At 36.9% G+C, this 72,089-nt stretch overlaps 4 protein-coding genes across 7 annotated transcripts in view; 3 read left to right on the forward strand and 1 right to left on the reverse strand.

Annotated features, from left to right (window-relative positions):
* Positions 1-10,464: 10,464 nt before the first annotated feature.
* On the reverse strand, positions 10,465-12,621 carry LOC124378611 (NF-kappa-B-activating protein-like). The gene is made up of 3 exons (XM_046838342.1): positions 12,512-12,621; positions 12,136-12,231; positions 10,465-11,271 (listed from the first exon to the last, which is right to left on the reverse strand). Exons 1-3 carry the CDS (start codon positions 12,619-12,621, stop codon positions 10,977-10,979), a joined length of 501 nt encoding a protein of 166 aa, XP_046694298.1. The 3' UTR covers positions 10,465-10,976.
* A 16,391-nt stretch (positions 12,622-29,012) lies between these two features.
* On the forward strand, positions 29,013-44,263 carry LOC124378623 (verrucotoxin subunit beta-like). Of its 4 annotated transcripts, none has more exons than XM_046838358.1 (12): positions 29,013-29,031; positions 30,980-31,072; positions 37,490-39,249; positions 41,116-41,235; positions 41,814-41,896; positions 42,010-42,199; positions 42,272-42,385; positions 42,732-42,833; positions 42,944-43,032; positions 43,130-43,322; positions 43,402-43,515; positions 43,743-44,263. In XM_046838358.1, exons 2-12 carry the CDS (start codon positions 30,982-30,984, stop codon positions 43,785-43,787), a joined length of 2,901 nt encoding a protein of 966 aa, XP_046694314.1. In that variant the 5' UTR covers positions 29,013-29,031; positions 30,980-30,981; the 3' UTR covers positions 43,788-44,263. The 4 variants fall into 4 exon arrangements, with proteins under 4 accessions (XP_046694314.1, XP_046694313.1, XP_046694311.1 ...); XM_046838357.1 differs by having other exon boundaries at positions 29,018-29,031; positions 30,977-31,072; XM_046838355.1 differs by lacking the exon at positions 29,013-29,031 and adding an exon at positions 29,756-29,818 and having other exon boundaries at positions 30,977-31,072.
* Positions 44,264-45,059: 796 nt separating this feature from the next.
* slc2a15b (solute carrier family 2 member 15b) lies at positions 45,060-57,001 on the forward strand. The gene is made up of 12 exons (XM_046837614.1): positions 45,060-45,175; positions 46,262-46,360; positions 47,835-47,995; positions 48,157-48,281; positions 49,445-49,590; positions 49,719-49,851; positions 50,974-51,161; positions 51,465-51,575; positions 52,236-52,337; positions 52,612-52,687; positions 54,133-54,260; positions 54,390-57,001. Exons 1-12 carry the CDS (start codon positions 45,131-45,133, stop codon positions 54,648-54,650), a joined length of 1,575 nt encoding a protein of 524 aa, XP_046693570.1. The 5' UTR covers positions 45,060-45,130; the 3' UTR covers positions 54,651-57,001.
* A 13,657-nt stretch (positions 57,002-70,658) lies between these two features.
* Positions 70,659-72,089, forward strand: part of fgf8b (fibroblast growth factor 8b) — a 6,952-nt gene continuing 5,521 nt past the window's right edge. Inside the window, exons 1-3 of the mRNA XM_046837650.1 lie at positions 70,659-71,236; positions 71,333-71,369; positions 71,864-72,056. Of these exons, the coding sequence (XP_046693606.1) occupies positions 71,205-71,236; positions 71,333-71,369; positions 71,864-72,056 (262 nt within the window). The 5' untranslated portion in view covers positions 70,659-71,204. The remainder of the gene's footprint in view (positions 71,237-71,332; positions 71,370-71,863; positions 72,057-72,089) is intronic.

The raw sequence follows: 72,089 nt of genomic DNA on the forward strand, positions 1-72,089 counted from the left end.
CATATCCTTTTACTAATATCCTTTGTATTATGTATACAGATGTATATCTGTCTAGCCATCTATCTATCTGTGCCTGATTACTGATCTTGATACTAATAACATACCCGTGGAGGTTTACTTCTATATTTCCCACTTTCATGGCAAATGCTTTAAGTCGTTGCTTGTCCAAATTATGTTGTATGAACCATGTTGTTGTTGTGAGTTCTTCATGTTGTGTGCAGGAACATGGCCGCTGGTGAACCCAGGTGGCTACAGCCGAATCTGCGACTGTTTCCTGGTGTGTGTGCATTCGCAGAAACATGTTATGAGGGATATCGCTTCGCCTTCGACACATTCAGGGGTCCCTGTGAGGCGTGTGCAGCCCTAACCTATGACCATCAGACACATTGCTTGTGGTGCCAAGACGGTGACGACTGTCCTTTGGGTGACCGGTGCCATGATGGACCCCATGAGTGGTTCGGTTTTCCTCCACAGAGGGATGAGTTTGCTTGGGAAACAGATGAGGACCAGCGTAGACCAGTGACCGCCATTTTGCGCCATGCTAACATGTTTTCTCCGGAGGGAACGTGGTTAGACTCCATTCAGAACTCTGTCTATAATCTTCCTGGTGGACTCCAGATGGTCACCCGAGTCTTCACAATACGTTGCGCAATCTCCCTGGCTGAGTCATTTGGGGTTCTTTCCTTCTCAACAAGAGCCCGAAACACCCATAGTTTCCTGCTTACGACCTTCGTCATGCAACGCACTACTGTAACATACTACACCATTACCTTAGGAGGCTATGTTCTATGGACAACGGAACCAGCAACACATCGGGATTGGCACTGTCGCCCTATCCTGATTCACAGATATCGCACATTATGCGGACTACATTGTTTAATTTCAATTTTCATTTTGTTCATGTGTCTCATATTTAACTGCATGTACACCCACGACTAAGGATGACCTTGGTGGTGATTCCGCTGTCGCACCACTGGCGGGCAGAGTGGGAGTTTTCCCTGGCATGTTTGTCTACAGGGTTTTTCGCCCACTCCTAGTTCATCGATGTTGTGGTTTGGCGCACCCATTAGTGTGAGGGTGGGAGTAATGTCGATCTTATAATGTTGCATTGTCGATCTTATAATGTTGCATTGTCGATCTTAATCATTTTGCTTTTATTTCTTTTACTTTTGTTTTGCTTTATTATTCTTTTCAACACACGAGTGCCTGGTAAAGTGCTAGTAACCTCTTCCAGGGCTCCAACAAGACCCCTGCGATACGCAAAGTATCTGGGTCAGAAGAAAACTACATATGCCAAAGAAGTCAAAGACTTTTACTTTGTTCTACTGCTGTATTACATGACATGTATGATTGAGAAATGGTTATAAGTGGTTATAAGCGGAATGTGAGACTATAAAGTCTCAGAGGGGGGAGTAATGTCGAGAAAAATATTTTAATCAACCATATCTAGCGTGTGTTATAATCAAACTAATATTATCAAACTAAATTAACCTAATTAACTTAATAAAGCAATATAGAACTTATTAGATATAATAGAAGTAGTCTGACAAAACCTATTTGATCTATATGTTAATCAAACCTTTAGTTACATCAAGTATTAATAATAATAATAGGGTATTTACATGTGTGAGTAGGATAGAATCTGACTGAATGTTATGAGTGTATAGAATAGGCAAAGAAGGACAGGAAACAAACTTGAGGGAGATTAAGCATCTTTATTGAAATAGCAAGGCGTACGGGCTTCAGCAGCTGCAGGAGACATGTAGGAGTAGCTAGGCCCAAGGCCGGGTGAAGACACAGAAGCATGGGCAGGAGACATGAAAGAGCGGCTTGGCCCGAAGCCAGGTGAAGGCACAGGAGCACGGTGACTTGGCAAAGCAACAGGCCAGTGTGAAGGATAGGGAGAAAACTGTGGTGTAGTGTCAGGAAGTAGGAGCATCCGTGACGGCTGTTGAGCTCAGGAGAAGTCTGTGTGCTCTTGTCACGCGTAGAAGTGCTCTGCACAATGCGAGGAGGCAGGAAGGCATCCTCAGGGACACTTGGGCTGGAAAGATGTTCAAGAAAATGAGTAAGCTCAGCGGCAAGTAAGGAGAGCTGAAACTGGCGAAATTGTCGGCGAAGAATGCCCAACTGAGTCGTTCTGGGAGGCAAACGTGGTGGAGCTGAGCAAAGAGACCAACAGAGATAAGATATTAGACAGGGTCAAATCACGGTGACGACGGGCATAAGCAAAAGATAACACTCATGCAAGAAAAAAGATTCTACACACAGTGTAACATTCAGTTCAGAATGCACAATTAAAATATAACCTAGGCGCATACAACTATTAATTAAAAGTATTATAATCAAGCACAGTATACAAACAATGCTATAACTCAATTAAATGAAAGTAGAATAGCAAAACAGCATTATAAAAGAATAAAGCATAACACTTACCCATTGCAAATGCAGGAGGACAAAATAGGCCGCAAAAGGTTGTTCACACTTGAGAGACTGAAGAACGTATGGTTGAATCCAGAGAGAAATAAGGGCTTTATACTCACTCATATTTTTTATGTATAAAATTATGGGCGAATATAAGGGAAATTGGAAAAACAGGAACTCCAAATATGGTGTTATTTGGAAGAATGAACACCAAGGCCAAAGATAAGGGAATTGACAAGGATAGGCAAGATCCGAGACATAAGGGACTTGGCAGAAGAAGGCAGACATAAGGGGAATTGACAAGGATAGGCAAAGGGGACAAGGAACGGCAAGAAGGCAGACATAAGGGGAATTTCTCAAGGCCAAAGAATTTGAAAAAATAGAAAAGACACGGTGGCTACAGGGTATAAATACAAGCGCGAAACGAACAGTCAGTGTACTTCCTCACTATGGCGTGCTCTATCATTTGTTGATGTGCTGTTCATTTTGATGTGAAGTACCCACCTTCTACTGAGCTCTTTGGAACGTGCATGGAAATAAAGAAGTTTTGCTTTTACTCATCCAGGACTGAGGATCCTTCATTGGCGGTTTGTGTCTATTATATTTGTGTTTTTTCTAGAATTGGCTGGGCATTATTGGGAATCCTCTGAGCAAAGAAATCCACCCTCGATGTGTCGCCTCAGAGACGGGCTCTGAGTTCCGACATTCCCTCCCAAACTCTTTATTCCAAATCAAATTAAAGAACTCCATTTCAAAAGTGCTCACAGATTTCACCCCTGTAAACTTCTCTTGAGCAGATTCTATCAAAATGTATCTATGTTTTTTTTCAATGTTGTAGAATTGATTCTATATTTGTTTTGCCTCCTTTTCCAAGTCTTTTTGATCAGAAGTTACTGTGTTTTTATTCTATTTTTTGTTGTTGTAAAAACATTGTACAATTTGCTGAAGCTGCTATTATTCTTTCAGATTTGCATTCTAAAGATGTTTATTTTGATTATATGGTTTTGTTTCTGTCTCCTGGGTAAAATTCATATTCCCAAATCCAGAGCTATTCATTGGAAATCCAACTTTAGATTATTTTGTTCTGATATTAAATCCTTCTTTACCTCCTTTAAGTACGTCAGAACCTTTAAACTCAAAGACCTCCCTTCTGTAATGTCTGCATGCCCAGTCTTTTTCTTTTTTTATATCTGTTTTCTAATTATTTTTTGCAAAAAATAAAAAAACCTCCTGTATCGTAATAAAGCTCCACCCACCGGTGCGATCTTGAATTCGCGATTTCCCTCCAAAATGTGACATAGTAGAAGACATCTACAGTGAAGAAACAGACTGAAAATAATTACATCCAGAACAGAAACTTTCTCACATACACACACTGAAGGTCCCTGTCTCCAGAAGGTCCATCTTCTCCTGTAAAAAACTGAGAGACACAGAGAGAGAGACTTTTTGACTTTTAACATTCCTCTATTACACAGTTATGCAGTGTCCACCAAATCCTGTCCTGGAGACAAAACAGCTAAAATTACAAACAGAATTTGACTTATTGACGACCAACCAGGCAGAATTTCTACTAAAACGCACAAAAGCAGCTTACTACTTACACAGAGAGAGAGCTGGCTGCCTTTTAGCATCTCAGCTTAGACGTCAGTGTGCTGCCCAATTAATCCCGCAGGTATATGACTCCTCAAATACTTCAGATCCGGTTAATATAAATTCAGAGTTCGTTTCTTTTTATTCTAATCTTTACAGATCAGAAGGCTGTTCGGACGCTACTACTATTCAAAGATTTCTTTCTCAATTAGAAATGCCTAAGTTAAACCCAGATACAACTTGGGGGAAATAACCGCTTGCATTTCAATTATGAAAAACAACAAGGCTCCTGGCCCTGATGGCTTCCCTGACAAATTTTTTAAAAGGTTTTTTGGTCAGCTATTCCCCATGTTATTAGAGCTATACAATTACTCCATTGACCAAGGTTTTTTATCACCATCTCTGAACCAGACTTTGATCTCATTTATATTTATATTAAAGAAAGTTAAGTTCTAGCTAAAGTTTTAGCCAAATGCTTAGAGAAACATCTCCCATCGATCATATCAGATGACCAAACTGACTTTATACTGGGCCGTCAGTTATTGTCCAATATACGTAGACTTTTGAATGTTATCTTTACTCCATCCTGGTCGTCAAGGTCAGAAATGGTCGTCTCTCTCGATGCAGAGAAAGCTTTTGACTGTGTGGAGTGGGATTATTTATTCATGGTTTTACAAGAATTCTGATCCTGATCCAGATTCATCTCATGAATTTGGTTGCTGTATTCTGCTCCTTTGGCTTGTGTGAAGATTAACTCTGAAATATCCCCTTATTTTTCGCTTTCTCGTGGCACCCATCAAGGGTGTCCGCTCTCACCTCTACTTTTTGCTTTGGCTATAGAGCCTCTTTTTATAATCTTAAAATTGTCTTCAGTATTTACGGGTATTCTTAGAGGAGGAAGGGAACACCACATCTCACTGTATGCAGATGATCTATTGCTTTATGTTTCAGATCCTCTTAAGTGTCTGGACAGTATACTGTGTCTATTGAATGAGTTTGGCTCTTTTTCGGGATAAAGGTTGAACCTGGCTAAAAGTGAGTGTTTCCCCATGAATGGATTGGCAAAACCAACTATTTCTCTGCTCAGGGGGAAGGGCATAGTTCTGTTTAATGATTTGTTTCTGGATCACACATTTGTGTCATTCAATGATTTGCTAAGTAGATTCAGTATCTCCAAATCTAATTTATTCCGTTATTTTCAACTACCCAATTTTGCTAAAGAATATTTTGCTACATTCCCCCAGCAGCCAAGGAAAACTTTAATTGAAGTTATATTTTCTCCTTCAAAGTCTCGTATTGCCTCTATCTATGATCTGCTTCGATCTTCACAGTCCTCTTCTCTTTTTGCGCTTAAAGGAGTCTGGGAGCGGGAGTTAGGGCTAAAACTTAATGAGGAGCTGTGAAATAATGTTTTAGCTCAAATTAACTCTGTCTGTATTTAAGCTTGTTTGAGCTTTTCCTTTGTTAAGAATATACCTTCAGAGGAATCGGAACGTGTATGAGCGCCTTTTTTTTTTTTTTTATCTCGCGCGAGCAAGCATATGGTGGACCAGAAAAAACCTGAGCATAAATAAAATAAATCAGTGCACGCGTTCAAACTCGATATGGTCAAAAGTATTCGGACATCTGACTGTTTTCACCCCACAAATGCGTAATTCTTCACCAAACACACAACTAGAGACTCTGTTAACTTATTTGACAAAATCTGGAATCCTATGATTTCCTTTGTTGAGACCATACCTTAATTTTAGTGGACCCCCCCCCCCCCCTTTTTTTTATTATTTTTTATTAATTTGTGTTTTTTGTGGGATACTTTGGGTTGGGTGGGGATAAGGAGGATGTTCTGGTTATTTACAAAACTTTAGTCATTTTTATGAATGTAAAAAAAAAAAAAAAAACAGGAGGTTGTTGTGTTTAACAAACTATTTACATTTTATTAATATCAGTTAAGAACCAAAAAAAAAAAACCACTCTCTCTCTCTCTGAGCATAAATTAAATAAATTTCTGCACGCGTTCAAAAACAATATGGTCAAAAGTATTCGGGCATCCGACTGTGTTTTCACCCCACACATAAAGCTCTGACCCTCAACCTTTGAGGGTATCTCCACAAATCTCCAAAATCTAGTGGAACATCTTCCCAGAAGACTTTGTAGATTATAATAAGAGCAAATGGGGATCAATGTGGAAGACTAAATCTAGACTTTTCTCTGTTCTATAGATGGGCAGTATATAAAGGGGTACAGTATGATCTAGAAAGTACAGTCTTCACAAATCTTGGGCACATACTAAATTTCCAAATTAACATATTTGCTTGTGCATACATCACATGACACTGTCTGCAGATGTCCCTATCATCAGATCAGCATCAAGTCAGCAGATATATAATGAACTATATATTGTTATATAATGGACTAGAAGGACAAGACCAGAGAGTGAAAAGTCATGAAACGAAAGTGTCCTGTTCTAATACTCCTGTTGATCTTGATCTTCTTCTTTGCATTGTATTAAATATCTAAAAATCATTATCTAACCTAATCCATATCGAGAACAAACCCTCAGTAGCCTTTTAAGACCTGCACTAGTGTTTGTTCTATAAATCACGCTGACCAGGCCTCCTCACCTGAGGAGTCTCCACAATGAATCTCCACAAAATAATCTTGAGGAATCTAATGGTCAGGTGTCCACATACTTTTGGCCACACAGTCTATATATTAGGATTAATTTATTAAAAAAACAGATGAACTTGTTGATATTTTAATGAGAGTTTATTAATAAAGTAAATGAGGTTGTGTGAATGGAAGTGCGAGAAATATCAGGGCGTTACGTTCGAGCGAGGTTCGGTAAGAACGAGGAGACGTGATACACAAATACATTGTTTATTAAAAAAAAAACAATAAAAAATATACAATAACAAAACCCCCACAAATAAAAAAAAAAAAAAAAAAAAACACATGGAGAGGGAAGAACGGAGAAAGGCAGTTCAGCTCATCCACCTGCAGCAGCTCCTTCATGGCAGGTAGATACTCGTGCAGAGGAACAATGAAAAATTTAATATTTTATTTGATTTCTGATCAAAGGAATGAAATTAACAAAATGACAAAAAGAAAATCATTCATATTGATGGATCATATGAAAAAGGATCTGAAATAGCTTTTATATCTATTTATTTCTTCTACTTTTTCAACAGTGATTGCACATTTTTCACTGATGGGTCAAAAAATGGCAAATATGTGAGAAATGTATGCTTTATCTTTCTACAAATTAGAATTTGTAAACGGGTAAATGGGTCATAAACTATTATGTCTTTGCTAATAAGTGAGGTTTATACAGAATATATTCAAAGTGGTATAGCTGGCCAAATGTATAGGAGACAGCATTCATATTTTGCATCACTGGGACTTTCCTGTCAGCATGTGTTCTTTCCAGAGAACTGGTGTAGACATATTGTAGTCTGTGTGGCACAATTCTGTGTATCTGTGTGCATGAATGAAGGGTCTGTTCAGTCAGAAAGGTTTAAACAACGATTTATGAAATATTAAACATATAAATAATAAAACATTAAACAAATAAAGACACTGACCAGTCTGGATCATTGTCATTAAATTCATAGTTTCCGTGTCCAGTGATGAGCCTCTCCTTCTTCCCTCTCAGAAAGACACGCTCTTTCACCAAGCCTGCCATGCGCAGATCCTCCTGACTCCTACATGTATCGGTCACAATACATGCTTCTAAGTATGAGCTGAAAATCACAGTCTGTAGTAAGAAACAAGAAGAACTTGAACCTTGTGCTCCAGCTGTGCTTTGACAGTAGAATACAGAGATCATGGTACAGAGTTAAAGAGGCTCCTAAAACTATATTTATATCATCGAGTTCTACACTAAAATAAGTGTAAATTAACATTAATAATTCACATCAACTCCGAAATCTTAAAGAAATATAAGAGAAATAAAAAGTCAAGTCAAGTCAAGACAAGTTTATTTGTATAGCGCTTTTCACAACAGACATTGTCTAAAAGCAGCTTTACACAAATCAACAGTGATGGTGAATGGTGTGAATTTGTCCCTGATGAGCAAGCCGTGGCGACTGTGGCAAGGAAAAACTCCCTTAGATGTTATGAGGAAGAAACCTTGAGAGGAACCAGACTCAAAAGGGGAACCCATCCTCATCTGGGTGACATCAAGAGTTTGATCATAAATCTTTCAACAATACAGAACACTGGACAGTGAGAACTAACATGATTACTGGAGTATAAGATTATAAGTGATGTTCTTTCTGCAGTCTTATACAGTCTATATGGTTAGTAGCTCCGAGTTTTATGAGCTCAGCATTTGTGATCACCACAGATCCAGCATCAGCTTCTCCATGCCAGAGCCTTTAAACACTCCAGGAGGTCCAATGTCAAAACTCCACACATGTAGCGGGATCCAAATGGCACTGGTACGTCTCTAGATGGTTCGGGATGTTTGTGAGTTCGGCATCTACTTCTTCAAAGGTCCGTAATCATCACGAGGTGGGAGGTGACTGGAGCTGGCCAAACCTCAGGGTGTCTCGGGATGGGAGAGAAAGAGAAGCAGTGGAGAGGAATTAGCGTAGCTGCTGTTCATGATATTAACAGCACAAGTTGATAATGTGCATGTGATCAGATGTTCTGGAGCACAAGGTTATGATATGTGATGTGTGTTATGTGTAGGCTTTGCTAAAAAGATATGTTTTTAATCTACACTTAAACTGGGAGAGTGTGTCTGAGCCCCGAACACTGTCAGGAAGACTATTCCAGAGTTTAGGAGCTAAATGTGAAAATGCTCTACCACCTTTAGTGGACTTTGCTATTCTAGGAACTACTAGAAGCCCAGAGTTTTGAGATCTCAGGAGCGTGGCGGATTGTAGCGTGTTAAAAGACTGGATAGATACAAGGGAGCCAAACCATTTAGTGCTTTATAAGTGAGAAGTAATAGTTTGTAGTCTATTCGAAACTTAATAGGAAGCCAATGTAGGGACGATAAGATCGGGGTTATGTGATCATATTTTTTTGACCTTGTAAGAACTCTGGCTGCTGCATTCTGGACTAACTGAAGCTTGTTTATTAATGATGCAGGACATCCACCTAGTAACGCATTACAGTAGTCTATTCTGGAGGTCATGAACGCATGGACGAGCTTCTCTGCATCGGATATGGACAACATATTTCTTAGCTTAGAAATATTTCTAAGGTGAAAGAAGGCTGTTTTTGTAACTTGATTGATGTGATTTTTTGAAAGACAAGTCGCTGTCTAAAATAACACCCAGGTCTTTTACCGTTGAACTAGTGGTTACAGAACATCCGTCTAAATGCAGGTTGAGATGCTGGAGCGTCTGTATACTAGTTTTTGGGCCGATGAGCAAAATCTCATCAGAATTTAAAAGTAGAAAGTTATGGGTCATCCAATCTCTTAGTTCCTTAACACACTCGGTTATCCGGGTTAATTGAGCTGTATCGCCTGGTTTAGATGAAATATATAGCTGAGTATCATCAGCATAACAATGGAAGCTAATTCCATGCCTTCTAATAATATTTCCTAACGGAAGCATGTATATTGTGAAGAGCAGGGGTCCTAGAACTGAACCTTGCGGCACGCCATAATTTACTTGCATTAGCCTGGATAGCTCTCCATTTAAATCTACGAAATGGTAACGATCGGACAGGTAGGATTTAAACCAGCTTAATGCCTGTCCCTGAATGCCGATGTAATTTTGTAAGCGATCTAGGAGGAGATCATGGTCTATAGTGTCGAATGCAGCACTAAGATCTAGTAAAACCAACAGCGAAATGAAGCCTTGGTCTGAAGCTAAAAACAGGTCATTAGTTATTTTAACTAGGGCAGTTTCTGTGCTATGATGGGGCCTAAAACCTGACTGAAATTCTTCAAAGATATTGTTCTCTTGCAGGTGGGAACATAACTGTGCAGCGACAAGATCAGTATCACCATACTCGCCTCACAGCAAGATTATTACCTCTGAAAGCCCACAAGCGCTGTGATTGGCTATATTTACTCATAATAAAGCGCTGATTGGTTAAAGCTGCAGGGTTCCGTTAGGAGGATATTATTTAAATTTAAATGTAAACTTTTTATATGTTTTTTCTTTTATTGTTTTTTTATTATATCAAATGTATTTATTATTAGTAAAATATTATCATTCAAATGTGTGAAAAGAAAAAGTTCTACATTACTACATGATTATTAGTTCCACAACATTATCATCATTATTATTGTATTATTTATTATTTTAAGCGAAAATAAAGAAGCACATCTGCTTTTTTATAACATAACTTCAAATATTCACAGAATGTAGCAATTAACTCAATATAAATCAGTTTAGAGTGAGTGTTTTATTTGAATTCATTCACAGAATTGAAAAAAAGGCATTTCTCTCAAATCTGACTTTATTTCTCACAATTCAGTTTTTATTCTGCCTATTCTGAGTTATTTTTGAACAACAAGCGGTATCTGGAGCAATCAGTTCTGCTCCTGCTATAATGTTACGATGCTTCATGTGTACATGGGAGACGGGAGTTCAGGCTACAAAGGCTGCGTCTGCTCTGTCCACTTACTGTATATTTAGTAGTGCTTGCAAAGCACCACTCTTACAATGCTGTGGCAAATTACTATTATTTCAGAGCTTAACTACTCTTGCAGTTTTGGTCCCAGCACCACGGGTGGTACCTCAAAACGTGCGGCCCGTTCGTGTGTGGTGTGCTATTAATTTTCTAAGGCCTCGCCCTGCCTGTTTTCGATTACGGGAGAGAAACCTGCGGTTTTTGGCTTATTATTATTATTAGTAGTGCTTGAAAAGCACTACTTTTACAATGCTGTGGCGGCCATTTTCAACAACTTTTTATTCTTCTTTTTCTTCCGGACACTTTTTCGGCACGTAACTAGTCCCGCAGTTTTTGTCCCGCAGACTATATTATGGTGGAGCGAGTCATTGCTCAGAGCTCTCCTCAGAGCTCTCAAATTCATCTTCATTCGCGAATTTCCATTTCTTCCTTTCAGGCTCTGTTTGCGTGTCTGTTACGGGTCTTTTCCCCTTCGTCTTTTCTCGTCCTTTGTCCGATTCCATGTCCTCTGTGCTGCTGTCCTCATCGGTCGCTTTGCTTTTGCACCTTTCGTTCCTTTGCTTCTGTTTCTTCTTTTTAGAGGATTTTTTGGTCGTCTTTTGCTTGTGATCAGACGATTTGTCCTTGCTGTTGCTTATGTGTTGAACGTCACGTGACTCCCTGGGTGAAGTGGAAAGTACAGGCTTAAGACGTGTAATAATCGTACAAAAAATAACTTAGAACGTTGGGTTTAAAGATGAAAATGGTTTATACAAGTGCTGTTTATTACAGGTAGTCCCCGAATTATGATGGAAAGCCGTTACAATGACCCCATTGTAACTTGAAAATATCGAAACATGACCTAGCCTACCCAGGATTCTTAAAGAATGGTGATCGATATGGGGCCGTAATGTTTATAGGTTGTTAAATTATTAACAAATTACAGTACATAATTTAGCAAAACAAAGCTATTTTATACTACCTTAATGTATAAACATTACAAGATAAACGTATGTGAGCTGGTTCACCAATAGAGGGACACGCTCTGTTTAAGGGTCTGGCAACAGCGATAAAAAGGAGAGAAGAGCTAAAATTGCGCTTTTGCACATAAAAAAATAAAATACGGCTCGAACACTGAGACAACTGAACTCTGTCGACCGCTGGTGAGAGCAAGGCATCTCACAAGGTGAAAGATGCATACATCCTGGCAGTGTCCAGACGTAGTGTACAAAAAATTCAGTGCGAAAAAGTGCGAGTTTTTTTTTTCCCGTGTTGCTATTGTTGCCATGATCTAAAAAATCATAAGTTGAGGCATCGTAACTTGGAGTCTACCTGCATTCAAATCGAACATTATAATTTAACAAATTATATAAAATAAAAAAAAAAATGATTTTGTAAAAAAATATATATATTTATATATTTTTTTGTACTTTATTATTTTTTTTTACAAAGCAATGTCTTGCAGAACTATACATCAATTTTGTAAGCAAAAATATTCTACCCCAGATTCATTATCGTAATAATAAACATTATAAAGAAACATACCAAAGAAATGATACACTCCTGCAATCCTTTTTTTTGTTTTCAATGATCAAGGCCTTAATATTAATTGTTGCCCAAATAGGGCAAAAAACGAACGCGCTCGGAAACGGACGTGCGATACGTCAAAACACTCGCCACGGTGGGGGGAGTTGAACCTGGGTTGAATTTTGCCCGTCACGTGACGTCATAGGCCACGCCCACCTATTAGCTTTCCGCGTCCCTAAACCTGCTCTGACCCTGACGTGCCACACTTCGAACCGCTCGGCACGGTCCCGAGAATCTCCAGCAGAGTGCCGTTTCGACGCCGCGTTTAGTCACGTGAGCGGGAATGCGTAAAAAAATTAAAAACGGCAAAACTCAAGCGACACGGGCGTGTGACGCCTCCGATCGCTCGGCACGCCGAGGGGAGTCGTACGCCGCGTTGCGTGATGACGTGACGTGACTGGCCCCGCCCCCTCGAAAAAAATAGCTAAAACAGGCGGGAGACATATCGAAACACTCGTCTATCCGAGTAGCCTTCACGCCTCTAGCGTTAGGCACTAAAACCGATACGCCTCTTGTCCAGGTTCACGGGGTGTCGAGTTTTGAACCGGCAAGCACTACTCACATTTTCTTTAGGAAATGTCACATTCTAGTAATATTTACAATTGTGTGCCTCAGTGAAACATCAAAACGTGCAATGATAATCTTGTAAACACTCACCAGGTTTGAAATGAAAAGGGCCAATAAAACATTAGCATCACATCATCAGGTGTCATACAGGCCTGTCTAACGTTAATGTCTCCCCGTTTTTACTGCATTTATGTAGCAAGGTAAAACTTGAAATCAAACTATTCAGCAGATTGTGATTGTCTAAAGAAATGTGAAATGAATGTGTATGGTGTCAGAGTGAACAAGAACTGATTGTTGTGATTTTTCAATATTAGTACAACCACATACCACATACAGCTTGTGTATTTACTGGACTCTTGTTAATGTACTATTACAGGATGGACGACCTTTTCAGCTTCCTGAGGGAGAGAAATGTTCCTGAGTCCACCATAAATAAAATGATTTATGATAGGGTAGTCAGCATTTATGAATGCAGTGCATATTATTCACACTTTTGTACACTATACAAAAAGAGTAATATGAGAGTATAACAGTTGGTGGATACTGATAATTGAGCACTAGTTTTACACTACACTACTTATGGGCAATGCCATCTGAAACCAAGCAGGTTATAAAGCAGGTGTGGGAGAATCAGTCAGTTTTACTTTTATACTTATATATAAATATGAAGTTTGTGTCCTTATTTCCTTGTATTTTATCATAGAAAATCTTTATAAAATGGTTTATCTTCAATGGTATGAAATTATATGTGGGCATATTTGTTTTTCTTTAACGCTTTACATTTTCACTTACCATTTTGAAAGTACTATAGTAAAAAAGTATTGTTTTATGTATTTAAAATTTTATCTTGTTTTTATACCAGTGTCTTGCAGTTAATGACAGATGAGGAGCTGAGGAACTGTTTGCCTTCTCATAGAGAGACTGGTTGGCAGCAATGGGGTTTTGCAGGTGGCAGGAAGATACTGCAAGCTCTAGGGCAAAAGTGTAACGCTTACAGAGCTCGGACATGCGCTTCATACAGCTCTCGTCTTGTTGTATGGCGAAGTCAGTTCCAATGAGCCGCAGTTCACATGGAATTGCATGGTGTTGGATTATGGAATAATTCTCCAACCTTCCCCATCACAGAACTTTCTTCCACTCAATCACTGTCTAATTCTTGTGTGCTTTTTCACATTACCTAGTTTGTTGAATATAAACTAATAGAACATGCATGCGTCTGAAAAACCATAAAAGACTCTTTTTCCACACTTTTCACAGACACTTTCATGTAAATTATATGTTTAATTAAACATATGGATGGTAAAAGTAAATGAATGGTCCATAGTGCACAAACGGTTGAAGACCCCTGCTCTACACACATCTGGGTTCCCATGATAAATGTACGTAAAAAAACAAACGAACAACATGAAGTTGTTTGCCCATGATTTTTCTTATCACCAAAGCTCCAAAGTGAGTTTATTCAGAGACAAAATAAGATCTTGCTTTGCATCATTTTTCTTAATTTTTACAATACAATACAATACAATACAATGTTTAAAAATGTTAACTTTGCTGCAAAATCAACACGTCGGTCGTAAGAATACATTTAATCAATAATATAAATTACATTCTCAATATAGTCATATTTTTTATAGTATTAAATTTGGGTGTATTATTTGTTTAATTATTAAGAATAATCTTTTTTATTAAGCACAAAAAAACAAGCCTTAAACAAAGCAAACTTTAAACACAAACCAGACACCAGATAAAAAAGAGAAAATAAGAAGATGAAGAAGAAAAAGAAAGCTGCTCTGCTGCATATGAATTAGTGTACTATGTAAGGATGGGTAATAATGATACAGTGGCGTTGCCATCATTTTAAATGTGGGGGGGACGTAATGTTTAGTGTTTTTTCTTTCAGTTAACCCTTGTGTAATTGACAGGTTTTATTTGTAATCATATTTTTTGCTTTATATGCTTTATGATTATATATGATTATAAAACAGAAAGAAAGAAAGAAAGAAAGAAAGAAAGAAAGAAAGAAAGAAAGAAAGAAAAATAGAACAGCTTGCCACTGGGACAGTACCCTTAAAAGGACATCTTTGTACCTTATTTACCCCAAAAATGTATAGTTGTACATTAAGGTACACATTGGTACTCCAAGGTAGTAATGTGTACCTTTTTAAGTACACATCTGTTCTCACCTGTAAAGTTTCTTGTGTGACATCCTGAATCTGCCCTGACAAACCTAGGCTGTCTGTTTCTTGCCCATTCTTGACAACACATAAAAACGTAAAATAAGTGCAATAATGAAAGAGCACCCCATTAAATAAAGATCGTTCCTATCAGCATACTGTAACGTCTCCCCTGTCATCTACCCTCATTCACCGGACTACATTACCCATCATCCTTTGCACCCCGTCATCCACCATGTTTGTTTCCCGTCTTCACCTGTCTGTTCTCCCGGACTCTATTTATACTCATCATCACCACTGTCTTCACTCATTGTCTGTTATCGTCTTTACTACGTTGTATGTATATGTGATTTACCTGCTCCTTATTATTAAAATTACATCTTTAATGTTACTATTCGTGTCCTTGTCTCTCCGTGTACATACCGTGACACACAGAGTTAAACATGCTGTCAAATCTCACTTCAACATTATCTTTATTCTTATTTGAAGGGTTTTGATAACAGACTTGTTAAAACAAAAGACGTTATAAATTAGTTAAGGAAAATACACAGAAAAAAAGTGAACGTTTGTCCCAGCAGCTATTTTTCCTTATAATCCTTTAAATCCTTTAAAACTTGCTAATTATTTAACAAGAGCAACAGGCAGAGTTACTAAACATTGTGCAACACAATTCGGATACCATATGCAACTTACACTGCTTGACTTTTTTGTAAGAAAGGAGTGAAGCGTTTTTTGCCGCTTTGAGCTCATCGTAACCGAATATTGGGTCGCGCGCGGGACCGCGGATGCGACTCCAGCTACAGTACTAGGGCGCGTAATGATGACGTGACAATTGCGTGACTGATTGCCATGGATATGTGAACGTCATGTATGGACTATCTTGTCTCGTTGAATTTCGAATCACTCTGCATTTATATACATTGCTCCATTAAAACCTCAACATGTCGTGAACACAACTCTCCACTAAAAAAGTGAGGGGACGAATTTACTTTTTATAAAAAGTGCGGGGGACCCGTGTAATCTACGCCTGCATGCATATATATATATATATATATATATATATATATATATATATATATATATATATATATATATATATATATATATATATATATATATATATATATATATATACAGTGGAACCCGGTTATCTCACCCTCGGTTAACTCGACAACCCTATTAAGTCGACGTTTTTGAAGTGGAACCGCCAAATTCTCGCTTTTTCTAAGCATTTTTTATCGGTTATGTTTTTATGTCGCGGAACCCTGATATCTCGAGCACAAGGGGGGGGGGAATTAGAAATAGAAATTTTAACGTCAGTTATCTCGATCAGCACTGTGCAGACGCAGAAGAACTCGCGAAAGTGGTGGAAAAATCAAGTCTTACAGATACTACAGGTGTTTGTATTGTATACTGGTGAATCTCTGCTGTTAGTTAGTGCACATATGCCTCTTTTTGTTAAATGTTATGCGATGAACGGGAGCGCACGCGCGCGCTCGGTAAGGAGCACAGCTCTCTCGGTAAGGAGTTGAAGCCGGGAGCTTCAGAGAAAGCGGCCGAGAAAGCACCTGCCACGCCCCATTCGGCCGAGACTTTTCTGTCCCTCGTTTTTGGTTTCGGTTTTGGATCTTGCGGGGTTTTTTTCTGGCTTCGCGCCGTGCCGCCGGTCGCGGTATTTTTAAATTTCCCTATTTTTCCATTCACAAACTCTCTCTCTCTCTCTCTCTCTCTCTCTCTCTCTCTCTCTCGGCTTATCTCCGCCTTGGCATCGCGGACGTAAGTTTTTTCGGACACTTTGCTTTGTGTGTTTGTGCGGATTACTTCAGCCTGATGGCCATAAGTTTTCAGACACTTAGTTACTGTTTTTTTTTTTTTCTTTCCACATGTGGACTAAATGTGAGACGGCACTGTGTAGCCGCTGTTTTTTTTTTTTTTGAGCGATCTGTGTGTTTATAATGTTGGAGAATATAATAAAGGTTTGTATGGAGAATGGACGGTGGTTTGTATTGTATACTGGTAAATCTCTGCTGTTAGTAGGTGCACTTATGCCTTTTGTTTGTATGTACATTTTTATAGCATGCCTTCATCAAACAAATCGCGGCAACGCTGTTGTGTAAAAACCCCTCCAAAAACACGTGCATGCACATTCTCATTTATTAACGCACATCATGTACATAAAGAAATTTCAAGCACGTTAATATATTGCCGCCATTTTGATTTTTGTTTATCTCGATCATCGGTTACCTCGATGCTTTTTGGCGACCCCCTAGGACATCGACATAACCGGGTTCCACTGTATATATATATATATATATATATATATATATATATATATATATATATATATATACACACTGGTGATCAAAATTAGAGAACAATTTATAAACAATTGAACAATTCTGAAATAATGTCATCTTCACTGCTGGGGATGAGCGAGTGAAATGAGCCCCAGGTGTTCCCCATGAAGCCCGATTGCGAGCAGCTCCGTGGAGCACGGGAGAAGGAGCGAGGTGCTTTGGGGAATGCCGAAGTTTGACAGCCGCCGAAGGGGGCATAGCAGGGAAATTCCTGACAGTTGTCCTGCATGAACACTGGGGGCTGATTGGGTGATGAATGCAGGGAAGGAACCATATGTTGTTGAAGAAGGTTCTGATAAACATGTGCATTCACTTTGCCATGTAGCTGTATAAGAGGCCCAACTCCTGCTGCAGAAAACATGCCCCAAACCATAACACTTCCTCCTCCACTTTTTACTGATTCTTCTTTACACACTTTGGGTTCAGTCTTTCTCCAGTTTGTCGCCGAACATAATGTTTCCCATCGGACCCAAATAAATTAAACTTGCTTTTATCACTGAAGTGAACTTTGGACCAGTTCTCCTCTGCCCACACAACATGCTCCTCAGCAAAGCTTAGTCTAGCCTTTTGAATCTTTCTGCTAATGAGAGGTTTGGTCACTGCAGAGTGGGCTTTCAGTCCAAATGCTCTTAAACGCAGAGACACTGTATGATGAGACAGATCCTTACCCTGTTCAGCGCTGAACTGGTGAGCAATTCCAGCTGCAGTGTGGAAATGATTGCCCATTGAGATCCTCTGCAGTATCCTGTCTTCTCTTGTATTTGTCTTCCGTGGACGACCAGCCTTCTTGACGGACTTGAATGAGTTTGTGATGTTGTAAAGATTCAATATTCTTGAAATCACAGATTTGGAACGACCAACTTGTCCTGCTATGGCTGATAGGGTCATCCCTTTGCCCTTCATCTGGACAACCTGCTGCCGGAGGCTTTCAGTCACTTTAGAACGGCCCACCATCTTGCAGAGTCAGCGAAACTGGAAGTTAGGCTGCCAGTTAAATAGGGGTTGACAGATAATCAAGGAAATTAGCACCAGGTGCCAGATTAACACCAATAACTGGGAGGAATCTGAAAGTGTTCTCTGATTTTGATCAGTGTGTTTTCTGCAAAATAATGTTTTTTTTTTTAAATGCCTTAGTTAATTTGTGGACATTTGTTATGTTTTAAGATGATAGTGAATGGTTTGGAATATTACACGTTGGATCACCAGATACGAGTAGACAAAGTGACTACACATTTGAAAATCTTCAACATTATTCAAGTAGGTCTTTTTTTTTTTTTTTTACTATTTTAGCATGGCTACCATGAAGTACTTTATTATGTTATTACATCATTGTTTTACTGTTGTACATTATGTTGACTGTTTTTGCATATATTTAACCATAAGGTAAAGTTCTTTGCTCAAGAGCTTTCCACTTCCCATTTTGCATTTTCCAATGCATTGTATGTCTTGATTTGTTGTTTTGAGAAACTAGATAAAAATTTTTGTCATAATAAGTACCAATTTTGCAAACCAATGCAAATTTGGTTGAATCTAATGGCAAAAAAACAAAGAGGGTTCTGTGCATACCTTCCTATTAACATCAAGTACATGGATGACTTTGCATTTCCACTATAAATACTGATGCAAATACAATATTGCACCTGTAGAGAGCATCCATTGCTTATTTCTAAAACATGATGCATGTGCACATCGTAAACTGCATTTAAAATCATGACATTGTAACAGGGACAACAAGACATATGAATAAAAACATTGTTTCTTAACAGTTATTCCTAGAAAAGTCTTTTGTGCAAACTACATTTCCCTCATTGCTGAAGACTACTCATTCCTCTCAGGCTGTGTGTGTGTGTGTGTGTGTGTGTGTGTGTGTGTGTGTGTGTGTGTGTGTGTGTGTGCATGCATACTGTAAGTATTTTATGATACCTTAAAAGAATCATAGGATACAGTATAAATGACTAAAAACATATGCATAACTGTGTGAATAACTGATCAAGTAAAATACAAGAACAAGGGAGATCTTTACAGTACAACAAATGGCAGAGCAGCATGTATACTTTAGTGTAAATAACTGTTTAGGATGTATATACTGTATAATAATGTATATACACTCTCCTCCTCTTCTTCTTAACCTCCAGAACCATCCTACAGACCACCATCTAATGCTGTCTAGCTTCACTGTCCCCTGTCAACACCTTACAGTCTCCAATCTCCCTCAGGTTGCATCTTCTACATAGAACATAGTCCACCTGTGTGCACCTTCCTCCACTCTTATACATCACCCTATGATCCTTCTTCTTAAACAATACTGTTGCTATATGCACAAAAGCATAGCAGGAAACACAGCATAATCTAAGTGATATACAGTTTTTAGCCTATTTAATTTAACGCATTAGCTTATGCAAAGTATAGGCCTTATTATTTATCTCATGAACTGACTGTTGCAGGTAAAAACACATATTATAGGGGTATAGATGTTGTCTGTATCTTATGGCTACAATTCACCAAGGAGTTGTCTAGTTCCTGGTTCTGAGAGTTTAATACATTGTGCACAATGACGTGAATTTAATTGTGCAATAAATGCATTTAGGGTGATATTTCTACATGAAATGGAGCTCTCAGAAATGTATCCAAATTTGTTGACTGCTCTGAGAATATGTTTTACTTTGCCAGTGAACAGAGAGAAGCTTTTCAAAGCTAAAATAAATCAAAGGGGAGACGTTAGGTCATGATGTTGTTTACTCAGGCGTCATTCAAGTTGGAACCACTATTGCCGGTTGGTGGTATCTATTTAGCACGAACATACAGTTCAGCATCAGTTCAACAGCAAGCAGAACATTTTTAAAGGAATAAATAATGGAAATGATGGATGAGTATCTTGCCCCAACACCTGTGGGCTTATATGCATGATTTTTTTTAAAATCGTTTTAAAGGAGGTTTTGGGCTCTAATTTATTAGATATCAATCAGTGTTTAAATCATTAATATAATTCTAATAATAGATTGGTGTTCTAAGAGTAACTAAATTGATTAAGCAAAGAGTCTTGTGATCTAATTTATAATAGGAACATTTTTATAATATTATTATATTATTATTCTATAACTTTTATTCTAGAGGGTATATGCATTGTATGTAAAAAGCAAAACATCAGTCATTTTCCATGCTGATACAGACGATAAATGTACCGGATATGAAACACACTCACTGTAACCACAGTGTGTTAACTTGTTCTGCTTAACTACAGAAAAGGAGAAATTGAGGAGAGACCATGCAGAAAATAAAATGAAAGACGCATTTCTTGAAACCGTCCAACCCCTTTTAGTACTCGCTCTTCGCTACTTAATTTGTGTTTTTCTCCACTCTATATAAAAAAGCAGTGGTGGATTAGGAACACAAAGCATGTAGTTGAGTTAAAGTAGAGATACAGTAGGTAAAATATGACTCCAGTATAAGAAAAAGTGTCCCTTTAAACGTTCATTTGAGTAAAAGTACTAAAGTATTTGCCTTCAAATGTAATTAGGTATCCAAATATTATGATTTATTATGGCCAAAATGTCCTGTTACTATTTTTTATCACAAGACACTTTTCTTAATCAAAAAAATGCATACAACATCTATATCCTAATAATACAGTGGTGTGAAAAAGATTTTTCCTAATTTCTTATGTTTTTGCATGTTTGTCACACTTTATTGACTGAGAGTGGAAGTGTCTTGCAGAAGTCAAGATGGGCAGAGGATCACCAATTTCCCCAATGCTGCGGCGAAAAATAGTGGAGCAATATCAGAAAGGAGTTTCTCAGAGAAAAATTGCAAAGAGTTTGACGTTATCATCATCTACAGTGCATAATATCATCCAAAGATTCAGAGAATCTGGAACAATCTCTGTGCATAAGGGTCAAGGCTGGAAAACCATACTGGATGCCCGTGATCTTCGGGCCCTTAGACGGCACTGCATCACATACAGGAATGCTACTGTAATGGAAATCACAACATGGGCTCAGGAATACTTCCAGAAAACATTGTCGTTGAACACAATCCACCGTGCCTTTTGCCGCTGTCGGCTAAAACTCTATAGGTCAAAAAAGAAGCCATATCTAAACATGATCCAGAAGCGCAGGCATTATTTTCTGGGCCAAGGCTCATTTAAAATGCACTGTGGCAAAGTGGAAAACTGTTCTGTGGTTAGACGAATCAAAATTTGAAGATCTTTTGGGAAAACTGGAATGCCATGTCCTCCAGATTTAAGAGCATAAGGACAATCCAAGTTGTTATCAGTGCTCAGTTCAGAAGCCTGCATCTCTGATGGTATGGGGTTGTATGAGTGCGTGTTGCATGGGCAGTTTACACATCTGGAAAGACACCATCAATGCTGACAGGTATATCCAAGTTCTAGAACAACATATGCTCCCATCCAGACGTCGTCTCTTTCAGGAAAGACCTTGCATTTTCCAACATGACAATGCCAGACTACATACTGTATCAATTACAACATCATGGCTGCGAAGAAGAAGGATCTACTTAAGGGTACTAAAATGGCCAGCCTGCAGTCCAGATCTTTCACCCATAGAAAACATTTGGTGCATCATAGAGGAAGATGCGACAAAGAAGACCTAAGACAGTTAAGCAACAAGAAGCCTGTATTAGACAAGAATGGGACAACATTCCTATTCCTAAACTTGAGCAACTTGTCGCCTCAGTCCCCAGATGTTTGCAGACTGTTATAAAAAGAAGAGGGGATGCCACACAGTGGTAAACATGGCCTTGTCCAAACTTTTTTGACGTGTTGATGCCATTAAATTTAAAATTAACTTATTTTTCCTTTAAATTGCTACATTTTCTCAGTTTAAACATCTGATTTGTCATCTATGTTGTATTCTGAATAAAATATTGAAATTTAAAACTTCCACATTATTGCATTCTGTTTTTATTCACATTTGTACAGTGTGCCAACTTTTTTAGAATCGGGGTTGTAGACCAAAAAATCCTGAAAAGCTAGACATCATGCAAAGCTCCAAAGAAATTCGGAAAGAAATGAGAAAAGAAAGTAATTGAGATCTATTAGTCTGGGAAAGGTTATAAACCCATTTCTAAAGCTGTTAGTTTAACTCAATATCTGGCTTTAGTACACTTTTATACATAAATACCTGAATTGCTTTTTTTTTTATAGTTATAGTAACTAAAACATACATTTTAAACATTTTGTTTTTTAAAACTGATTAATCAGAAAAAATAATTGTCCAATTAATCGATTATCAAAATGATCGTTAAATGCAGCCCTATTCCTTACAATAATTATTAACAATGTTTTACCATGCTAGGAACCATTCATATATTTATATATATACATTTACATATAAGATTCTACAGCATCATTTACTTCTGTTTTTTATGCTGACAAGTGGGTACTTAGCAGGAACAATTTTGTGACACATCCTAAAGTGTCTCACCACATTGTGATGCTTTGCCACTGCCACAGTCACCTCACAAATAACTTTTTTCTCAAGCTGGTTTTCTTTGTTTCAACATTATTTTGAGGTGTGGAATGTCCCTTGTACATTCTACCAAAGTTCAGTTACCTTTTCTACATGAGTTTACTTATGTTTACTTATTGTTTTAATGGGTAAAGCTCACATAAAGCTTAGAGTGCTAGATGATTTTATTATAGAGAGTGCTCTTATTATATATATATGTTCTTGCTTAAAGTGAAAGTTATATTCTGCTATATATGTTTTTTCATGCTTATCACACTATGTTAAGCTTAATTATGCATTTCATTTAAGCTAAATAAATCTTTCTCTCATTTTCCCCCCTTTCCTTTGTGAGTTCTGTAGTAATGTGAGATATGATTTTCCACATAGTAATGTACCAACCTCCTTTTCTAGGAGTCAATCTTTCAGAAACATGACTCTTTCTTAATTCTCATTGCTTGTTTTTGTTTTGTAAATCATGCCATGCTTGTCTAAATTCCCTTTTTGCTTGTGCAAACCAGAGCTCCATATAAGCAATAAGATGCACTTTGAAACTCATGTATTACTGATTGTAAATGATTATTAGGATATAATTCTACTGTAATTGTTTGATGTATAAACTTATTCTGCTTAGCTACAGAAAAGGAGAAATTGCAAGAAACTATGCAGAAAATAAGATGCAAGATACAAGACACATTTCATGAAACCGTCCAACCCCTTTTCGTACTCGTTCATTCCTTCTTAATTTATGTTTTTCTCCTCTCTATATAAAACAGCAGTGGTGGATGAAGTACACAAAGCATGTAGTTACGTTAAAGTAGAGATACATTAGGTAAAATATGACTCCAGTAAAAGTGTCCTTTTAAACTTTCACTTGAGTAAACGTACAAAAGTATTTGCCTTCAAATGTACTTAGGTATCAAAGTACAGTGGAACCCGGTTATGTCGATGTCCTAGGGGGTCGGCAAAAAGCATCGAGGTAACCGATGATCTAGATAAACGAAAAGCAAAATGGCAGCAATATATTAACGTGCTTGAAATTTCTTTATGTACATGATGTGCGTTAATAAATGAGAATGTGCATGCACGTGTTTTTGGAGGGTTTTTTACACAACAGCGTTGCCGCGATATGTTTGATGAAGGCATGCTATAAAAATGTACATACAGTACGTTTGTTAACTGTCAGGAATCCAGGAAGCCGAAGGGGGCGTGGCAGGTGCTTTCTCGGCTGCTTTCTCTGAAGCTCCCGGCTTCAAACGCGCACATATGGTGCTCGTTTAGCATCATCACTAACTCCTATTTAAACTTCCACACTCTCACTGTCCGTTATTGTTGGTATATATGTTGGTTCACGGCGGTCGTTGTTACCGCTCATGCGTATCCCGGTACGTGCCTTCCCACCGGCACTCTCTCAATGGCTGCGCCTTTCTTCACAAAGCGCATCGCGGATTCCCCCCCGATCCTGCCGTTGGTAATTCTATGCTTTTGCTGCTTATCCCACGTTCCTACCAAGCGCGGCTTTCGCCTTCCGTTCATTGCATAACATTTACCAACAAAAGGCATATGTGCACTAACTAACAGCAGAGATTCACCAGTATACAATACAACACCTGTAGTATCTGTAAGACTTGATTTTTCCGCCACTTTCGCGAGTTCTTCTGCGGCTGCACAGTGCCGATCGACATAACTGACGTTAAATAGCAAATTTTTCCCCCCTTGTGCTCGAGATATTAGAGTTCGGCGACATAAAAAAGTCGACATTACCATTAATAAATGCATAGACAAAGCGAGAATTTGGCGGTTCCACTTCAAAAAACGTCGACTTAATAGGGTTGTCGAGTTAACCGAGGTCGAGATAAGTGGGTTCCACTGTACTATGATTTATTAGGGTCATAATGTCCTGTTACTATTTTATCACAAGACTCTTTTCTTTATCAACTCATTTAATGAGAAAAGACTCTAAGGTTACTCTCAGCACACCAATCTATTAATAGAATGATATATATAAGTTAAACACTGATCTAATAAATTATAATGAGCCCAAACCTTCTGTTTTAACAACTTCACTAAAATTACGCAAATAAGGCCACAGGTGCTATGGCAAGTTAGAATCAGGAGTTTCTTTCATTTAGTATTCTTAATATATTCTGCTTGCTGTTGAACTGATGCTAAACTGAATGTTTTTTTTAAGCAGGTAGTAGCCATGACCCAATTTAAAATCAACTTATTTTTTCTTTAAATTGCTACATTTTTCTTAGTTTAAACATCTGATTTGTCATCTATGTTGTATTCTGAATAAAATTTTGAAATTTAAAACTTCCACATTATTGCATTCTGTTTTTATTCACATTTGTACAGTGTGCCAACTTTTTTAGAATCGGGGTTGTAGACCAAAAATCCTGAAAAGCTAGAGATCATGCAAAGCTCCAAAGAAATTCGGAAAGAAATGAGAAAAGAAAGTAATTGAGATCTATTAGTCTGGGAAAGGTTATAAACCCATTTCTAAAGCTTTTAGTTTAACTCAATATCTGGCTTTTGCAAAAAAGGTTTAGTACACTTTTATACATAAATACCTAAATTATTTTTTTTATAGTTATAGTAACTAAAACATACATTTTAAACATTTTGTTTTTTAAAACTGATTAATCAGAAAAAAATAATTGTCCAATTAATTGATTATCAAAATGATCGTTAAATGCAGCCCTATTCCTTACAATAATTATTAACAATGTTTTACCATGCTAGGAACCATTCATATATTTATATATATATACATTTACATATAAGATGCTACAGCATCATTTACTTCTGTTTTTCATGCTGACAAGTGGGTACTTAGCAGGAACAATTTTGTGACACATCCTAAAGTGTCTCACCACATTGTGATGCTTTGCCTCTGCCACAGTCACCTCACAAATAACTTTTTTGTCAAGCTGGTTTTCTTTGTTTCATCATCATGCTGAGGTGTGAAATGTCCCTTGTACATTCTACCAACGTTTATTTACCTTTTCTACATGAGTTTACTTATGTTTACTTATTGTTTTAATGGGTAAAGCTCACATAAAGCTTAGAGTGCTAGATGCTCTTATTATAGAGAGTGCTCTTATTATATACATTCTTGTTTAAAGTGAAGGTTATATTCTGCTAGATATGTTTTTCATGCTTATCACACTATGTTAAGCTTAATTATGCATTTCATTTAAGCTAAATAAATCTTTCTCTCATTTTACCCCCTTTCCTTTGTGAGTTCTGTAGTAATGTGAGATATGAGTTTGCACATAGTAATGTTAGTAAAGAGATGCACTTTGAAACTCATGTATTACTGATTGTAAATGATTATTAGGATATAATTCTACTGTAATTGGTTGAAGTATAAACATGTGATTATGATCAGCTTCAGTTCATTTGCTTTTTGCCTCTAGTCATTTTATGCAATATATTATAATACCTTTAAGAGAGAATTTTACAAAAGCTAATTTCCTGACACTATTGCCTCTATTGCATCCCTGTTATTCAAATATGTGTTCATCTAAAAAGCATGTGTATTTTAACAGTACACCAATCATCCATTGTACATTGAAACAAAAAGCCTACCTTTACACCAAACAGGCATTACTTTTTAGCCACCTGCCTAATATTGTGTTGGTTCCCCTTTTTCTGCCAAAACAGTTCTAACCCATTGAACATTAACAGCAGTAACTTCAACAGTTTGAGCTACAGGCGCTTGTCTGTTGGATCGGACCACACAGACCAGCCTTCAGTCCTCATGTGCATCAATGTGCCTTGGCCGCCCATGACCCTGTCACCGGTTCACCACTGTTCCTTAGTTGGAGCACTTATAATGAATACTGACCACTGAAGACCAGGAACATCCCACAAGAGCTGGTGTTTTGAAGATGCTCTAAGCCGGTTGTTCAGACATCACAATTTGACCCTCATCAAACTCACTCAAATCCTTACGCTTGCCCATTGTTTCTGCTTTTGTCAGAAAAACACTCACTGGGTTGCTCAGGGTCCGGCTATTTACTAATTAAATATTGTTAAATTTTAACCTTCAAATAATAAAATGACAAACAAATAAAGAAATCTTTTCAGCTCCAACTTCATAAACTGCAATGACACACGTAAGTTGTCACAGGCATGTGCAAAATCATGTAAATAAATCCCTCTTTTTATTCTGCAATAGGGCATGCCATTCCATCCACTTAGAAAGGTGGACTAGCAGTTAGTTTAAATCATTCTCAGAACAACATATGCACTCAATAACCACAGTTGATCGTTCCAGTATATTGTAGAATTAGAAGAGCAAAATATAGATGTGTGTGCCAGAATAGCCATATCTAAGACCTTCAGTGACAACAAATCCTTAACAAAGGTTTATGTTAGAAAACACCAGCAACCAGATAACCTTTATCCTTACTACTTGCAGTTTTTATTTAAACCTGAGATTAATAATGGGTCTATTCTTGGCACTGATGGATTAATTGATAAGGCTCAATGTTAAATTAAAGTTGCTGAAAATGTTCCATTGGGCATCTACTGTGGTCCAGATACAAAAGCTATTAAAGCTTTTGGTCCTGAGGTGATATAAAAGCTTGCTCAGTATTTGCATTAATAGAACCTGCTATTTTTGGCTTTTAGGAGCATTATGTGGATACACAGAAATTGTCAGATGCCAAAAAACACCTTTTTGTTGTTGGCTCATGTTTTCAAGCAAATGAAGAACACAGAGCAAGTTATGTAATTGTGAAAAATGAAGTGGACGATCTGTGATAAACACATATTTCAATAACAGGGAGGCAATAGAATCAATAGAGGTCAGAATATCAACTGTGGTAACAAAACAAGAGTTCTTTAGTCGACATTTTCTTTTTTTTTTTTTTTTTTTTTTTTAATGTGATGTAAAGGTTCCTGCACATATCTTTATACTCACACAAAGTTCAAGGTTAAAGCTAATTAATCATTTTAACAATGTACTGATTGAAATTATTAAATAAATAACAAAACAAAGTTTGACACAATGTCTGGACTCAGATTTAGCTGCGTTTCTCCGTTCTATTCTCTTTTTATAGCATTTGTCCACTATAACAGTAACTTCTAATTTACTGCAGCTTTACAACATTCAAATTCTTGTTTTCTATGTTTGTATATTTAATTTATGCATATAGCATATAATTAATATACAAATTTTAATTAATCATATTCCAGATGTTTACATTTTCACAACTAAACAAAATGTCTGTTTTTTGAAAGCATGGTTTTCAACTTGCCATCTGTTATTATTTAAAAATAAATAAAACATTTTGATTTACACAATTTACACCTTGCCTACTGAAATGCTTTTTCTTTTTTTCTTTTTTTTTTTTAAACAGAAAGAAACAGCACAGCATGAGTGAATTTGTTCAATGGAGAAATCCCCCATGCCCTCCTCAACAAGCAGACACTATGAGCTTTAAAACGTCTAAAGTACAGATATTTTAAACCAATATCTGGCTTTTGCATTTTTTGGTAAACGTTTATACAAATATATATATATATATATATATATATATATATATATATATATATATATATATATATATATATATATATATAGTTTAAATAAGGAAAACAGCATTTATTAAAAAAAAAAAAAAAAAAGTCTGGCTAATCAAATATCAAATAAGTTGCAACCCTAATAATCATTATAATAATATCAATATTTAAAATGGTATTATTTTTTTTTATATTTTACTAAATCTTTCTGAAATAGCAGAATTATGACTCAATTTGACAAAATCATAGCAAAAATTATGACCTAAAGCAATTTAAGGCCAACAGTTTTTTTCACCAATGTGAGAGACTGAGGCACTACAATAAGTTATTTAGCTATTTTGCTTCTGGTTCTGCAGCATGTTACTGAACAATAGGGTGTATTTATATTTGGGTTAGGGTTAGGGTTAGGGTTAGGGTTAGGGTCACCGTCTATTTATAACTGCATAGTGAAATCTGTTGTAATCTCGGTTTCTGTTTGTATATAGATGTTGGTGGGGACCTCATAATTGTTACTTTGTTGTTTACATGAAAACATTAAAATGAAAATAGATCTAATTTTATTGTTTCATGACTGTTTATGACTTGAATGAATGAATGATGAATTTATACTCTAAGGCATGCCTAAGGTGGGCAGTATATGCTGGCATTTTTCTCCACCCACCTCATCATGTTTTCATAAATAGGGTCCCCGTCCTCTAATTTCTCTACTGTTTACATTAACACCAGAAAGCCCGGACGTTTGTGAAAACATTTCAGGTAAGGTATCTTTCTTCTAATATATATATATATATATATATATATATATATATATATATATATATATATATATATATATATATATATATAGTTTAAATAAGGAAAACAGCATTTATTAAAAAAAAAAAAAAAAAAGTCTGGCTAATCAAATATCAAATAAGTTGCAACCCTAATAATCATTATAATAATATCAATATTTAAAATGGTATTATTTTTTTTTATATTTTACTAAATCTTTCTGAAATAGCAGAATTATGACTCAATTTGACAAAATCATAGCAAAAATTATGACCTAAAGCAATTTAAGGCCAACAGTTTTTTTCACCAATGTGAGAGACTGAGGCACTACAATAAGTTATTTAGCTATTTTTGCTTCTGGTTCTGCAGCATGTTACTGAACAATAGGGTGTATTTATATTTGGGTTAGGGTTAGGGTTAGGGTTAGGGTTAGGGTCACCGTCTATTTATAACTGCATAGTGAAATCTGTTGTAATCTCGGTTTCTGTTTGTATATAGATGTTGGTGGGGACCTCATAATTGTTACTTTGTTGTTTACATGAAAACATTAAAATGAAAATAGATCTAATTTTATTGTTTCATGACTGTTTATGACTTGAATGAATGAATGATGAATTTATACTCTAAGGCATGCCTAAGGTGGGCAGTATATGCTGGCATTTTTCTCCACCCACCTCATCATGTTTTCATAAATAGGGTCCCCGTCCTCTAATTTCTCTACTGTTTACATTAACACCAGAAAGCCCGGACGTTTGTGAAAACATTTCAGGTAAGGTATCTTTCTTCTAATAATTCTCCCATAGGTTGAGTGTAAATATTTCAGTGTGTATTTGTTGTTTAAGGTGTACTACTTGAACGTATATATGAATATAAAAAGTAGTTTAAAGCTCACAATATAAGGCATTCATTCGAAAAATCTAAACTATGACTCATGCTAATCTGACCTAAAATATTCAAGAACTGACGCAAAAACTATGAACTAAAGAGATTACAGTTTCTTTACGGGTTTTTTTAATAAAAAAAACGCAGGAAAAAAAGAAACAGAACTGCTGTAAATTACTCATAGCCTTATATATATATATATATATATATATATATATATATATATATATATATGAATATATATATATATATCCACTTGTCAATTTGCATAATGCTACTATTTGATATTTTTCTATCTTGTGCCATCTTGAATTTGAAATGTTGTAGTTTGCTGAAGTGGTAATTGGTCTAAAATCATAATCATACAGTCTCTTGTTTTTTTTTGTTTTTTTTAGCAAGTAAGAAAAAATAGGCAGTCAACAGATCCCTCACATGTTCCTAGATCCCCTAGAATTCTGATCGAGACAAAGACATTACTGTTAGATTTTTATCATGCCCAAACGAAACTTAATTCGTGGAGAGGTTTTCCATACGATCTGCGATACCCGTAGGCCTTTCTGATCAGGGAAGAATCACACCGCACACAGCAAATGCTTCCTCTTCAGTTTATTGCAGGCGGCAGAACGTTTATATACACATACAAAGAAAAGAAACCTGACCTAGTTGTTTCCTGTTTAGACAAGAGGATATACTAGCTGGCGATGTGTGAGTCCAGATAAGGACTCCCTGTTTACCTTAAAGACTAACATCGTAAATATTCTATAGACACTGAGCAGACAAAGGAATGTGTGTGAAACAGTGTGAAAACCATCTTAACATTAACAATTACAAAAAGTGAATCACAAATCATACAATATATTAAAAGAAATGCAATCATAAACCGGGGCAATTTTGATAATTCTCCCCTCATTTACGGTAATTTTCTAGTACTCCAACAAGCTTCTTGAATTATTACAGCTTTATTCATGCTACATTGTACTATTTCCATCTACACAGGTTTATGCATTTATCAGTGTTCTCTGTTTTTTCCTCTTTTCATCTGCAGCAGTTATGGATTCCACATGTATGGTAATAGCAGCCCTGGGAAGACCTCTGTGTCCTGGCATGCTGTACGATTGCCGCAGGGATTCCTTCATTCCAGGTTCATTCTACAATATAATATTCTATGCAATTCTAAAATATAAGAACATGTTTGGCTTACATCAAGTGTTAAAAACAAGTCAAACCTAATAATTTAAACCTTAGAACTACTCTATAAGGGCTGAAACCAAATGTATATTAAAAAACATAAATTAGAAAGAGTGCACACATACAAATCTGCTTCAGGATTACATTTTTCTGGGAGAGTACTATAACACCTAGAAACATTCAAACTATTTTTTTTTTTCTTATTAATCTACACTCAACACCCCATAATAACAAAGTAAAAACAGATACCTTTATTTATTTAATTTACTATATATATATATATATATATATATATATATATATATATATATATATATATATATATATATATATATAGGGAATAAAAAGTGTATATATTAGGACCCGGGGGATGGGGATGGCTTCCTTCCACAGCATTGCATTGTAGTGATGGGAGGTCCGGCTCTTTTCAAAGATTTGGTTCTTTTGGCTCGGCTCCCTTAGAAGAGTCGGCTCTATACGACTCCTAAATGGCTCTTCATTTAGTATCATTCGGAGCTTTCTATTTGAGCCTAATTTAGCAATTACTTAAGCTTTGTGTGTTACTAAGCAATTTTATTATTCAGTGTTTTCATAAAAGCCTTATTTTTATGTTGTTTTTTTTCGTTGCAAACAATACAGTTACTATTGTTTAACATTTTAATCAAACATTTAAATAAACAACTGAACACAGAAACAGCAACTATAACAAACAAATCAAATAAGAAAATACCGAATGTCTCAGGTTAGAAGGACTGATGCGCTTTCTCCTCTCCGCAATTATTTGTCCTGTTTTAGAGAAAACTTTCTCTGAGAATACCGATGTTGCGTAAGTAGGTAGGTAGGTAGGTAACCCTAACCCTAACCCACAAATTCAATGATATAATGGAATAAGGCGCTCCATAAGACCTCACCGCCACTAAATCCCTCCTCTCTGTCGCTCTGTGTACGATACAAAGAATCGGCTCTTAGAACCGCCTCTTTCGCGAACGAAGTTCCTGGTCTTTTGCAAAATATGTCGTTTGCGAAAGAGGCGGTTCTAAGAGCCGATTCTTTGTACCGTACACAGAGCGACTCGTTTCATGTGTGTATAAATAGCCCTCGTTTTGTTCTGGTCTTTTGCTGGGCTTTGCACACCAGATTCTATGACCATCCTATTTTGTGGCCCTAGAGGGCGCTGTTGCTAAAATGCAGCTTAAAATTCCCCAGAAGTTCCACAGCGTAAATTCAAACATCAGCGGCCACTGTTCATTAAATGTTGGTGCGAGAACGCGCCTGGCGCTGTGCACGTTACCTTGAACACGCTTGGAGAACAGTCTGCTGTCGTGCTGGGAAGAAACAGATGGATGCACTAAATGACCTCTTCAGAAAAGTGTCATTTAGAGTGTTTACAAAACAAAGCTATTTGAATGATTTTGGCTTCTCTTCTGCCATGACTCTTCTGAATGTTATTTATCAATTTAGGCAAACAAAGTGATATATATATATATATATATATATATATATATATATATATATATATATATATATATATATATATATATATATATATACACACACACACACTGGAGATCAAAATGAGAGAACAATTTATAAACAATTGAACAATTCTGAAATAATGCCATCTTCACTGCTCAACAGTTGAAGGAGTTTTTGTCCTGTCTATACCATGCTACCAGAACACCTTTTCCACAAAATAACTAGGGCATTTAAAAAAAAACCCCAACATTATTTTGCAGAAAACACACTGATTCAAATTAGAGAACAACAATGACTGTAGCATGGAAAAAGATTACAACAAACTTTCTGAAGGTTACAACAGTCAGCAATTATTAGGAAGTGTACAGGCATCTGCTCTGAATGACTTCAGCACATCTGCGGCCACAGGACAGCACTAGTCTCTCACACTGCTCTGGAGTGATTTTGGTCCACTCTTCTTTCAGTCTCCTCCACAGTTCGGTGACTGTAGTGGGTCTTAACTTTGTCACCAAGGATTTTCCAGAGGTTCTCTATTGGGTTGAGATCAGGACTCTGGGCAGACCATGTCATTATTTCAATGTTTTCAGTTTCAAGGAACTGCTTTACCTATTTTGCTGTGTGACATGGAGCGTTGTCCTGCATGAACACTGCAGGCTGATTGGGTGATGAACGCAGAGAAGGAACCATATGTTGTTGAAGAAGGTTCTGATAAACATTTGCATTCACTCTGCCATGTAGCTGTATAAGAGGCTCAACTCCTGCTGCAGAAAACATGCCCCAAACCATAACACTTCCTCCTCCACGTTTCACTGATTCTTATTTACACACTTTGGGTTCAGTCTTTCTCCAGTTTTTTTGCCGAACATAATGTTTCCCATCGGACCCAAATAAATTAAACTTGCTTTCATCACTGAAGTGAACTTTGGACCAGTTCTCCTCTGTCCACACAACATGCTTAGTCTAGCCTTTTGATTCTTTCTGCTAATGAGAGGTTTGGTCACTGCAGAGTGGGCTTTCAGTCCAAATGCTCTTAAACATCAAGACACTGTATGATGAGACAGATCCTTAACCTGTTCAGCGCTGAACTGGTGAGCAATTCCAGCTGCAGTGTGGAAACGATTGCCCATTGAGATCCTCCGCAGTATCCTGTCCTTTCTTGTATTTGTCTTCCGTGGACGACCAGCCTTCTTGGTGGACTTGAATGAGTTTGTGATGTTGTAAAGATTTAATATTCTTGAAATCACAGATTTGAAACTACCAACTTTTCTTGCTATGGCTGATAGGGTCATCCCTTTGGCCTTCATCTGGACAACCTGCTGCCGGAGGCTTTCAGTCACTTTAGAACGGCCCACTATCTTGCAGAGTCAGCGAAACTGGAAGTTGGGCTGCCAGTTAAATAGGGGTTGACAGATAATCAAGGAAATTAGCACCAGGCGCCAGATTAACACCAGTAACTGGGAGGAATCTGAAAGTGTTCTCTGATTTTGATCAGTGTGTTTTCTGAAAAATAATGTTTTATTTGGAAATGCCTTAGTTATTTTGTGGAAAAGGTGTTCTGGTAGCATGGTATAGACAGAACAAAAACTCCTTCAACTGTTGAGCAGTGAAGATGACATTATTTCAGAATTGTTCAATTGTTTATAAATTGTTCTCTAATTTTGATCTCCAGTGTACATACATACATACACACACACACACACACACACACACACACACACACACACACACACACACACACACACACACTGAGCAAAATTTTGAATGCAACACTTGTTTTTGCTGAACTCAAAGATCTAAAACTTTTTCTATGTACACAAAAGGCCTATTTCTCGCAAATATTTTTCACAGATATGTCTAAATCTGTGTTAGTAAGCACTTCTCCTCCGCTGAGATAATTCATCCACTTCACAGGTGTGGCAGATCAAGATGCTGATTAGACAGCATGATTATTGCACAGGTGTGCCTCAGGCTGGCCACAATAAAACGCCACAATAAAATGTGCAGTTTTACTGAATTGGGGGTCCAAAAACCAGTCAGTACCTGGCATGACCACCATTTGCCTCATGCATTTTGACCAGTGAAAAACAGGATTCATCCGTCGAGAAAACACCTCTCCAAAGTGTTAGACAGCATTGAATGTATTTGTCCATTCAAGTCAGTTATGACAACAAACTGCAGTCAGGTTGAGACCCCCAATGAGGACAACGAGCATGCAGATGAGCTTCCCTGAGACGGTTTCTATCTGTTTGGTCATAGACAATCATGGAGGTGAAGATGCTTGATATGGAGGTCCTGCAGAGGCGATTTCTTTAAGACTGCAAGGGAAGCTCGGCTTCCCTTATAATGTCACAAAATTAATGGTCAAATATGTACTATTGTATTAACATTTTATTGACTAAAAATGCGTTAGAAAACGTTCATCTCAAAGACGAGTTCGTTCAGAATCAGTTACATATAGCAGGTCGGCTGACTCGATTTCCTTCTCATACATTCCCGCAGCGTCACAGTGCATTTCCCTATTGAAGCCCAGCGTCCATTGACTTCAATGGGGCTGCTTTGAACGGTTTTTTTCAGCGCTTCGAAACTAGACGGTCATTGGATAAACGCTGCGATTATGTCCCGCCCACGGACGCTCAGCGTCTCTGGGGATGAATGGGAGTGGGCTGGCCCGGACTCCGAGCTTCTGCGTGATGATTGGAGGGTCTGTCGAAAGACTGCATCTCCTTTTGACTGACAGCGATTCTGTACTATAAGGAATCACTGAAGCTATTCGCGCTCAGTCCCATCGCGGATTTCTCAAGTTCAGTCGAAATAAAACTGCTGCAACCTATTTCTTTGATATTTGCTTGGCGAAATTGCTTGATTTTCATCATACATTTCACACAATTATACACCACATTCCTTGTTTCAGTTTTACAGAGTTTAATATTTTTTTTTTAGATCGTTCATTCATTCATTCATTCATTCATATAACGTTATTCTGCAGGTGTAGAAAGGAGCTTCTCCTGTTTAAAGCGACTCAAGTCCTACACCCGAAACACAATGGGCCAAGGCCGTTTAAGCAGCCTAGCTCTGCTGGCCATTGAGAGGACACTGGTCAAGTCACTTGAAAAGACTCCTAGTTGGTACGACAGGGTCACAGACCATTTTCTTGAAAAGGAACGTAGGGCAGAATTTACTTTTAAATAAATAGACAATTTTATGATGTAGGCCAAAAATGAGCTTCCCCTCTCTGACAGACCAGTAGCCACCACTGAGGTCCTGGGCTGGTGCGGTCACACGTGGTCTGCGGTTGTGAGGTCGCCAGCCTCAAGCACACCTGTGCAATAATCATGCACGTCTGATGAGCATCTTGATCTGACACACCTGTGAGGTGGATGGATTATCTCGGCAAAGGAGAAGTGCTCACTAACACAGATTTAGACAGATTTGTGAACAATATTTGAAAAAAATAGGCCTTTTGTAAACATAGAAAAGTCTTAGATCTTTGAGTTAAGCTCATGAGAAATAGAGGGCAAACACAAGTGTTCCGTTTTTATAATTTTGTTCATTGTAAAATAAATAAATAAATAAATAATGATCATTAACAGCAATAAGCTTATTTTTGTTATTCAAAATAAAGGAATTTTTTTAATGTTCTACATATTCACTCTGATGATGTCTAGTTTGTTACAGTTCACAAGAAACACAAATGCTTTTCATGATATAAAACAGAGAGGGTTTGGCATCAACAGAGTGAATATGAAAAGCATTAAAATCTTTCTGTATCAATGGCAAATGGCAAAATTATTGAAATAGCTTTGTTTTGTTTAGTACTTTAAATGACTCTTTTCTGAAGAATTCAATTGGCGCATCCATCTGTTTCTCCGCAGCACAACAGCAGACTGTTCTCCAAGCACTTTCCAGGTGTCGTGCACAGCACCAGGACACTCGTTTAAATTTATGCTGTTTTTGTAAAGAACTTCTCTTGAAGATTCATTTTAAGCTGCATTTAAGCAATAGCGCCCTCTAGGGCGGCAAAATATAAATGTTACAGATTCTTGTGTAACACCAGTTTTTCTCGGTTTGCTAGTTTTAGTTTCTTGGGCTGCACATTTGAATTCTTTGATTTCTGTTTTATTTTGTGTGTTTAGTTTCGAAATAGGCGTTTGTTTGGGATTTTATTTTGTTCGTTTTTACTTTTCGTTTTTGAATTTAAATAAATTATTAGGGACTTCATTTCGGCTCCTTGCCTGTCTTTGAATTTGGGTTAACGCACTCCCCAGTGGGACACTGACAGTATATAAGTATTCAGATCCTCTGGGGATGGCTACAAAAAAATTGCGGCTGCACTAAAGATTTCCAAGAGCACAGTGGCCTCCATAATTCTCAGATGGAGGAAGTATCGCACATCCAGTACTCTTTCAAGAGCTATTCTTCCAGCCAAACTGAGCAAACAGGGGTGAAGCACTTTCGTAAGAGAGATGACCAAGAACCTGAAGGTCATTCTGACTGAGCTGTGGAGATCCTGTTTTGCTAATGGTGCTTCAACTCAGTACTGAGTAAAGGGTCTGAATGCTTATACATGTGATATTTCAGGTTTTTGTAAAAAAAAAAAATACAGACATTTCTAGAATTATTTTTTCATTATGGGGTAGTGAGTGTAAATAATGAGAAAAAAAACAATTGTAGTATCAGGCTGCAACATAAAATTTGAAGTGAATGGGGTCTGAATACTTTTTGAATACACTGCTGTGCTACTGTCAGAGATGCTGGTATTAGAAAAGTATTTAAGATATTCTGACCAATCAGAATTAAACAAACATAGGCAGTGCACAAAAGTTAATAGCAAATGATATTTGATAAATCATAAATATTTCTGATAAAGCTATAACTTATCACATTCTTGTTTCAGGAGTTACTTTATGGGATAAAAAGGCATTGCATGATGACCTTGATGTGCGTCAGCAGCCTAGAACACATTTGAAGTTTGCTTCCTCTGATACTCTCAGTGATAAAGCGAACCTCCTAGATATAAGTGCTTCACTTAAAGCAAGTTTCTTATGTGGGTTGGTGGAGGTTGGAGGATCAGCAAAGTACCTGTGTGATAACAAATCCTCAGCACATCAATCCAGAGTTACCATGCAATACAGCCAGACGACACGTTTCGAACAACTCACTATGAAGGAACTTGCCCATATCACATATCCACAAGTATTTGAGCAGAAAACAGCCACTCATGTAGTTACAGCTGTATTGTATGGAGCTCACGCTTTTATGGTGTTTGATCATAGAAGTGCAGAAAATGAGAACAAACAGAATGTTGAAGGAAACCTTTATGCAGTGGTCAAGAAGATACCTACCATTTCCATAGAGGGGGAAGCATCCCTGAAGATGACTGAAGAAGAAAAGAAAGTGGCTGAGAATATCAGCGTCACATTTTATGGTGACTTTGAACTTGAAGAAAATCCAACCACTTACAAAGATGCATTGGACGTGTACAAGAAGTTGCCCATTCTGATGAAGCAACAACAAAATAAAGGTGTACCACTGACTGTGTGGCTGTATCCTCTCACACTTTTGGATAAAGCGGCTGCAAAGTTGGAGAGAGAAATCAGCATGAGTCTGTTGCATAAAACAGAAAAAGTGCTGGAAGAGATGGGAGAAGTAGAAAGAAGATGCAATGATTTGATTCAAAAACAAATGACAGATAATTTTCCTGATGTAAAAGCTAGACTGGTAAAGTTTCAGGATGTTCACATTGGTTATAAGATAGCATTCCAGAAGGCACTGGTCACTATTTTGCCAGATATTCGGGGTGGGACACAGGAGGACAAGGCACTGGGGGACATACTGAGCATCCACAACACATCACCTTTTACAGCAGATAAAATGAATCAGTGGTTAGATTACATGATGAGTGAATTGAGTATACTGAGTTCCTGTTTGCCGAATGACCTCAAGGTTGTGACAACAATGGGTTCATTAAATTCCATCATTTTGGACCCTACTGTAGATGTGGTGGTATGTTTGTCTTTTACGTCTCTAAAGTATGAAGACTCCTACCTGGCAGCTACAGAAGACTTTCTGAATCATGGAGGGTTTACAAAACCTGAGCAAACAAAAGAGAAACTGTTCTCTCTCCAAGACGCACAGTTTTGGTTCAGTTCTCCTGACATTTCCAAGCGCATGAGGCAGAATCTTTCTCTCTTTACTGCATTTTCAAAGGCCAATAAAAATGACAACAAACTCAAATTCATCACTACCTCCATATCTGACTCCAGCAATCCAGGAATCTCCATCCGACTTTATCAGGAGGGCAGGCTAACAGATCCTAATTTCCAGCCTGTATCCAAACCAGCAAAACCTGTGCTGGAGACCAGTGATGAAAATGTCACTCTGAAGTTTTCAAAATCCCCAACAGGAGAGACGGTGCGGTTTAGAGTTGAGTACAGGACGACACTGCCAACTGATTCAGCAACTGATGTTGACACATGGAAAGTCACAGACACTTCAGATGCACAGACCAGCTTCACACTGACTGAACTAACGCCAGGAGAACAATACTGGGTCCGATACAGAGCTGTTAGTGATGTGGGAGTGAGTGAAGCCAGCGACTGTGTCTCCTTTACCTTTAAGAAGAAGCGCAACACATTCACAGTGGGCCAGTCATGGGTTAGTTATTATACCTACTTTAATTTCTTGTTTAAATTTTATTTTAATAACAATGTATAATAACAATTTAAAAAAAATATCTGATGGAGTCTTTTCTTTACACTTAAATACACTTATTTTAATCAAAGGTATAAATGAGAATAATTCAAATGAATTATGTATAATATGTCCACATGTATTATTATATATATACAGGGAGTGCAGAATTATTAGGCAAATGAGTATTTTGACCACATCATCCTCGTTATGCATGTTGTCTTACTCCAAGCTGTATAGGCTGGAAAGCCTACTACCAATTAAGCATATTAGGTGATGTGCATCTCTGTAATGAGAAGGGGTGTGGTCTAATGACATCAACACCCTATATCAGGTGTGCATAATTATTAGGCAACTTCCTTTCCTTTGGCAAAATGGGTCAAAAGAAGGACTTGACAGGCTCAGAAAAGTCAAAAATAGTGAGATATATTGCAGAGGGATGCAGCAGTCTTAAAATAGCCAAGCTTCTGAAGCGTGATCATCGAACAATCAAGCGTTTCATTCAAAATAGTCAACAGGGTCGCAAGAAGCGTGTGGAAAACCAAGGCGCAAAATAACTGCCCGTGAACTGAGAAAAGTCAAGCGTGCAGCCGCCAAGATGCCACTTGCCACCAGTTTGGCCATATTTCAGAGCTGCAACATCACTGAGTGCCCAAAAGCACAAGGTGTGCAATACTCAGAGACATGGCCAAGGTAAGAAAGGCAGAAAGTCGACCACCACTGAACAAGACACACAAGCTGAAACGTCAAGGCTGGGCCAAGAAATATCTCAAGACTGATTTTTCTAAGGTTTTATGGACTGATGAAATGAGAGTGAGTCTTGATGGGCCAGATGGATGGGCCCGTGGCTGGATTGGTAAAGGGCAGAGAGCTCCAGTCCGACTCAGACGCCAGCAAGGTGGAGGTGGAGTACTGGTTTGGGCTGGTATCATCAAAGATGAGCTTGTGGGGCCTTTTCGGGTTGAGGATGGAGTCAAGCTGAACTCCCAGTCCTACTGCCAGTTTCTGGAAGACACCTTCTTCAAGCAGTGGTACAGGAAGAAGTCTGCATCCTTCAAGAAAACATGATTTTCATGCAGGACAATGCTCCATCACACACGTCCAAGTACTCCACAGCGTGGCTGGCAAGAAAGGGTATAAAGAAGAAAATCTAATGATATGGCCTCCTTGTTCACCTGATCTGAACCCCATTGAGAACCTGTGGTCCATCATCAAATGTGCGATTTACAAGGAGGAAAACAGTACACCTCTCTGAACAGTGTCTGGGAGGCTGTGGTTGCTGCTGCACGCAATGTTGATGGTGAACAGATCAAAACACTGACAGAATCCATGGATGGCAGGCTTTTGAGTGTCCTTGCAAAGAAAGGTGGCTATATTGGTCACTGATTTGTTTTTGTTTGGTTTTGAATGTCAGAAATGTATATTTGTGAATGTTGAGATGTTATATTGGTTTCACTGGTAAAAATAAATAATTGAAATGGGTATAAATTTGTTTTTGTTGTTGCCTAATAATTATGCACAGTAATAGTCACCTGCACACACAGATATCCCCTAAAATAGCTAAAACTAAAACTACTTCCAAAAATATTCAGCTTTGATATTAATGAGTTTTTTGTGTTCATTGAGAACATGGTTGTTGTTCAAATTAAATCCTCAAATAAAATTAATCCTCAAAAATACAACTTGCCTAATAATTCTGCACTCCTGTATATATATATATATATATATATATATATATATATATATATATATATATATATATATATATATATATATATATATATATATATATGTTACAGTTATTTATGTAGCAAACTGTTTTCCCCACAGAACTTTTCCATGCATTCTAACTTAAATGAACTAAGGACAGAAATAATGACCAGTACGGGAATGTCACGATGGTCTCCCTCTACTATCAACTCAGAGCTTACAAATGTTGTCAGCAGTCCCGTGAGTAGCAACAGTTTAAAATAAGTTCCTAAGTCATATTAATAATTAATAATAATAATAATAATAATAATAATAATAATAATAATAATAATAATAAAATAATAATAAAAACAATAATAATACATTATTTTCTATTGAAAATATACACTACACATGTCAGGACAATGACAGTTACTGGTAAATTTTTGATTTAATGAAAATAAAAATTAGATTCAGAAAGAGCTTTATTGCCAAGTATTGGAATTTGTTTTGGTTAAAGAAGCTTTCAGTTGCACTTTTTTTAAAACAATAAATAAAATAAAATGTAATAATATTGATAAAAACAGTGTTATTGCACATTTAAAGAACAGTTTTTGTTATAAAGAAAAATAAATCAAAAGTAATATTGCACAGCAAAAATAGAAGTGGGTAAGATATACTTTTTTTCCAGTCAAGTATGTAGATGACCACTGTGTATTTCTCTTTCTGGAAAGTAAAATAATTCATATAAAGTGTGAATTAAACTTGAGTGTGGTTTGGTTTCTATAAACACATTCTATTAGAAATTAATGAATGTTAAATGTTTATACTCACCACAGGACATTCCTTACACATATGCAATTTCTGGAGGGCTGAGACCAGGGATGGCTTTTTACGTCCAAGGAGTTGTTTCTGGTCAAACGTATGTATTCAAGTTATTGATCCTGATCAAATGGTTATTTGCTATTTATGGGACCATGGACCTAATAAAACTTAATAAAAATTAATGAGAGCACATTTAATCTTTACACACAGGTTTATAATTAATTTTCTGAAAAACGAGGATGAGGTAGCTTTTCACATAAAGCATGAGCTCAATAATTTGACGTGGTGTGACAGTTTGAGGAATGGGAGGTGGGAGAAACAAGAACACACATCAGAATATAAACTTTCTGAAGGATCAGCATTTGACATCTTCATTGTGATCAAAACAGAAGGCTATGAGGTATGAACAGTTAAAGAACAATTGAATACAAATAACATAAAAATGATAACCTACAGTATATGTTTCTTCCAGGTATATTTAAATGGAAAGAGATGTTTCCTGTTCAAGCACCGCATGCCTTTGGAAGAAGTCAATGCACTTAAAATAATTCAAAACGTCATAATTAACACTGTTGGCAGTGTCAAGGTAAGTTAAATACACAGAGAGCTCTGAAATATGCAGTGACTTACTACTTAATCAATCATGATAAAGCACAGAGTACATTGCCTTTAAACACTACTTTTGTATATATTGTGAATATATTATTGTGATATGCCCTGGTTGCTGCATACTGAATATTAATATTGAAGCGCATTTTTATATAAACAGCGAAAATAACCATTAAATGTAAGTATTAAATAAAAAAAAACAGTTTTAAAAACTACTCACCAAGTTAATATGCCTTTTTAATTTTTGTAGTCCTGCTCTTAATCTTATTTGAAATACCTTTCTGTAAATAATGAAGTATTCTTCATACTTCTGCTCTCTCCAGAACTGGACCACATCTACCTTTAATAAAGAACTAAACTCAGGCATCTCACGCACAAAACTATCAGACATCCAGTATGATATACCACATCCAGTCAGCAGCCCGGTGAGTAATTTCTTGTCATCTCCAGAAAAGCTGAAAAATTGCAGATTTATGAGAACATAATCACATGACTAGAGGTTTACCTTAAAAACTATTGTGCTTAACCACAACAGAGCAAAGCATATTCTGGACCAATCCATGGAGGCCTGAGAGCTGGTGTTGCTTTATTCTTCCAAGGGGTTGTTGCTTCAGATTGTGATCAGTATGGTGCACGTGTCTTCACTTGATGATAGTTTAAAAGAAATTCATTATGAAATTATAGATTACAGTCATTAAATTGTTATAATTATTTATTGCAGATTTATGATTATTCTGTACACTGGGGCAAAAAATCAAGACGTTGCATTCTACTTCAACCCCCGCATGGACTGTGTGGTCCTTAACAGCTGCACGAATTGGGATTGGGATGATCAACTTGTGAGACCTGGAGGCCCATTTGTCAGAGGAGGAGCCTTTGATATCATCATGGTTGTTAACCCGGAAAACTATGAGGTTTGATATTTGAATAAATTAAAAAATGGCTAAAATTTTAAACAAACTGATTAAATATGGGTTGATTTTATTTGTTCAGGTGATTGTGAATGGCCTAAAATATTGCACGTTCGATCACCGCCTACCAGTGGACAAAGTGACTACACTTGGAATTGATGGAGACGTCTTCATGAACAACTTCAGCATTATTGAAGTAGGTTATTTTTTTCTATTTTACTATGTTATCATGAAGTATTTTCTTGACAACTTCAGTGTTTAAACTAGAACAATATGAACATTTGAGGAAATCCATTGTGCAAAGAAAACCTTTATAAAATCCTTTAAGTAAAAATGTGCAAAATATCAAGTTTATATTTTGTGTTAATAAATTTGTTTTAATGATAATAAACCTGTATGTTAAAGAAGATTCTTTTTTATCAGGTGGAAACTGTTACCCTGAAAATCACCTATCCTGCATATATTTGAAGATTCAGATCCCCCCAAAAGAATGTGTTTGCTTCATTCTTCTCAACTTCATCAGGATGACAACAAATGTCTTTAATTATTCAGTCATTTTTTCTCAGGATTATATTGTATTAGATTTCCTTTGCATATTGTTGTTGGAAATTATGCCATATATCCTTCGTACGATTTTGTTGTCATTTAACAATACTTAATGATACTGCTACTTTCACTTGATCTAAACATAATTACCTTTGGAGCAGCAAATATTCAGTTAATAAATGTAGGTTTTTCTATACATATGCTTTTTAGATGAACACATTTTTCAATAACAGAGGCAATAGAGGTCTGGAAATTACTGTAGTTGTGGTAACAAAAGTTCTATAGTTGACATTTTCCTTTTCTTTTCTTTCTTTTTTAATCCAATATGATTTTAGATTAGATTACAATCTAATGATTGTATCTAATGATCTAATGATTGTATCTAATGATCTAATGATTGTAATCATTAAATAAATAATAAAATAAAGTTTGAAACATTGTCTGACTTTCTTTTCTTGGACAAATTCGATACATAATGTGTCACTGTAAACCTAATGTGAATTCTCTCTTAATGGTATTATTATTGCTGATCATATATTATTTTAAATCAAACAATTATATTGCAACAATTATAAACAATTATATTGATTTTTGCATAAGCAAAAAGTGTATTTAGAAAAGCATGAGATGGTTTACAACGCAGGGACAAGAAATATGATTTAACAGTCATGTGTCTGAAGGAATGAATCATAGAAAAAGAAGTTAATACATTAGTATCTGCATCATTTGATAAATATAAAAGTGGTAAAAAACGGAGACATAAGACTCATACATTTAAAAAGAAACATACATTTATATAGAAGGCCATGTATCTAACTTAAAATGAAAAATCTTTTAAGTCACTGTCCTTAATTCTTATTAAGCCAAATACAAATGGTTTATACAACATTTCCTAAGAGTAATAATAAAAGCCACATCATTCATTGATACAGTATGTATTTAATTTGTTGTATTTTTTCTACACTTACACTTTTGTCTCATGAATCATTTGTGGAAATTCCAACTAACAAGTGTGATTTTTCCACAAACTAATAATAGTGTGAATTCTCAGGAATGGACAGTCAGTAAAGTGTGTGAGTGCAGAGCTCGAGTTCTGTGGCATGCTGATCGGTCTTGAAAAACTGATGCACGAGTCGCTCATGGAAGAGGAGGAGTCGCTGCACACAGGCTGGTCATCTCTTTATGAGCCTGAATGTTTTGGAAACAATTACAATAAGCAGCCTTTCACTTTCTCTCCTTTTGGAAATTCTTACATGCATTGCTAAATGGCAGAGGAAGTTTCAAACGAGCCAAGTGGAAAAATTAGAGGGGTAAGATAGTCATCATTTTGAATTAATGTTTGTGGTGCTTTGTTTATTGATGTATCAGTCTTTTTATTAATTATTGTATGTGGATAGCAAATAATATTTTTAAATGTAATGCATAATTGTGTATCCCTATTGATTCCCTTTATGTGTTCTTAGACTTTTTACAGAATTAAATATGATAATTGTGAAAAAAAAAAATGTATGGTATATTTAAGCAGACAGGAACTTTTACTGTTTTAATGTTTAAGAGTAAAACATGACATAATCTTTTAATAAAAGCAATAAACTCAGTGTTTTTTTGTACTTGACTATTTCCTTCGGTTCTGTAATCATGTGCTCTTTTTCCTGACACTCATGTGGAAATTTCTTTTAGCACTACTGATTCACCTCCCAGCCATTACCACTTACATGTTAATTTTTGTACATCTAATTGTTGTTGCTTACAAGAAAAAGCGCCTCCTGGCCGTGTCAGTCCTTAATAGAGATTTAAGATTGAATCAAAGACTGACTCTGTTACAGGTTTCAAAGTTTCTGGCTGCACGCTCTCTAAAGTCTTGGCTATATCTTGTGATTTTGCTAATGCAGTCATGTGCACAGCTAGATGGATTACTGTCTGAATGTAATCCATCACTTGTAGCATGCATTGTGCAAACCATGTGACATTCACTGGCGGCCACTTTATTAAACCCTTCTGCTTTAGTACGTAAACCATGACATTTACTCATGTAGCTGATGCTTTTATCCAAATCTAATAGAATAGGATACACAAATAGCCACAAATGTGACACCATAACTATGCTCTGAACTTAAAAACTCTGATCTATAGCTCAAAGGCTCTGTTCACATACAGTCCATAATAGGTTGCCATACCATATAAAATTCCTGTATAAGATTGTTGTATTGAGAGTACTCATAACTTGTTTGAACTTTTACCTGGTAAATAAAATTTCTACAGGAGTGATGTCATTAAATGAATCAGAAAGGACACACACTCATGCATTTTGTTTGGGTGCTAATGGTATTCACTAAGTTGTGTTCAAGATGACTTTGTTCCAGCTACTTCATTCTGTTTGTTTTTTGTTTCTATAGCATTTAACTTCAACCCTGCTGGCAGCAGCAATTCTCTCATCGTTTGGCAGCTCTATGCTCTATGGCTATAACCTAGCTGTAGTCAATTCTCCTGCTCAGGTGAGTAACTTATTAAAATCATAATATTCAGGGTGGTGTACAATTGTGTCAAGGAGAATGCATGCTCATGTGTGTGTTTTATTCTTTCAATTTACCAATTGAAGCACGAACAATTTAAGAATTCATTCATGTAGGAAATATTTCAGATAAACTTTAATCCACTAATCCCACTGTTCACCCTATGATTGTTTGTGTGGTGTAAATTTAGATATAAAATGGTTTGCTAATACATTCAAAATCTGATTGGTACAAGCTAAGTCTGTTAGTAAAGAGAAACTGTTGAACATATTGCATTTACAACATTTGGTAGACACCATATCAGAGTGACTTACAGTTATCCTGTTTATACAGTTTAGCAGTGGAAGGTTAAGGACCTTGCTCAAGGGCCCAACATTGATGGCTGGATGGTGTTTGGATTTAAATCTATCTAAACCAGAGAGAGAGAGAGAGAGAGAGAGAGAGAGAGAGAGAGAGACCGCTTTGTGGTTCCTTTAAAGTGACTTTTTTTCCGGATGTGTTTAATAAGTATGAAAGAGGCAGCTAATGTTCAACTGCCCATATATTACATACTCTACTATTGCCAAAATATAATTGATTACTGGAGATAAAACATATAATGTACTCCTTTTTTCATAATAATTCTCAATGCATCTTAATTAAGTTTTTATAAATATTTCTTCTCCCACTTTGCCACCTACTTTGGCCTTTCCTATATTAGATGTCTGCTAGGAGAGTGAAGAGTAGCACGTGTTTCCCCTGTCTTTCCTCTGTGTCACTGCCTGGATTCAAACAGACTTTTCTATTGTACTACTTTGAATCGCCTTAAAACTATTAATCCCCATGATGACCTTTGAATAGATTACAGCAGTGTTTGAATTGATTCAAGTCTTATGGGGGTCCCCAGTTGTTGAGTATTTCATATATTTTTTACTAAAATCATCTTGAGGACCTCCCCTAAGCCCTAAGTCTTTTTACTTGTCATGGTCCGGGATATTACATTTAATCTAATTATTCAATTAGTACGAAAATTACATTATTATAAGAAATTAATCATGGGAAAAACTTTAGAAAATGGAAAAAAAAAACGCACTATGTTTGGAATAAACTGTAGAAAAATAAATGTAAATTAAATGATATGTAAAGAAACATGTGCCCCATACATTACATGTGCAAATATTTACACAGAAAAAGATTTCATTGTCATCATATAAAATAAAACACATACACTAAAAAGTGAAAACACAACTATGACGTGAAAAAAATTATTATAAATTAGCGTCTTTCTCATCTGAATTGTATGATTATACATTTGTGAAGATTCTATTAATTTTCAGTAAAGGATTCTGTTTTTGCATCTTATTTTCTTTACCCAGATCCATCTAAACTAAAATGTATACATTGTTAGTGCATACTGTATAATGGACAGAAGAACAGCTTATATTTGCTCATGTTATTTGTTTACCCATCCTTCCAGTACATAAAGGACTTTTATAACCACACTGCAGTGAGGCGTAATGGGAAAGGTCTGAGCCATGACAGCATCACAGTGCTTTACTCCATTACAGTGTCCATTTTTGCCATTGGTGGACTGGTAGGCTCCCTCACTGTGGGAATGCTAGTCACCAAATTCGGAAGGTATTGCACCATGCTGCAGTGATTTATAGATTCCACACTCATATGTGTGATGTCTGATATTACATCTCAATTACAAAAGAGAATTGCTTACTATTGTAAAATGTTTCTATGCAAAATTATACACCTGCATTTTATTGTTCCACTCTTGTTATTTTGTCTAGAAAAGGGACACTGGTGAAGAGCACCATTCTGGTATTTGTAGCTGGTGGACTCATGGGCTTCAGCAGGCATCTAAGCATTCCTGAGATGATTTTCATTGGTCGCTTCATCACAGGAATACATTCAGGTATGGAGATGGAGTGTGCTAGTATTGTAGTGTCTAAGTACGCATGTATGCAGGCACACTGATGGTATGCAGGACCTTTAGGCATGCTAGTACACTATATGGCCAAAAGATCTTAAAAACAACTGGCCATCATACCCATGTGTGCTTGTTGAACCTCCCATTAGTCCATTTTTACTATTATAATAACCCCCACTCTACTCAAAAATCTTTCCACTAAATTTTGGAGTGTGGCCTTGGGGAATTATCAAGTCAAGTCAAGTAAAGTCAAGAAGCTTTTATTGTCATTTCAACCATATGTAGCTGATACAGTACACAGTGAAATGAAACAACATTACTCCTGAACCCTGGTGCTACATAAAACAACATAAAGCTACATCACAGAAAACACAGAGCTGAGGACTAGTAAGTGTCCTCGCCACATAAAGTGCATTATGTGCAACCTGGTGCAAACAGTGCAAAGACAGAATTATGTTCATTCAGCTACAGGAAAGGAGACGGTTAATGCAGTCAGTGTTCCAGTTCATCCTAAAGGTGCTCAGTGGCGTCAAGATCAGGGCTCTGTGTCACTCCAAACCTTTTCAAAGTATCTAACCTTTCTGCACAGGGGCATTGTCATCTTAGAACAGGTTTGCGCTTTATGGTGTCCATAAATATTAGGGATGGTCATATTTTGCCATATAATGTATGTTATTGTACAATTATTTAGTGTGATAGCATGCATGCTAGTGTTATAGGCGTAAAGACATGTATACTACATTGTGTGTTAGTATGCTAGTGTATATAGTGCAATTCTGTAAAAATGCAGTGAAGAGTGTATGACAGTGTTGAAGTATTATAGGTAGGTATGCTAGTGGGCAAATATGCTGATTTGTATATATAATAAGACAGTACTAGTAAGTAGTATTACAGTACATATTTCTAAAGATGATATTATGACATCTTAAACATTTAAATATGCAGGTGTGCAAAGATGTTATCAGGTAATCAGATATGCTAGTATGTATACTATTCCACCTGCTTACTGAATTTCTTCTTGATGGATGGATGGATGAATGGATGAATGGATGGATGGATGGATAGATTTTTGTCTATAATGGAAATGCAAGGTAAAAAGAAACAGTCACTGTTTTAGAATAATTTATTTTCCTCTTCTTCTTGAGCAGGGATCTCTCTTAGTGTAGTGCCAATGTTTTTGGGGGAAATTGCTCCAAAGAATCTCCGTGGATTTCTGGGCCTTGTGCCTAGCATCTTTATCTGTATTGGAGTTTTCATAGCACAGATTCTGGGACTTCATGAACTCCTGGGAAAGGTGAAGTAAGAATACTGAGAATAACATTTGTATATGAGCTTTTCTGCTTAAATTCACTGTAATACCCATTTTTAGTAAAACAATCAGTTTTCTGCAGTTGAATAAAATGCCATGTCTTCTCTATACAGGAAGAGCACTGGCCTGTTTTTCTCTCGCTGGTGGTTGTTCCTACCTTTATCCAACTAATGGTATTGCCATGGTTTCCTGAGAGTCCTCGTTACTTGTTGATTGAGAAACACAACATTCATGCCACTCTCAATGGTACTTTTAAATATTTATTTTACAATTGTTATGAGCTTTGGCCAGAATCCCGTTTGTTAAAGGAATTGTTCTAACACAATTTTAATATAGCAAATCTTCACCTTCTAAACCAAATGTAGTTGGGGCAATGTTTCCTACAATGCACATAAATATCCTTTGCTGCACATTGAGAGCTGAAGAAATACTGAGCGATACCCTGGGGACTTACCAGCAATTATCCAATAGCAAGGTTGACTCAAGTCTGAGCACTGAGTCATTGTAAAGCTCTCCTTAAACAGACCAGACACAAATGGATCTGATTGCCAGTAATTGTAATGAACATGGTGGTTACTGGTGGCAGAGGTCTGTGTACTAATGTTGCTAGTTACTCATGGCCTCCCTGTAGAGCAGTCATAAGGCTGAACTGACTATCCCTTTGTAATGCAGGAACCATGTGTAATAGTATGGAGGTAGCTTCGGTATGCAAGTATAGCAGTATGTAGGTGAACAGCAGATGTAAAGTAATATTAAAAATGTTTTTGCATAATAGTATATTACTATAGAGTAGGGGGAGAGGCTTTTACTTGTCATGTATGCATTACAGCAGAGCAAAATTCCTTCTTCACATATCCTTACAGTGTACCTTGGTGATAATGGGGCTTGACTAGAAACCCAGAGCAACCATTAATTTACTACTTACAATATTATGGTAATGTGTTGGTGTAACAATGGTCAAATGTGCTACTTACTTTTTATCGAAGAGTGTAATAATTGTAAACAATGAACAGCATGCTAATGTGGAGGTAGGGTACTATACCACTATCACCATATACAAGGATGCCAAAAGGCTGGAATGCATGAGTCATACAATAATTATGATATTTCTACTACTTTTCTTTTAAGCTATTTTCTTAGTATAGTATTATATTGTGTTGCATATTGTCATAGAGTATAGCTTTTACTGTTAGAATCAGCTATATAGCATTGGGTTCAATAAATGTAGATCCACTACATCAAATCTTTTCAATCGAAATTGAAAAATAATATAAGCAACATTTCTGTGAAATAACCAGGCCTGATTCTGAACATTTAGGTTTCCAAAGCAGTGCCCTTTTGCTAATTGTGTGCTGTTGTTCTCGGTAGCTTTGAGGCAATACAGAGCAAAAGCTAATATCCAGGCAGAGGTGGAGGAGATGCAGAAGGAGCAGCGTTCACTCTCTTCACTGAGGACCGTCTCGGTGCTTGAGCTGCTAAGAGACAAAGCTGTCCGATGGCAGGTCATATCTATCATGGTAATCAACATAGGCATGCAGCTGTCTGGCATTGATGCGGTGAGTACTTTGTGTTTTAGTTATATTAAATATTATATATAATATTAAATAAAAAATAAATAAATATAAATTAAATAAAAAATAAAAGGTCAAATGAAAGAAATAATAATAGACCAATAATTAAACTCGTACATAATTTCCCCATCTCTATCAAATGTCACTTATGTCTTCTAAATGGTCCCCAAGTTTAAATTGTTCAAGTGGAAAGTCAGTCTATGAATCTCCTGCATCTCTTCCTAACAGCACAGTCAAAAACTTTACTCAATTTTACACTGTATGTCAAAATGTTAACTTGTTTTCCAGATTTGGTTCTATACAAATTCCATCTTCGAGAATGCGGGAATCTCTGTCTCGCAAGTTCAGTACACAACGGTGGGCACAGGTGCCATTGAGGTTATTGCTGGGCTTATTGGGGTAAGACAACACTTTAACTCTAACTCTTATTGTAACTGAGGAGACTAACCATTAAACAAACTTACAAAAAAAAAAATCTACAGATTAGATACACATTTCGATTACAGTGCATGTTGAAAGTATAAAGAGCCCTTAATAGTGTGCATGCTTTACTGTGTTATAGTTTAACTTAAAACGTTTTTTTTCTTTGATAAGTCCAATCAGTGGAGTCCATCTTTAGCAGGTCCCCCAATTCGCAATGCATGTCAAATCAAAAATCAATGCACAGTATCTAAGGAATGCATTGTAGACCTCTGTGATGAGACTGTATAAGGAGAGATTCTGAGCAGCCATTATATTAAAACCACAAAGGGGTGATCTCATATTTTAGTTCTCAGGTGTGTAGGCAGCATGAAAAATGGGTAAGTGTAAGGATTGTAAGCAACTTTGAGCAAGTTCCTTGCATAGAGGACTAATCTTTAAATTTGTTTTCCTTCACTTCCCTTCCTTTTCCTTCTCTTTCCTAGACAGAAGCCTTTTCACTCCTTCTCATGCTTAGTGTTTGAACTCAACCTCATGTGTTTAAAGGAATAATTAGCTGAAAGCTGGATGCATATTTCGTTCTGTTTTTTCTGCTCTCTCTCTCTCTCTCTCTCTCTCTCTCTCTCTCTCTCTCTGCAGTGCTTTACTATTGAGCGAGTTGGTCGCAGGCCCCTGATGATTGGAGGATTCAGCTTTATGGGCATTTGTTGTGCAGGCATCACACTTTCCCTTGTTTTGCAGGTAGCAGCTTTACATCAATCTTTTTTTATCTGTCTTAAGTTAAGCATTTCCCATTATATTGTTATGTGCACATATTCTGGATTAAATATTAAAGTTTGTCCAATTGACCAGTTTCATTTTGAGCTAGCGAACAAAAGAACCATTGTGTATTAATACAGAAGCCTGTTGTCTATGTTCCCACTTGATCTGTCAGATGTAGAACATAAGTTTGTATGGAGAGCCATGTGTTTAAACGGAGGCTTTTTGTTCATTTTGGATCACTTTTTTTATTCAGGTTTACGTGCCCTTCATGCACTATGTCAGCGTGATCTGCGTGGTTGGTATCATTGCAGGATTCTGCATTGGGCCTGGTGAGACAATCAGCAAGGCATTATTTCTTTTCAGATTTCCTGCTTTTAGCATTTCCATTTTTCTCAATCTATGGTCACTGGCTTTGGCCTAAAAACGCTGCTGTTATAGTCTTGTGTTTTAAAAAGAGTCAGTTTTCTCTTTGAAGACATCACCTAGACCCACAATAAATTTGTTTGTTTGCATGTTGTGAAACCATTAAGGTTATTCTTTAGTAAAGTATTTTATATATTGCAAGCCCAGGTTCAGCCACCATTAACTTCACCTCCTCTATGATTATATATATATATATATATATATATATATATATATATATATATATATATATATATATATATATATATATATTACAGACCAAAAGTTTGGACACACCTTCTCATTCAAAGAGTTTTCTTTATTTTCATGACTATGAAAATTGTAGATTCACACTGAAGGCATCAAAACTATGAATTAACACGTGAAATTATATATGGAATTATATACATAACAAAAAAGTGTGAAACAACTAAAAATTGTCATATTCTAGGTTCTTCAAAGTAGCCACCTTTTGCTTTGATTACTGCTTTGCACACTCCTGGCATTCTCTTGATGAGCTTCAAGAGGTAGTCACCTGAAATGGTCTTCCAACGGTCTTGAAGGAGTTCCCGAGAGATGCTTGGCACTTGTTGGCCCTTTGCCTTCACTCTGCGGTCCAGCTCACCCTAAACCATCTCGATTGGGTTCAGGTCCGGTGACTGTGGAGGCCAGGTCATCTGGCGCAGCACCCCATCACTCTCCTTTTTGGTCAAATAGCCCTTGATGCCTTCAGTGTGACTCTACAATTTTCATAGTCATGAAAACAGAGGAAACTCTTTGAATGAGAAGGTGTGTCCAAACTTTTGGTCTGTACTGTATATATATATATATATATATATATATATATATATATATATATATATATATATATATATATATATATATATATTCATATGCCAAAACAACAGGGTCTTCAGCATGTATTTGGTCATTCCAGGATTAAAGTGAAGTGATATGGAGCTATTTCTATGTTTCAAAATCATGTGGCCTTCCTCTTTTCCTCCATCCTGGTGGCTCCATTCTCAGCATTCTCCTACCAATATACCCCATGTCCCTCCTCTGCACATGTCCAAACCATCTCAGTCCCACCTCTGTCACATTGTCTCTAAAACGTCCTACATGCGCAGTCCCCCTAATAAACTTGTTTTTAATCCTGTCAAGTTGTCACTCCCAACGAAAACCTCAACATCTTCAGCTCTGCTACCTCCAGCTCCACCTCCTGTCTGTTACTCAATGCCACTGAATCTAAAACATACAACATCGCAGGTCTCACCCCAGTCCTACAATTAATTAATGCTGCCCTCTGGTGTTAAATGAATGAATTGATTTGGTTTGCAGTACTGCATATTAACATATATTGGTCTCGGTACAGCTGGAGTACCCTTCCTCCTGACAGGTGAGCTGTTTAAACAGTCTCACCGACCCTCGGCTTACATCGTTGGAGGAGCACTCAACTGGATTTCTAACTTCACTGTCGGATTTGTCTTCCCATTCCTGCAGGTACATTTTTAGCTCTATTGCATGAAATATTTCTGCTTGAATATACACTAAAACCAAATGTTTACTTTAAAAATTCTGTGAGAGAAATTCTAAAAAAATCTTCTGAATACAAAAAAATCTGCTTTCCAGATGTCAGCAGGGGCTTTCAGTTACCTGGTGTTCTTCAGCATATGTGCAGGGGTGGCGGTCTATGTATATTTTGTCATCCCCGAGACAAAGAACAAGACATTTGTGGAGATCAGCCAGATGTTTGCTTCTCGAAACAACTGTGAGCTTGAGGGTGAACAGCTGCCCATTACAGAGTATTTTGGCCTCAGAGTGAAAAACCAATACGGAGCATTGGAGAACAAGGGAAAAGAGGAGATGTACCTGTGGAGTGATGATGAGTAAATGGTCTTGTATGAAAAACATACAAGTTTTCTCATATTTTGTTTTGTAATATTTTTATAATGTGACATATTTGGTGCTAAAAGAAATCCAAACATTCTCAGAGTCTCTATAAAAATACTGTGAAATCAGTCAATCAATATAATGATTTCTGACATTCTTTATATTAGAGAACAAATATATTCCATTGCCTGACTAACATAATAAAGACCATTACACAAGTATGGTGGTCTGCTGAGCAATAAGATTTGTTCTCCAGTGCTTAAATATTTTCTGATAGTGGGTCATGTTCAGTAGCTTTCTCACATGTCTGCAATAAGCAGCATATTTAGACTAGAAACCATACTAAATATACTATTTCTATATCAAAATATATGTGATATTTTTAATGAGAATACAGAACCAACCAACAAGTGCTAGAATCATTAAAAAACTATTCTTGTAAGAAGTTAGTTTTGATGTTGCTAAAGCTGCTGGTAAAGATAAACAACAGGGAAAAAATTAATAAAAGTCCGGTCTTAATGTTTGCTTATGAAATTTAATTTTCTCACTTACTATTTTTCCACTCTTTTATTTAGAGGTAAAATCCCCCTTGCACTTTCAGTAAAGAAAGAAAAGTGCTTTATACTCAGAGTGAAATTCTTTCTTCACATATCCCAGCAATGTTAGGAAACTGGGGTCAGAGCACAGGTTCAGCCATGTTCCAGTGCCCATGGAGCTTTGTTTAAGGGCCTTTCTCAAGGGCCCCAGGCGTAGCAGCTTGCTGATCCCAGAGCTTGAACCCCTGACCTTCCTATCACTAAGTAGTCGTCCAATTATTTCATTCTAATATAAAGTCAGTTTACTTTATGAGTTCACTCAATGCTTCTAACCCAAGCAGAATTAAACTTTAAATTCAATTCAGTTTCATTCTAATTGTACCACACTTTTAACAATGAACATCGTCCCAAAGCAACTTTACAGAGATTTTTAGGTTATATAATATGAATTTATACCTCAGAGTCTATAAGTTTATCCTTTATAAGTGTACCCCTAGTGAGTGAGCCAGTAGTGACTGTGGCAAGAAAAAACACATGGTGAGAGGATGAAACCTTGAGAGGAAACAGATTCAAAAGGGAACTCATCCTCATCTGTTTGTCAGCTAATGTGCAATCAGGTGGGTCCTTAAATGCAGAAATAAATATTGCAGTCCTAAGCCACTGTAGCACACTGTTAATACTGTCTTAATTACAGTCTTCCATTTTCATAGTTATTGAGTTTCATCCTCCAGTGTGATTATATTATTTATAACAAAACATACAACCTGCTTTTGCCTTGTCAGTATTAAAGACATTTTACTGCCTTTTTATAGGTTTAGTAAAATGGGCAGAAAAGTTTCTATTTATGCTTCTTTGTATTATAGATCTGGACTTTAAAGGAAATAGACAGTATGGTCACTAATCAGTTTGCTATGTTAGTGATAATGCTTTGCATTAAGATTCCCTCAGCTAGCATTATTTACAAAATTAGTTATCAAACGTAAATAAATGATTTTTGATTCATAATCAAAAATGAACAATCAACATTATTAATTCATAAGCAATATCATACATGTATGATTTGCCAATGGTTCTGAAATCAGTTCATATTTGTTGCATTTAATTATTATTAGTTACTTTTTATCAGATGGATTGATTTATTATTGTGTGAATGACACCGGTTAAGGGAATCTTACTGTTTTACCTTTATTTTACCCTATCATTTTAACCATATAAAGTATTTTCACTTTGCTGAACACAACTGGAATGTTAGTGCATGCATAATAGTACAATTTTAATGAAAAAAAAATGCTTTTTTGTTGCTGTACTAACACATGCTGATTATTTGTAACATTATTATTCCCTAACTGTACTAGCATGAGGAATTGTTTTAAGTAGAGACTGCTGTATAAAGCATGTATGTAAGTTGCACTGTACAAAACCCTGCACAAAGGTTTAAATGTGTGTTAGAAGTGAATGTATGAATGAATTATGCAGTTTGAAAGAAAAATGCTGTGACATGCAGAATGTGTATTTTAAATTTTATACAACTTCTCAAGCAAATATCTATTTATCTATATCATCTTCAATGATTCTTCAAGTGAAAGATGAGATGAGTAACTATCTTTAAGTAAAATGTAAGCAATACTATTCATGTGTAGACTGAAATGTATTGTATAATTGCAAATTAAATACAATGGTAAATGAATGTATAATTGGTCACCATTTGTTTAAAAATTGTGACTTGTCATATAATACAATATATCTTAAGGAGACTCTAATTGGTAGGTTATATTGAGTATAAATTTTGAACTTTAATTTTCTTGATTATTAAAAGTCAATTGTATCAGTCCAAGGTGTGTTTATTTTGGCAGAATTACATTTGCATCCTCAAAGAAAATCTGTATTAGGACCACCCTGTGCTCATTACTGGACACTATTTTGACCCAGTACTTTTTGTATTTGTTTGTTTCAAAGATTTGCCAGCTTTGCAAAAGTTTGTCATGGATTCCTTTACTATTTATATTTAACAAACAGGACCCACACAGATGCATTCGTGTATATTAATATATAATTTACCGATATCTGCATGAATAATAATAAAAAAAAATGATTATAAAATGTGTGGTAGCTATAATTAGGAAGTGCTACAGTACAGCTGATATCAAGACACCATCATATGCTTTAACATTGATTTCGGAAAAATGTAGCTCAGTGGGTAAGATGTAATGATGCTATCTGACTTCCGAATTGAACTTCATGAATTCAATCCAAACACCACCAAGCTACCATTGCATGGCCCGGGAGCAAGGCTCTTAACCCTTAACTACTTACTTGTATAATTAAGATAATTGTAAGTTGCTTGGACATCTGCCAAATATCATAAATGTAAAATTTATATTTTAACCTAAAAATCTAAATTTCTTTTAATGGGCTGCTTGAGACATTTGAATATCTCATTACAGGGGCACCTGTCAATAGGTGGGATATATTAATCTGCAAGTGAACAGTCAGTTCTTAAAGTTGGTGTGTTGGGAACATGAAGAAAGGGCAAGCTGAAGGATCTGAGCAACTTTGATAAGGGGCAAATTATAAAGGCTAGACGACTATGTCTCCAAACAGCAGGTCATGTGGAGTATTCCTGGTATGCAATGGATAATATCTAGCAAAACTGGTCCAAGAATGGACAACCAGTGAACAACCAGCTCAGCTTGTTTATTGGTTCTCAAAGCTCACTGAGGCTCACTTTGTCTGTTCCAATCCCACAGAAGACCTACTGCAGAACAAATTGATAATTTGATAAAGATTATGATAGTAGGGGTCAGGACATACAGCACAATGCAGCTTGCTGTATATAAGACTGCATACCTTCAGACCAGATTGTGTGCAGATTTGTTAACATCCTGGTACCAGGTACCACAGAACCATCAATTAACCAGAGCCATCTGGCGGCACAATGGACGACCTACATGATACAAGATGGGTGGTTTAGTAAGATATGGCTGATGAGTGTACAGCCATCAGACAGTATTTTGTAGTATCTTGATATACAACAGCGGCATAAACCAGCCACCACCAGTAGATGGCAGAATAACTGCATGCGCTTTTGCTCTCTCTCTCTCTCTCTCTCTCTCTCTCTCTCTCTCTCTCTCTCTCTTAATTAATTATATAAATATACATATTAATCGTATGATTGTCATTAGTTAATCGCAAAATTTTTTTTATCTGTTGTAAATGTACCTTAAATTAATACTTTTCAAGTTTTTTATACTCTAATCAACAAGGGCATTAACAAATATGGATGCTTTATGCAAATGTATGTTTATTATTAGTAAAACCAAACTCAGCATAGAGCATGAAGACAAAATATTGTATTGTAAAATATTCTTGCTATTGCCCGTGAATTGAATGTTAATTTCTCTACCATAAGATGTCTCCAAAGGCGTTTCAGAGAATCTGGCGGTACATCCAACAGACCTCCACATCCAGCATCTTCACCTACATGATTGTCTTAAATCAGCCACTCGGACTCCTGCTCCAACAATCGGTTTGCATAACCAAATAATTTCTGCTCAAACTGTCAGAAACTCAGGGAAGCTAATCTGCATGCTCATCATCCTCATCAGGGTCTCGGCCTGACTGCAGTTCGTCGTTGTAACCGACTTGCTGGCAAATGCTCACATTCGATGGCATCTGTCACTTTGGAGAGATGCTCACTTCATGGATGAATCCCGGTTTTTAAAATACGTGAGGCAAATGGTGGTCACATCAGATACTGACTCATTTCCGGATTTGTGAACAATATTTAAGAGAAATAGGCCTTTTGTGTACACAGAAAAATCTTAGATCTTTGGTTTCAGCTCATGAAAAATGTGGGCAAAAACAAAAGTGTTACATTTATAATTTTGTTCAGTATAAATAAATAAAGACATCAAACAAAACTTTCGCTATGTTTACACACAGATTGTTTTAATTGCTGGATGTGTGCATCAGGGTGGATTTTGGTGCTTGATTTGAGACTTGGCACTTTAGTAAAACAAATGTATAGTGATTAAAAAAAGGTCTGTGGAGTTACTTTTTTTTATATCTGTAATTAATATAAACAGTCTGCTAAAATGGCTTAGGACTGCAATTGGCATGAACATTTCTGCATTTAAGCATCCTTCACTGAACATCACACCTCAAGCATGAATTTGCTTCCTCTCAAGGTTTCATCCTCTTGGCATGTCAGAGACATTTTCTTGCCACACTCTCCACTGGCTCACTCATTAGGGATATATTTATATACACTTAACATATAGGCACTAACATAAAAATTCATATTTTATAACTTATTTATCTCTGTAAAGGTCCTCTGTTAAAAGTGCTATACAAATAAAATTGAATTGAATTTGGAAATACTAAAATAACACTTTTGTGAATAGTTTATTTTCAGTTTCAGCTTCCTAGAGGGTTCTCCCTGAAACCATTTCTCAAATGGAAACACTCAGTTACAATATTCATATAAACAGACAATACAACAATGCTTAATTTAACATTTTAAGATTGTAGTAATATGGATCTCCCAAAACAAGAGTGGAGATGCGAAATACTGTATATGTTGATTAAATCAAAAAATATTTTTTTCAGATTTATATATCATGGCATGTGGTTATACATAGATATAACTGCCCTTTACTAAATTTCTAATTACTGTCAGCTAAAAACAGCTCATTCTTAACAGAATTATGTACTAATTATCTAACTACTATCTAATCACTTATCATTCCCACCAATGGTTTGTTAGTAGCAGGATATGGATGTTCAGCTTGCCAGATGGTATGCCTTTGATGTGGAAAAAAAGGAAAACTTTACTATGTCCTGCTCAGTACACACAACATGCATACACACAGACCAACTGACAGATCCTGTCAAGTGTCCATTGAGCCCCGTATCAAATGCATCAGCCCACTTTTCTAAAAGGCACACATGCACACCCAGACACACATCCGCCCCTTGTCAAAAACACAGTCTGAACATGTAAGAGAGCACTGGCATATACCACTGATGTGCTTTCATCACCCATACAGCATGCCATGGAAACCTGGTCTGGTTGCTATCACCACTGTACAGATAAACATGTTTGGAATATTTTGCAGGGCTTCCAATGGCTCCAAAAATCTCTGCTTTAAATCTTAGATACAGCAGAGTCTAACATCCTGAGTACATGATCTAGAATTGTTTTTGTTTCATTATATATAAGTATTTTACTGTGGTTTATACACAATTTTTTTTTTGCTTTATTATCAACATATCCAAGTTGATCATTCATTCCTTTTTAGCTAGTATGTGGTGTGAGATAGGAATATACAGGGTTCCCACAGCACAACTAAATTCAGACCTTGGCTCCTGAAGGATGTGAGATGGTACTATGCCTTACTGTCCCAGTATAAGGTCCAAGCATTTTTTTTTATAAAGTTATGTTGCATGGTGCTAACACCACCGCGGTAGAATTTGTCAGCCAATTAGCAGTCTAGCAATCTTAACTTTCACAGAAGGCTTTCATTCTGCCATAATCAACCAGATTGGTTGAGCCTTTAATTCCTATTTGTCTAGGTTGTATTTGTTGTCTCAAGACAATTTGCACTTGAAGGTCGATAGACAGTTTATTTCACTGTATTGCTGGGTGCTTTTATTTTTGCTTTAAAATGCACTCTTACCTCTGATGCTGTCTTCTATGATCTCTGGGGGGAAAACTGTGTCATTGTGAAAACTGTGCAAGTTTAACTGATTTTACATATTCAGTGTTTATATAGTCAGTTAGGAAAATCTCTGCAATATTCCTCCCACCCTCCAGAGGTCTCCCACACCCAAATTCTTCTAGTCTCCTTCAAATCACAGACACCTACAGCTCACCTCATGTAATCTCTTTCGTATGGTTCTTTGGATTTCCCTTGACCATGTGCTCTTTACATATTATATATTGTAGACATCTGGCCTGTTCCCATTTTCCTACTTATTTTTGAGGTATATATCATGTTTTAGATACAATTTACATGTTTTAATAAAAACTATCTGATCATCATGAATCCACAACTTCCTGCCATGTCAGCTATGTTAAAACTACAATGGAACGCTAAGTACTATCTGCGTTTGCACATTCTTTTGTGATTAACACATCGACAGTCCCAAACTGTTGTTGCTGAATGATAGGTGTGTGTGTGTGTGTGTGTGTGTGTGTATGTGTGTGTGTGTGTGTGTGTGTGTGTGTGTGTGTGTGTGTGTGTGTGTGTGTACAGATAATGGAGATGATGGACATCTGAAGAGGGACAGAAATGCTCCTGGAATGCACTGATCTTCTGAGTCTCACATTCTAATATGTCCGACAGTACATCCTTAAAAGCATTCCAGGCATCTCTCTGAACCTGACAGTCAAATGTATTCACCATACTTATTAATGGAATAACCATCATTTACAGACTATAATGATTTGCTACACGATTTAGTGAAATGAAACCTTTCAGAAACTTTAGGGAGCAACTGCAGTATAATTCATTCTACAGTAGCTGTAGTGATAAGGCACATGTAATAAATGTTTACAAAGTTTCCAGGAAAAAGGATGCTTTCTTGTACAAACAAAGGGCTTCTGATGCTGGTTTCAGTTTCAGTTTGTGAAAGAGTTAGTGAAGTATGTAGGTAAAGTCCTGGGCTACCACAAGCCACCAAAATGGCTTAATTGCACCTTGGTATAGATTCTCCAAGTGCCTGGAACTGGATAAAAGACCATTTTTCAAAACGATATTTCTTCCATTGGTTATTCCTTTCCTTAAGTTCTGTTGACTGTAAGAACCATAGAATGTGTTTCAAACCTTTTTCATATTCAGCAAACAATTCAAGGAGCTCTTATGCCCTTTGGTTTGGGAAGTGGTCATCCTGGAAGAAAACAATCCCATCAGGAATGTCATGTAACAAAGGGGAAGCAGATGCACGGGCAGATAATTTATTCGTTTGAACCATCAAAATGAAAATAAGGAACAGTACACACAATTAGTAGCAACAGACAAATATGTAGGGAACGGTGAGTTTATGTATAAGTGGTGGTTGTCATGAATGAGAATTAGTTTGCAAAAAGCAATGTGACATGAAATGTGATGGTGCAGGGGCTTGTGGGAAACATAGGCGCTGTTTCTTAACATGATTCAGACAGAACTGTTTTATGATGGAAGAAAGCTGATCAGTCAGACATTCCCTTTTAGTGTAAAGGTTCACACAAATCAACATAATGTCTTTCACAGGATAGAGCTTCCAGTTTTTTCTTTTGTATATGTCATATGTAATATGTCACCTGTATAAAGTCATAGACAGGATAAATAAGATGCAAATACACTGGGTGGGGTATTTCAAATGAGTACACTAGGTGGTCTTATAACTGTCTCATGGTGGTCTTCCTCCCAGATAAGGGTCATAGCAGATGTCAGGATCCCATTTAACCTCTCACCTACACCACCCTTGCACACGTGTACATATTGGAGTAGTAATTTGTTCCCCAGGTCACTTTTGAATGAACACAGTCCTGTTTCCATGATGCAATGCCTGATTTTTTTTTCTTTTCTTTTTTTTTTTTTTACAGTGACTTTTACAGCTGCAGCAAGACTGACCAACCATAGGATACTGGGTGGTGCAGGGAGGTTTACTGATCAAGGTGTCAGAATGTGGGTGTAGGTCCATATTGTGTGTGTTTTGTCCTATAAAACATTTATAATATACATATATATCCGATTCCGATTTAATTCAACCAGTGCGATTCAAAGCAATATGATGCAATGGGAAAAAAAAGATGCTATGCAATTCAATATGGTACAGATAGTCTTTTATTTCTTTGGTTCAGACAGACAGCAAATCATAAATTTACTTACAGCAAGTGATTTCTGACTTCTAATGCATGCCCCTTTCACAAACAGTGGAAAAAAAAAATAATAAAAAATTATAATATTTAAATAAACCCAGGTGTTCTTTTCCTGTTCTGTCTCCAGTAAGATGCAGCTCTACCTCTGCCATGTTAATCTGTATTCTATGTGACTCTCAGGACTCTCAGGACTAGTAGTAGTAGTGTTGTTATACACCATATTTACGTAGCAGCAGTAGTGCTGAGGGAATGCGCTCGAGAAACAGTTTAACAGGAGAAATCATTCTACATATAAAATATTGGTCGCAAAATATTGGTCACTTTCCAAATAATAAAAGCATAGCACATCTACTAATAATTATGTAGAAATAAACCGTTTTTTATCGATGCAATTATGTTAAAAACCATGCATCGGGATACAAAATGCCAACTTTTTGAGTCGATAAATCTTACCATCCATAATATATATAATATATGTATATAATGTATATATTCGAACATTCCCCACAGTCTGGAAAAAATCAAAAAATATTTTTTGTATTTTTATATGTCTTGGGTTTATTTTGTTCAATACTGATTTGCTGTAAATGACAGGAAGTTCAGTCTTCCTTTAACTTACCAGGCTTCCCTATATTAGAAATAATAGAACTATCAACACTACTGAGCATAAGTAGGACACTTCTAAACAATCACTGTGAAAGAGCCATGAGACTAATGTGAGGTTAAAGTTGTAAAGGCAGAAGCCCCGGCACTCAGCACTAGCTGAACCTGCGCATGGTAAAATAATTAAACCTGGCTTTGATGGAGACTAAGCAAACAGTACCACTCTCAACACCACATTCTCCTTTCCCTCTCTCTTCCTCTGAAGACATGACTTTCCTCTGAAACTGTGCCCAGCTAACTCCTTTTCTGCTTTCTCGCTTTGTTTTCCGTGTCGGCATGCAACCGTGCGCGTGCGCACACACACACACACACACACACACACACACACAAAATCCTCTGTCCCTCTCTCTAATCTCTTGATATGTGTAGTAACTTTTGAGGAAAGCTCTGTGCAAAAGAAAACATATTCCAGGGTTTCAGCTCTTTGCTTTATATTTAAGATTTTGATATCAATTTGACATATTTATAATTTTTTACATAATAACAATTACATTAATTGAACATTTGAATAGGTTCAGGTTCTATAAATCAGGAGCTTATACTTTTAGCAACCAAAGACCCATTTAAAGAGTTTCATAGACCTCCTTTGCACAGAGAAGTTTTGTTATTAATATTTTGCCAATTTATTAGAAGCCATAGGGTTTTTAAAATATCCATTTAGAGAATGTGTACAGTGTATATTCAAATTGTAATTAGATGATTATTTATGGGTTTACTTGTTATTAAAGTTTGGATTACCAGTCATATATATCTATATCTACACACACACACACACACACACACACACACACACACACACACACACACACACACATAAATATAAATAAATTAGTAAATTAATTAATAAATTAATTTTTATATATATATATATATATATATATATATATATATATATATATATATATATATATATATATATATATATTTCCTGAAAACAATATATAATAGCTGTATCAGGGTTTGGTGTCTGTAAAAGCAGTCAGGTATTAATATTTATTATTAAATACCTACTCTGAATTACTAATGATTAACAATAAACAGGTCTATTTGTGATATGTTGCAATGTAATTTGATTAAACAAAATTATTATAAGTCTTAATAATAATAATGTGTGTATTATATATTTACTTGCCCCAAAACAAAACACCTTAAGTCATGATACATGAAATCTGGACATTTCTAAATATTACATTTTGAACAGCAGAGATAAAAACATCTTGGTTTGGTTTCAAAGGAGATTCCAGGTTTCATGTCAATTAAAATCTCTTAGTGTTAAAGCCACTGGGGGACAAAAATGTTGGCATTTGGACCACCAAAATATGAGAGTCAAGAGTTGCCCTTTTCATCTCCAGCCCTCTTTGGGCTTCTTTCCTCAGAAGGGGAAAGATGATATACCAGGCAGTGACAAGGTAGCAGTGACCTGCTCCAGAACAAATTCCATCCCACCCCCATGTATGCCTTATGAAGATTTTAACCTTGCCGCCTGTTCCCTCTTGCAACAGGACGGATGGACAACAGTTTAGCTCACCCTGCATCTGCTTGTGGACCACAACAGCCGCCCACAACTTCAAGTAAATGGCAAGTCCACTGCTTATTCGAATTGCAGGCTCTTGCTGGAATTCATAGTTTGAATTTGAAAAGAACCAGAAATGCGATCATACGCCAGGGCCCCCAATCGATTAAGCACCTGGGATAAAAACAGTTCATTTTTTAAATTATTATTTCTCTCCAGACTTTCAGATGTGAGAGAGAGGAGACAGAAAGAGAAAAAAGAGAGAGAGAGAGAGAGAGAGAGAGAGAGTGAAAGAAAGAGACAGAGAGAGCGAGAGAGAGAAAGAGAGCAAGCAAGAGTAAGAAAGGTGGTGGGAGGCTTTGGCTTTGGTAACAGCCTTGTAAAAAAACAGTTAAGGCAATATTCAGGGGTGATGTGATAGAGAGAAACAAAGAAAGAGCGAATATATGAGAGGAGGAGAAACGAATGCACAAAGACTGAGGAGTCGAGGAGGACAAGAAAGAAAGGAAAAGAGAAAGGGAGAAAAATCCCTGCGGCCCATTGAATTTAAAATCTTTCTTTTCGGCCCCTTTTTTTGTGCTTTTTCACCCCCACCTAGGTCTACACAGCTGTTTAGACACCAGGGGCCATTTTTTCTGCACCCAGATGAAAAAGAAAAGACTCAAAGCAAACTTGCAGGTAGACCTGCTAAAGTAATCACCCCAACCTGCCCTAAACCCAAAACTACAAGAAAGGGGGAGCAGGGGAGAGTTAGAAGTGAGGGTGGCTTACAAGTGTGTGTTTGCCTGTGTATGTGTGTCTCTCTGAGTGTGCGTGTCTGTGTGTGTGTGTGTGTGTGTGTGTGTGTGTGTGTGTGTGTGTGTGTGTGTGCGCTTGTACCCTCACTTGCAAAGTGGTCGTGGATAGAGGGACTCCAAACCAGGAATGATATCTGCTTTTATTGACTTTGTTAAAGCGTTTTCAATGCTACTTCCTATGTGTTTACAAGACAGTAAATCAGAGTGTGTTCAGAGGAACAGTGCACAGGAGTCAAGGGGAACATTTGGAGTGAATGGGATGAGCTACCGCTAGCAGCTGTCTTAAGTAAAGCTTTTTTACCTCAGGATCAAGTTCTGATTCATTCCCTCAGTCAGAAGCATTAAACCATCACACACATTAATTCATAAATAACCTTGATCGTCAATATGTTTACTCGTTTTTTTCCCATCATTCAGGGGTGGTCAAAAAATAAATAAAGCTCTAGTATGTTTGACCAGTCACATGATTTCTGGCTGCACATATCGTAAACGCTGGAAATATAATATAATAACATGATATAACAACATATGGCCATGTCATTAAAGTACACTGATACATACTAAGTATCTAGGTTTCCAGGGATGGGTCTGCAGTGTAGTCATTTCATGAACACCTTTTAATGCAATGTTAAATAGGTAGCAATTGGTGATGTTTACAACACCAACAGAAAGTCACACATCTGTAATATTTGCCCACTTGGAGTAATCACATCAGCATGTTGCATTTAAAATAGTATTGGCAAAATAAAATTGTTGTACCATCAGCCAGATCTCTCCTGGGCTTATGTGTGTAGGGCAGCATGTGGTGATTTCCAAATGCATGCATTGTATGTAGTTACAGCATCATGTAAATTAAATATACAATATATAGACAAAACTATTGGGAGACCTGACTTTTACAGCCATATGTGTTTTTTTTCCTCAAGCTATTACCACAACGTTGGAGGCAGACCATTGTATAGAATGTCTATGGATGCAGTGGAATTCAATATTTACTTCACTTTACTTCACTAGATTAACAAACCTTTTCCAGACATGAAAATGCCCCTGTGCACAAAGCCAGCTCCATGAAGATATGGTTTACACGGGTTGGAGTGGAAGTTCTTGTGCGGCCTGCTATAGAGCTCTGACCTCAACCCTACTGAACATTTTGGGATGAATTGGAATGCTGACTGCACTCCAGGCCTCCTCCCTTCACCTACATTAGTGCCTGACTTTATTAACATGTTGAAAGAGCACAAATCTCCAAAAGCACACTCGAAAATTTACTGAAACATCTTCCCAGAAGAGTGGACATTATTACATCAACAAAACAGCAAATGGGGACTAAATGTAGAATGGGATATACAAAAAGCACCAGATTTTATGGTCAGGTATCCACAACCTTGTCCATATAGTGTATATATGTACACCAGACAAACGCTTGCTTGTCTGGGGTGATGGACTTGTCTATTCATTACATGAAATTTATCTTTTATACTTATGTGTGTGTAAATCTGTTACCTTGTCTTAACGTATGAAAATGAAATGGCTCCCTACTCCATGAGCCAAGTTGGGACAATGGCTTTACAATGCAGAGCTCTATGACCATTCCAGTGAACTCATACCGAGCTTGGATGCAGATCTTCAAATGGCTAAATCATTACCTAGTGATAACTGCTATGTAATCATTAGAGCATAAAATGTCTGAGTGCTTATTCGTTACAGGAGGTAATTATATTTTACGGTTGCTGAATTTTTATTAGGCTAGACTCAATTTAATGTGTATGGCATACATCAACGTAATATAAACTTTACATATAACTTGCACTCAATCATCAGGAGTCATATTGTGATAATAAGTTATTATTCAGGTGTCGGTAATTTTTCTCCAAACAATCTTCATAATCTTAGTACTAATAGGTTTATTTGCTGTAAAACCTAGAAACAAGGCATGAATTGTGGCATAAAGGACGGCAATAAACAGGACGTAAAAATGTTAATGACTTATTTTATCAGGGGACTCGATCTCTAAATGAAGAAAAGCAGTCTATCCTCGATGTCTCAGACATTTAATCAATCTGAGATGTTTTGGACATTAAATCACTTTGCTCTTCTTCCTAGAATAATGAAACCTGCAATGCCAAAACTTCTATGTCTCTATTATATGATCTACCCTCACTAGCGGTGGTGTGTTCAAACGGCAGTGATTCTAAGCCTCGTACTAAAAGGAGAGAAAATGGAAATACCAGGGCAGTCTACAGGGATCCCGGGAGAAACATGGTGATAGAGAACAAGGGCAGTGTTTGGCATGGTGTCAAAACCTCAATGAGCAGACTTCAGACAGCAGAGCCGCTCAGAGCTAGCCAGACCCAATAATATGAGAGTTCATTAGTGGATAGAACAGGTGAAAAGACACAAACCAGTCACTTAAAGAGACATGATTTTGGTTAACCACTGTTGAATTATAGTTGCCACTTAACCACAAATGACAGGGAACAAGAGGGATGGTGAGAGGGGAAGAGAAAGCATGAGCTATAAACTCTTCAATCTGAAATTTTTATTATCTTGAGACTGTAGTAAAGGCCCCAAAGAAAAAATATCTCACCCAAGAGTATATGATACTAAACTACTATGTCAATGCTGGTTAGCAAAGTCATTCTGACTGCCCCATTTCTAGTATTTAATCATCATTAGCAAAATATGTTCCCATTTTTTAATAAAGTAGTCAATAACCCAACAAAAACCACGCACACCTCCTAATGCACAGCGAGAGGGATTATATGAACAACTGCACCTTGAATGTAGTCTAATGCATAGTTTAAAGTGAGATTTTTCTAACTAGTGGGCTGAGCAGTTCCAGGTGGCAAAAAATTATTTTCCCTCTGGAACTAATCACGAAGGTTCATTCTCACTCTCTAAAGACTGATTTATAGGGGCAATGTGAATGAACACCGACAATTACATTTTCTATACTAGAGAACAGCTGCCTCGCCATTCCTATAAGAGCGCAAAGGTGTGAAAAGTTCCCTATTGCATCTCGGGTGGGACGTGGGAATCAATGTTCGAGACAGGAACTTTCGGTACCTACAGTGTAGCGGAGTATATCCCTGTTTGTCGGTTTTAATTCAGGTGTCATTATTATCAATAACTTTATATCATTGAATAAGTATTTACATTTGATACACCTGATTGCTGACATTATGGGAATAACAATATCTTACACTAGACAAAGTCTGAAAAAGATGCATGCCATATGGTATTGTCATTAAATGACAGTCTCTTATAAAGAAAAGAAAGCAATATATTTGCTATATCTTCAAAGACGGATATTAAGAATAACATTTAAGATTAATGATATTAAACTACATATTTATGCTCTTAAGCATGAGATCTGATTGATAGCACATGTTTTCCATTGTTCTGGTAGGTTATAGTAACACATCCAGGGTGAACGCCACAAATCCAGATTTTGTACTTAAGGGCCAATGAAATAATGTTTTAACTTGCTGTTAAGGAATGACAAAAACTCTATTTGCCAGAGTTTAATAAATGATTACAATAGAAATATTTCTTAGTCAATCTAAAAACTACCAGACTTTGATATTATACAATATGAGACGTAAAGGAGCCGAAGCTGAATTATTTCTAGTCATACTTTTAGAGATAAACATGCCTTATGTTCCTCCTGTGATGAAACATTTATATCTCGATAGGTGTGGTCGTTTTCCAGGATTACTCTGCCCCCTATCTACAGGGTATGAGGACTTACTAGAAGAAAATGATAAAAATAAAATGCTATGACTCTTAAAGTAATGGCATTTCAACCAAACTGCTCAGATCTGAAGATCTGCTAGCAACATGGTGGTCTCCACCATTATCAAAACACTAACTGAGGGAATATCCTTTGTAACACTTTACAGTTTCAGAGATTATGAAGGCACTGAGGCTCTTCTGGTGGCTCCTGTGGGCCAAACACAGAAAGCACATTTTGTATTTAAGTTTCCTTGGGTTTGTTCTAGTTTTTGCAATTCTTTAACAAGACTTTGTCTGAAGTGGTCGCTTAGTGGTGAAGGTTTTGGACTTTGAATCTGAAGAGTGTGAGTTCAAATCCCAGCCACACCAACTTGGCAGCCCTGGGCCCTTGAACAAGGCCCTTAATCACATTGTTGCCAAATAACTAAAAGTGTGGACTTTTCTACAAAATACTATGTAAAAATAATGTATGCTACAGCTTTTGAAAACCAGTTCCAACTTCCTAACTTAATATCTTTTCGAATCGCCAATCTATTTTGACATCCCTATTGTAGACCAACAGCAGGAGGTCTGAGTTATTGAAAACTGCATGTTGTACATCACATATCACCAGAGGCTTTGAAGGCACCATAATATATAGTGTATTATTTGACATAGAGCACAGTTTACTGCTGAGGAGTCAAAACCGCATACAAATGCACCAAATGACATGAAAACAGGGAACCACTGAAAAACGTTTTACACATCTGTACGGTTTCAGACCTGACTTTGTCTTTGCTCCTCCTGCCTTTGCTCGGGCCCGTGTGTGTGTGTGTGTGTGTGTTCAGTGTCCCAACTTACAAATGCAGATGGGAGGCAGGACCGAGCCGCACTTCTCTGCGGGATAAACTGCGGGATGAAAAGCTGATTCCTGGCGCATCGTTTTCATGTAAAGGCGGCTGCAAACGGATCGGGGTTTTTTTTTCTTTCTATCTTTTCTTTTTTCATTTAGAAATGATGATTTTTTTTTTAATGACTGATCATTCAGTTTTGGAGCATTAGCTATGCCATCTGAAAAATAAGATCAAGATAAAGAATGCGCAAATTACTGACTCATTTTTGGTGCAAACGCGTCTTTCGGATAGCAGAGAAGATCCCTTACTTTTTCCCCAGAATAATTGACCACTGCGGTTTGGGGAGCAGGTAGTAAAATCCTCTTGATTGCTCTGGAATAACAGAAGTGCTTTTTTGGGGGGTGTCCACTTATATATGGTGGAAGAAACTTGATTTCCAGGACGATTATGGATGTCTGTTAATAGACTTTATCAGTAGTTAATCTGCTAAAAGGCATATAAATAATAATTTTAGAGGGCATTTTCATCGGGACGAACTGTGTCCCCTCAGTATCAGGGAACTCATGAAGGATTTAAATCAGGAGACAGACGCAAGCGTTTGCAGAATCTCACAATGAAGCTGAAATCTTCCAAATGGGGTTACCTGTAAGTCAATCTCATATTTTATTTATTTATTTATTTTTAATCAAATAATGCACAGAAGTATTCCCAAGACCAACAACGTCTGTTTTTTCCCTATAGGTTAATCCAATTTATGATGCTATTTTTTTACACACAGGTAAGTGTGCATCCAAAAGTACTTCAATATACAATATTCCAAGTTTGTGCAATGCATTCTTCCCTGCAGCATACACAGAAAGCAATCTATATTTTGTGCATTGATACTGTACGTGCAATAGACATAAAATATTTTGAAAAATAAAAATGCGTAAGCCCCCCATGCACTAATGGTAATAACATGTGGGTGGGTAGGTCGTAAGGCTAAAATGGAGAGGTATCATTAAGAGAAACCGTGCATGGAGCGATGGGGGGAAGATCACTCGTGCTGAAACAGCCCATGAGAGTCATGTCATCTGTACAAACGCACACACTACTATAGACCTGCATCTCAACCCGCATTATAGTGCACTAAATATTGCAATTCGCATTGAATTATTTTAACTGGAATATGCATGCATTTAATACTGTGCATGCTCTTGGTGTGTTTACTTTTTCCTTTTTCGTGAATAAATGACTACCATTGGTTTCCCCTTTGTTTTCCCGTTTGCTCAGACGGCCTCAGGCCTGCACTCTGTGTCCGTGCCGAATTTCAGGCAGCACGTGACCGAGCACAGCCGCTTGTCGGATCGCACGAGCCGCCGGTTGACGCGCACCTACCAGCTGTACAGCCGCACGAGCGGCCGACACGTGCAGGTGCTGAGCAATAAGAGAGTCATGGCCAACGGAGAGGACGGAGACGTGCACGGTAAGAACAACAACACGCAAGTCATATTTCCAT

Source organism: Silurus meridionalis, chromosome 24 (assembly GCF_014805685.1).
Source record: "Silurus meridionalis isolate SWU-2019-XX chromosome 24, ASM1480568v1, whole genome shotgun sequence".
NCBI lineage: Eukaryota > Metazoa > Chordata > Actinopteri > Siluriformes > Siluridae > Silurus > Silurus meridionalis.

Bases quoted from the DNA above. Each gene is read 5' to 3' on its own strand.
- LOC124378611 (XM_046838342.1), bottom strand. From the start codon at position 12,621: ATGTCTCCCGCCTGTTTTAGCTATTTTTTTCGAGGGGGCGGGGCCAGT. The intron at 12,232-12,511 runs GTCACACGCCCG...TCCGTTTCCGAG, and splicing joins CGTGCCGAGCGATCGGAGGC to CGCGTTCGTTTTTTGCCCTA. The intron at 11,272-12,135 runs GTATGTTTCTTT...CACTTCACCCAG, and splicing joins AGGAGTGTATCATTTCTTTG to GGAGTCACGTGACGTTCAAC.
- slc2a15b (XM_046837614.1), top strand. From the start codon at position 45,131: ATGGCAGAGGAAGTTTCAAACGAGCCAAGTGGAAAAATTAGAGGG. The intron at 45,176-46,261 runs GTAAGATAGTCA...TTGTTTCTATAG, and splicing joins CAAGTGGAAAAATTAGAGGG to CATTTAACTTCAACCCTGCT. The intron at 51,576-52,235 runs GTAAGACAACAC...CTCTCTCTGCAG, and splicing joins TTATTGCTGGGCTTATTGGG to TGCTTTACTATTGAGCGAGT.
- LOC124378623 (XM_046838358.1), top strand. From the start codon at position 30,982: ATGGATTCCACATGTATGGTAATAGCAGCCCTGGGAAGACCTCTGTGT. The intron at 31,073-37,489 runs GTTCATTCTACA...TTCTTGTTTCAG, and splicing joins CAGGGATTCCTTCATTCCAG to GAGTTACTTTATGGGATAAA. The intron at 39,250-41,115 runs GTTAGTTATTAT...TTTTCCCCACAG, and splicing joins TCACAGTGGGCCAGTCATGG to AACTTTTCCATGCATTCTAA.